The sequence below is a fragment of the Suncus etruscus genome, chromosome 6, assembly GCF_024139225.1.
Source record: "Suncus etruscus isolate mSunEtr1 chromosome 6, mSunEtr1.pri.cur, whole genome shotgun sequence".
NCBI lineage: Eukaryota > Metazoa > Chordata > Mammalia > Eulipotyphla > Soricidae > Suncus > Suncus etruscus.
This window is the reverse complement of record NC_064853.1, coordinates 14,088,965-14,154,764: the sequence shown is the minus strand read 5'-3', so window position 1 is coordinate 14,154,764 and position 65,800 is coordinate 14,088,965. Positions and strand designations below refer to the sequence as shown.

The 65,800-nt window shown below is 40.9% G+C and overlaps 1 protein-coding gene across 1 annotated transcript; it reads left to right on the top strand.

Moving 5' to 3' along the window:
• The first annotated feature begins 5,603 nt into the window (after window positions 1–5,603).
• UBE2U (ubiquitin conjugating enzyme E2 U) lies at window positions 5,604–38,846 on the top strand. Its single transcript, XM_049775458.1, has 8 exons — window positions 5,604–5,669; window positions 6,501–6,582; window positions 7,868–7,960; window positions 10,219–10,316; window positions 12,048–12,168; window positions 21,728–21,782; window positions 28,279–28,367; window positions 38,761–38,846. The coding sequence occupies exons 1-8, from the start codon at window positions 5,604–5,606 to the stop codon at window positions 38,844–38,846; spliced, it is 690 nt and encodes a 229-aa protein (XP_049631415.1).
• Window positions 38,847–65,800: the final 26,954 nt, after the last annotated feature.

Sequence of the window (65,800 nt, the reverse complement as noted above, 5' to 3'; positions counted from 1 at the left end):
AGGAAAAAAAAAAACAGTTTACTGAACTTAAAAACAAATAACTGTAGTAGAATGCCTGTCTTGAATACAGGCCTGTCTTGAATATGGGAAGGGGGGAGGAGGACATTGGGAGGGGGGAATGTTACACTGGCGAAGGGGGATGTTTTGTTTGTAACTGTCACCCAACTATAATCATGTTTGTAATCATGGTGCTTAAATTAAAAAAAATTTTTTTTAAATCCCCAGCATCCCATATGGTCCTTCGAGCCTGCTAGGAATAATTTCTGAGCGCAGAGCCAGAAGTAACCCCAAAACTCTGCCAGGTATGGCTCAAAAACCAAACAAACGCGCACACACACAAACAACACACACACACACATTAAAAAAAAAAAAACACTAAAGGCTGCTATACTTGATGTTAAGAGAAAGATGAGACCAAGTAGAGAAAAAGATAGAAGTCAGATCACTCGAATTTTATTTCTAATTTCATGGGGTCCAGATATCTGATGAGCTGACCATTAACCTCCAGCTCCTAATGCTATTGGATATACGAAGCAAACCTGGCCTGTACTTGAAGCTAGAAGCAAACACACTCATGCACACATGTGCTCACATGAACATACAGCACACATGGCACACACGGACACTTTTCATGTCAATCCCACTTCTGGCCAAAGACCTCTTGCCAATCATCAGCATTCACACCCAAGCCCTTCTCCCATCCACACAAAAACTAAGCCAGCTGTAAAAATGCAACATGTAGCAGGAGGGGGAAGGAACAGGGCATCAGAGAGGGTGACAGGGAAATTGTTGACAGTGGTGTCAGAAAATGCTCACTAATGAAGGCTGTTGTACATTGTATGACTAACTCAGTCATGAACAGCTTTATCTGTAGGGAAAAATCTGTACTATGAACAACCTGTAAGCAGCATGGTGCTCCAAAAAAATGTAGCACGTGGGTTGGTCAGCCAATGAGTACAACTGTGAGTATGACTGAATACCTGACAAGACAGTCAAGACCCCACAAGTTGACTGACAGGATGAATATCTTACTGAGTAATCCCATCCCTAAGATATCTCTAGGAGTATGAATCTCTGTCCCCACAGCTGTGGGATCTTTTTAAGTCTGGGTGCATTCTGGATGGTTTGAGTTTGAAATGCTTTGGGACTGCTGAAGGGTGACCAGGCAATTAGTACTCGAGGCTGAAGATCTGGGGGTGAGGTCTATAACTGTCACACTGAGTTCATCCAAGGTGCTACCAACTATATTTTCCGTGCTCTGTGCAACTCATAAACACTCCAAATTCTAAAACTTAAAAGACAAAAGAATGATTAACTTTTATCTTTTACCTTAAACTGATTCACCCTAGGACAAAATTTTGTTCTGTTTTATCTGCTTATTTTTTATCTCCCTCCATTCCCATCCTACATGACTCCACCTGAAAAATCTGATGGGATGCATAGAAAATTTTTTCATTCCCCTTCTAATTTAATCTAAGATCCTGATGTTTTCATATGGGGAAAATAATTTATATGTAATTTTATGAAACAGCAAAGCATAACATCTTATATTACTTTATTGTGTTATTGAAAGTAAAATTGAGATGGACATATATTCTTTGGGGGGGGTGGTCCTCCTACGCAGTATTTAGGGAGGCTGGAAGTCATTTCCTACAATGGTTCAATGTGAGGTCCTGGGGACATGGTGTTGCGCATGTTCTGCCTTGTGGTGCCAGAGATTTCCCAGGTCATCCAGCAGCACTTCAGAACCTGTAAAATCTGCAGGGGTACAACTGGTGATACCTGGAGGACTGTATGGTGCCAAGGATCAGTCCAGGGTCAGTTGCATGCAAGGCAAGAGCATTAACCCCTACTCTCTCTTAAGTCCCATATCTAGATATGAACTACAGGAGCCTCTGGCTGGCCACCTTATATGGTCCACATAGCAGCCAGAGTAAACCAGTAATTGCAAGCAGGACAATCATGTGCTGTGAATCTTCCAATGAAGCAGCCAGAGTGATAGTGCAGCAGGGCATTTGCCATGTACATGGCCATCTGGGATTCAATCCTCCCTAGAAGTGATTCCTGAACACAGATCTAGGAATAATGCTTAAGTACTACCAATTATGTCAAAATATATATAAAAAAATAGAAATCTTCCAGTAAGGGCCTGAAGGTTGGCTCAGTGGTTAAAGCATGTGTTTTGCAAATGTGTGGACATACCCTTGCTCCCTATTGCTGCCCACATGTGCTTAATGAGGATTCAGCAGCTTTCTTGTAAGAGAGCCCTGGCCCTACAACAGAACATGTCACCCCCCCCAACACATAGCCAGGAATATGTGAGCACTGTAAAAAAGTATGTGAGTCCTGACAAGCGCCAAGGCCACATGTCTGTGTGCCAAACCATGTGTGCATTCACACCACAGCACCAAAGGAATGGGAAAGGCAAAACAAGACAATCCTCTAGTGGCATCCTGAAAGTGAGGCTGGTGAAGTCGGATCCCAGGCCAAGTAGAGAGCTTTCAGATTCAAAAACCATCCACAAGCCACCTCTGAGGGGAATAACTCCAACCACTCTTTTATTTTAGGTGGGAAAAGGATATTTATAATGTGTCTCAGTCAATCAGGTTAGGAAGTAAACAAGCAAAGTAGAAAAACCAGGATCCAATCAGGTAAGGAGAAAAAAACAGAATCCAATCAGGTTAGGAGGAAAATAGGATAAGTGCTGTCTAGGGAGAAAAACTGGGTGTTTGCTCTGTTAGGCTCAGTGTGTTTAGCTACGTCATTCCACTGCTATTCAAGTAAGACCCAAATTCCCCAGTGTAGGACCCTCAACTCCCAGCCCTTGCAATCTTATCTCCCCATGTTCATCCAGAGATTCCCTGATTGCATTTCAAGCCTTGCTCCTTTCTGGCTGAACATTGTTTTTTCCTTTCCTGGATTGCTTTCCCTAAGTGTTTCATGGAACTTTCTCATCTTCACACGCAACTCACAGGCTCAAAACAAACCAGCCTTTCCTGGAGTTTGGGGAAACCTTCATTTTTTATTGGTGGACCTCCCAAGTAGTGCTTAATAGGACAGGGCCCCTCTTAATGATTCTTGACCGAACAGACCTGTGGTTCAATGTGAGGATCTGAAGATGTGGGCTTTGGACTCTATTGTGCCAGGGATTATCCTGGCCACCCCAGAAATTCTGGAGGTACTACAGAATCACCTATATCTGCCTTAACCCCTTTACTATCTTTCAGCCTCATGTACTCCATTTCTAACCTTTTTTTTATCTATACTACTCTAGGTCGCCAGACTGTTCTATTATCTACGAAGAGCTAATCTTGATAAGTATGACTTTATTTTGTATACTTGTTTGTATACTCATTTGTATACTTGTTTCATTAACCTGTATTTGTTTATTGCATTCTGGAGCCACTAATTCAAATGAAATGCAAGCTACTTTATTTGGCATATAACTACAGTGTTAATAAATGTGAATGAACTAATTGAACTGATACTGCATTTCTATAAGTTTTGTAAATAAATAATATTGTTTCTCCACATTGATTTGGGAGGGCTGGGGTAGTGAACTCCACCTGGCCATGCTCAGTACTTTCTCCTGGCTCTATTCTCAGAGGTCTCTCCTGGTGGTACTTCAGGGACCAGGAGGCAGAATTGAAACAAGATTGAATATATGCAAGGCAAGTCCTTATCCCCTGTACTATCTGCCTGGCCCTACACTTTGATTTTTAATTATGTGCTCCTGAAATTTTTTCTAGTTTTACTTCAATAAAATAGTATGTAGGTCTGGAGTACTAGTACAGTAGATAGGGCGCTTGCTTTACATGCAGCCAATCTAGGTTCAACCTCTGGCATCCCATATGATCCCCGGAATGCACCAAGAGTGTTTCCTGAGTGCAGAGGTAGAAATAAACAAACCCTGAGCACTGCCAGGTGTGGTCCCAAAATGAGCAACAGAATTAAAATGAGGTTAAGTTAATGTTAACCATTAGACTGATTTAAAAATTAAAAGAAATGAGAAAGCACTTTGATCAAGAGTATGAATTGATCAAAGTTTCTGAGGTTGGCCCTAATAGCTTAACACACAAGCAAACTTGATCACAGACTGATGGAGAAAACAATTGTGACAGTGTGATAAACACTAACAGGGTGTTAAATATATCGTTCTCCCCCACCTTCTTGCAAAACAAAGGGGAGACCCTATGCTTGTTTTAGGGGATCCCACAGGGATTTGAGGTAAAGGAAATGGTTTAAAAATGGGGGAAAATTCTCTGAGGGTGACTGTAGGAACTGATGGGAGAATTATCGGTGCAAACAGATTATGAAAGGTAACTTGCCATCTAAGTTCAGATACTGTTGTTACAGATGAGTGGATAAAGGCAATGTGTCTAAATATACAAATGGATGCAACTTTGCTGTAAGAAGAGATGAATCTCTACAGTTTGCTGCTACCTGGATGGTACTGGAGATGCAGTGGGCCGAGAGAAGTGAGTCTCGCATATCTCTCGCATATGTGATATATAAAGAAAAATAAGGGTACAAACCATGGTAACTGACAAGGAGCTGGGGGCAGAGAAGGTGATAGAGGACAGGATGATGTAGCAATACTGTGTGTCTGAAAGATTACTAAAATCAGCATAGCAAACCACAGTGCCTAAATTACCAAAAAAAATTGCATTAAAAAATTGCATTAGGGGCCTGAGAGAATGCACAGCGGTAGGGCGTTTGCCCTGTATGCGGTTGAGACAAAAGGACCCTGTTCGATTCCCGGCATCCCATATGGTCCCCCAGCCTGCCAAGGGTGATTTCTGAGTGCAGAGCCAGGAGAAACCCTTAGCATCGCTGGATATGGCCCAAAAACAATCAATAAATAAATATAGTTTAAATTAAATAAAATGATTTAAAAAATTGCATTAAAAAGGCATCAGATGATTTGCATCAGGAGACTGCCACAAATACCAAAAAATTCTAGAGTGAGGCAAAAAAAGGCAAATGTCTAGAAATTGGGAAGATAAAGTGTTTTTAGTAAGTGCAGAACTGTAGAGGCACGGGGTGCTGGCGGTCCCGCCTTAAAGACGATCTCATTGGTCTATCGAATCAAAACGGTTTGATGATTGGCTGCAGTGGTGACTGGAGGCTCGCCCCTGTCACTGATTGGTTGAGGGGTGGCCACGCTCCGCCCCTCTCCTCTCTAGTTTCCCACGGGGGCTTGTTGCTTGACAACCGATGGCGTCCTCCAGCCCTTGGGACACTCAGCCACCCGGGGAGAGTGAAACCGCACGCTGTGACTTCTGCCATCGCTTCTCACGCTCTCTTTGGCCTACAAACCCTTCTGGCTTGTCACGGGTTCGCGTCCAGGTTGGCCTTGAGCCGGGGCAGTGGGTTGATTCCTGCAGACAAGGCTGCAGATAAAGCGAGTGCACACGCAAAAGTGTTTTTGCATGACCCCCTGTTGCAGAAAAGTCGGAATCAACGATTGCTCAACTTAGGCTCAGTGACCTGGGGCTGTATCAGTGAACCAGGACAAGGAAGGAGACTTAATCCCCAGAACCAGCCTTCTAGTGACAGCTCAGAAGTCTGGAGACCCGAGAGAAACCTTTTGGTGTCCCATCATGCACAGCAGAGCTTACTTATTGCTGCAAAAAGAATATCGCCAATTTAGGGAGAGCGAACTCCAGGTAAGTTCCCGCACCGTGGTTCATGGGGAAACGTTTTATTGTCTTCTAAATTTTATTTTATTGAAACCATTCTGATCTTTCATTGCTGAATTTCATAAGCAACTATATTCACTTATTATATGTATTATGCTAAGTATAATAACCACAATACAGAAACAACCCAAATGTCCAGTGACAGATGAGTGGATAAAAACAGTTGTACATAAGTTCAAGATGAAATATTCTGTAGCATAAGAAAAGAGGAAATCTTGCGATTTATTGCAACATGGATGAAACTGGATTGCAACGTGTCAAGCAAAATAAGTCATTGGGAAAAAGGATAAATACCAGATGATCTAATTCATCTGTGATATATAGAGAAGCAAAATGAGAGAATAAATAGTATTGAATGATGACAAGTCCTTGGCCTTGGATTACAAAATCTACATTACCCAGTAGGGTGGGGAAATGAAGGGGGAAAGCTAGTGGACTGGAAGTAACATAGGACATTGGGAGGGTCTTGGGTACTTTGGTAGTGGTAAGGTAAAGTGGCGGTACATCAAACCATAACATTAAAACTATCTTAGACCTAAACTACAATGCTAATTTTTAAAATACAAGAGTGGATAAAATTAAATTTATAGCTGCAGTTTTTCTAGAATCTGCCATCACTTCTGTATAACAAGACACTACTTAACACTCCCTCCCCATCTACAAGTAAATGTATCAGGAAAAGAAAATGTAGAGCTTTGGAAATTCATTGTAACATATTTGATTTTTCAATTTGAGTTATTCAATTGGTTAAACATTTGATGCCTTTTTTGTTTGTTTTTTTATTTTTTATATTTTAAGGGTATTATTGCTGTTCCTCTTTATGAAAATATGATGGATTGGGATGTTCAGATGAATGGTCTCCTGGGTACCCCTTGGCAAGGTTTGTATTTCTAAAACCAATATATATTTGTCTTTTTTTTCTTAAAAAAATCAATAATTTTTAAAGTCTTTCTATGTTACTAACCTATTATCTATGTAGATGAAAAGGCTTGTATTATAAATATTTTCTAGAGCTCAAAATATTCACTTAATTTTTGTTTTATGTGCCCTGCTATTTTTTTTTGCAGCATAGATGGAAAATTCAGTTTTAGACTCTTCTTAAATGCCAAACCTTAAAGTTTCTATGTTTCCAATAATTAGACACAATGAAGTATATTAAATGAAGATTCCTTCTAACTACCATCCATAAAAAAATAAATATAAGAGAAATTTTTTTGTTTGTTTGTTTTTGGCCACACCTATGGCGCTTAGTGGTTACTCCTGGTCCTGCATTCAGAAATCACTCCTGGCAGAAACAGAGGACCATATGGGATCCTGGGGATTAAACCTGAATCAGCCGCATGCAAGGCAAATGCCCTACCCTCTGTGCTATCACTCCAGCTCCAGTATCAAAATTCTTACAAACCTAAAAGCTTCATAAGTTGCTCTATGTTTCCCCCCAAATGTTCTGTGGATCAAATCTCAGAAACAATAGACCATTAAATTTTAGCGACCACAAACAGTTTCCTCCTTTTTTCTTCATTTTTTGGGCCACCCAGCAGTGCTTAGGGAGTGCTCCTGACTTAGTGCTCCACAGACTGTGTAATATCAGGGATTAAACCCTAGGCTCCTGAGTCTACCAGTCTTCTGAGCCATTTCTCCAGTTCCAGTGACCATCTTCTTATTCAGTCATGTGTTAACTAATATTTGTTGAACCAGGTAAGGAAAGATACCATTTAAAAGGAGAGTTACAATACAAATACCAAATGTACTATTACGTGTTTTGAATAAAGTACCATGGAGACAGAGATGAGTTTGTTAGCGAAGTCAGAAATGTGTCCGAAGAAGTAATATTTAGATTGAGCTGCTGAACAATTTATGACTTTGCTGAGGTTGAGAGGAATGAAGCAGCAGCAGCAAGAGAGGGTTGTAGGACATGTGTTCAGTAAATGGGAGACAGTCAGTAAAAGGAGCGAGTAGCAGAAAGACAGTGAATGGAAAGGAATGTGCAAAGTAAGAAGACTGGTGGGATCAGATTGTGATATAGCAGTTAATCCATTTAAAGGAGTTTGGGTCTTTATTTTCTTCCAAGTGAAACTCCGGAGAGGCAAAATGGTAGAAAGAAACGGGAGTTAAATCAGGTTCCAATGAGAAACTTTTGAGAGATGTTTGTTTCTGTATCATAGGGTTGTTCTTCCGTTTAACCATGAACTTCACATTGGAGTACAACTTCGTCCCTCCGGTTGTGAAATTTACCATCGTGCCATTTCATCCCAACGGTAAGGAAGCACCAAGTGAAACCTAATCATGGGAACTCATAGTCCTGTTATCCTTGTTCCTTATTAGTACTTCATAATTTAGCTTTTAAAAAACAACTTGGTGGGCCGGGCGGTGGCGCTAAAGGTAAGGTGTCTGCCTTGCCAGCGTTAGCCTAGGACGGACCGCGGTTCGATCCCCCGGTGTCCCATATGGTCCCCCAAGCCAGGAGCGACTTCTGAGCGCATAGCCAGGAGTAACCCCTGAGCGTTACCGGGTGTGGCCCAAAAACCAAAAAAAAAAAAAAAAAAAAACAACTTGGTGTGGCCAAGTGATAGCCCAGAGGTAGGATGTTTCCCTTGCACACGGCTGACCCAGGACAGAGAGGGGCTTGATCCCCAGCATCCTATATGATCCCCCAGCCTGCCAGAAGCTCTGAGTGTAGAGCCAGGCCCCCTCCCAAATAAATAAATAAAAAACAACAACTTGGTTACAGTTATACATACCTAATGGATAAAATAGAAAAAGATGGTGGTCACATATGCCTGCCTCACTGTGGCTCTCACTCATGCTCCATGCAGTGCCAGGGGTCACAGACTGCAGAGCTGTCAGGCCCATGCTCAGTGTATGTGGGTGGCACCAGCGACCAAACTCAAGCACTTTTTTTTAGCCTTACAGCCATGTCCCAGGCTTCTTTCTCCCTCTCCATCTATGTATCACAGAACAACACTGAAAGAGAGGTTTTGCCATCCCCAGCTATGGCTTGCCAATGGATGGAAAGCATTTCCTGTTGGTTAATTGGGAGTGGGAAAGAAGAAGAAAAGGGAGCCAGATTCCTTAACAACAACAACAACAGCAAAAAGCATTGCTATGTGGTATATAAAGAAGTGGGGTAAGGGGGCTTGAGCAATAGCACAGCACTAGAGTGTTTTGCCTTGCATGCAACCAACCCAGGAGCAGCCCAGGTTCGATCCCCATCATCCCATATGATCCCCTGAGCCTGCCAAGGATGATTTCTGAGTACAGAGCCAGGAGTAACCTCTGAGTGCTGCCAGGTGTGGTCCAACTACCCTCCCCCCCCCCCACAAACACACAAAAGAAATGAAGCAAGGGAATATATCAAACCAACACAGCTCATACTGGGACCATTGAGCTAAGGATGCCAGAGGAGGAGGGAAGGGGGGAAAGTAGTGGGGTCCTCAGACAGCGGTGATAGATTTCAGCACTTGGGGGTTCCTTTTGGATTGGCCACCAGCATCACCTCCAACAACACACTATCCAGAAGGGGCACACTTGAGAAGTCTTGTGGGCAGAACCTAGTCATGTAAATGCATCTCAAGGGGAGGCTGGGGAACATCTGCGTATATTCACCTAGCAGCCCTGATTTCACCTACAGTCATGTGGGCAATGGAGAAGATGCAGCTGTAGTGCTACCGCTGCAAATAGAAGAAAAAGTGAAGAGAGCAGATGCCAAAGTTGTTCACACAGCACTGTTGGGCCATTTTTTGCTAATTTTTTTTCTCTTGTAATCAAGTCATACTTTCACTTATCATATACAACAAGGTGTTTTTGTTTGGTTGTTTTGGAGTCACACTCAGCTGTGCTCAGGGAGCACTCCTAGAAAAACTCAAAGGACCATAGGGAAGTGTCAGGGATCAAACTTTGGTCAGCGGCATGCAAGGCAAGAGCCCTATAACTCCAGTTCTTCACATACGACAGGATGTATATCTAAATTAATTTTTGTATAATTTGCAAATTATCATGTAATTCACAAAATCTTGTTTTGATGTTCCATTGCTTCATCATTATTTTTCTACGTTTTATATAATTATTGTGATTTTACAATAAATCAAAGGCCTCTCTTCATGTGTTTAAAATTTTCTTCTTCGTTCCAACCTTTTTTTTCCCTGTAATATTTTTCTACTAGAGTCTAAGTGTTTTTTGATTAATTATATGTGTCATTTTTGAGGATTCACTATATCCCAGAAACTCTATTATGGAGTACTTTATTTTATTCGTTGCTTACAATGAAGGTCTGTTCTTTCATTATAAGCCTATTTCCCATACTTGGAAGGTAAGACCTGGGGGGAAGAGATGTTGGAAAGTTGAGTTAATCTCTCTCTACATCATGCATCAGTGAGTGGAAAAAGAAATGTCAAAATATGTGTGTTTTATTCTTACTGAGTCACTTTTCTGATTTGTCCATGAATTTTCAATTGGCTTAAACTTAAGGTAATACTTTAATTACATAAATCAATATAAATATATTCTCTTAATATAGTACACCAAACTACTGGCAAGCCTTGTATAGATTTTTTGGATGACCTGACCAAGTGGAAAGAAGGGTATACATTTAGCAGCATCTTACTCACTATTCAGGTAAGGACAGATTTCCATAATGCTCTCCTCAACACTTTTAATAAACTCAGTTATCCAAAGTAGAAATCATGCAATTTACAAATGCAGATTTAAACTTGTTTTCTTTTTTCATTATTTTACCTTTTTCTATAAAAATACTTTAAATTTACTGCAGTTATATTTAATAGGAGTGTAAAACTTTTAGCAGTAACATTTTATCGTACCACTTTTTCCACCAAAGTGCCACTTTCCCTCCACCATTGCCTATAAACCCCTTCCCATTTAGGCTCTTCCTTCCTTCTGAAGTCACCTCAGTTCTGTGGCCAGAGTTCAGGGGATTGTTTACACTGAATACTGTATTCCTTTGCTTTTTTTTTATAGATTATTTATGAGTTCAATTAGCTAGATTATCTAGTGCCTGTCTTTCTTCTTTTGACTTTGTTTGCTTAGCATGTGACCTTTCTGTTCCATCCATGTTGTAGCAGCAAAGCATGATTTTATCTTTTTTATTGCAGACTAGTATTCCATACCTTCTTTAGCCATTCTTTTGTCATTGAAATCTTGGGTTATTTCCAGATCTTATCTGTTCCAGATAGCTCTGCAGTGAATCTAGGTAGTGTCCAAATTTGTATTTTTGGGTTCTTGGGCTGGGTACCTAACAGTGGAATTCCTGGATTAATTCCAGATTATCTTTTTTATTTTTTTGGAAATCAATAACCTTTCTATATTAAGATTATGCATCAGAACTTGTATTATAGAGACTACTGTTTTGATAGAAAATTCATAATTTAAGCTCTTCACAACTAAAGAAAACAATGCTATAAAAGATGACAAAAACTACTTCAAGATAGTCTTAGGCTATCTTGCCTTGTAACTTAAAGTTATTATGTTGAACACATCTTTCCCTGGCTTTCCTCAGAAGTAAGTACATGACCACAGCCCACCTGATTCAACTTTATCCTTCATCTGGATATGTCCCACAAACCATTATACTGGGGTGTTTTCCCCTCAAGATAGATGCCTGTTCCTGGTAAGATGGGTGTTGAAACATTGGTTGCCTGAAACTCAATCACAAGTAATTTTATAAATCATCGTGCATCTCAATTAAGGGGGGGAAAGACAGATGTTTGTTTCTAGAATGTTCTCTTTCTCCTCACATTCACATTTCTTTGTTATTCCTGATGTTATTCCTGACTGTCAGAGCCCCACTTCTCATCCCATACCAAAAGCAAGTGATATAAGTGATGACTATGCTGACTCTCACTCAGTGATATTTTCTCCATGCACCTAAGCATCATTAATAGTATCTGGAGATGTTATTCTGATAATTTGGAATCAAGTATTCTGGCTTAATTTTATTTTCTCAATAACAGAGTTGTTAAGAAAATTCCACTTCTTTTCTCTCTACTACTTTTAGAATGGTAAATAACATTTACTTCATTATAACTATTCACTATTTCACTCATTCATTCAACACTTGTGAGCATTGGCCTATACCTAGTCATTTCCTGGGAGACACTTTTGAGTAAAAGCTCTAAAGAAGTGAATGACTATTGTGCAGAAGTCTGGGGTTCAGTTTCTGGATTCCTCCGAACTGGCCTATAGTCCTACCTCTTCCATTTAAAGTGGGAAATATGCCTTAGAAATGGCAAAACAAATACATGTTCATGAATATTCTGTGTGTTGCTTTACCTTTTATCTCCAATAAAATATTGCCTTTATAAACCCTAATTTATTTATGTTCTTCTACAGGTTATGCTTTCTGAACCAGTTTTAGATAATCCAGTGAATTTGGAAGCTGCTCAAATGCTGATGTTGAATCGATCTATGTATATGCTCATAAATCATAAAATTTTTAAGGAGGCAGTACTGTGTAAGAAATTCCAATTTACTTGCTCACTATTTTCTCAATACCCCTATTCCCTATTCTGCTACATCTCCACACTGTCTCTGTTCCCTTTGGACAACCTCAGTCCTATTATCCAGTTCCCTGATTTTATTTTTATCTTGTTTTGTCCATTTATTAATCATCCAGCATTTGTCTCTTTTTTCACTTCACAGAATTCCCACAAGCTCTTTGCATTTTGCTACAAATAGCAAAATTTCATCTCTTTATAGCTAAATACTAGTCATTTTTAAAATTAGTAAAAATTTTTATTATAACATGGTGATTTTCCAGGGTGTTCATAGTACAGTTGTTTCAGGCATTAAATGTTCAAACATCAATCCCACCACCAGTATCATATGAACTTCCCTTCACCAGTTTTCCTGTTTCCCATCTGAGCCTGCCCCTTTGCAGGCATAAATAAGATCATTTCATATTGTATATTACAATACAAAGGCAAATAAAGTTATTCAAACTCAGACCAACAAAGGTCAACTTGGAATGATATATCTATCTATGATGTTACTCAAGTCATTGTCTAATGATTTCCTAGACTGTACTTTGTGCTATTTGAGCCTTGTGGTTACTGTTTAGGCTCATTTAGCTTGGTAGATTTCTTATTTTTGTTTGTTTGTTTGTTTTTGTTTTTTGGGCCACACCCGGCGGTGCTCAGGGGTTAATCCTGGCTGTCTGCTCAGAAATAGCTCCTGGCAGGCACGGGGAACCATATGGGACACCGGGATTCGAACCAACCACCTTGGGTCCTGGATCGGCTGCTTGCAAGGCAAACACTGCTGTGCTATCTCTCCGGGCCCAAGCTTGGTAGATTTCTATGTAAACTTCCCATCAGAATTCCTGTGATACTACTGGACTGACACAAATATCCAATTTTGAGCTGTTGCATAGCTGACCACATGGTTCAAAATCTATAAATCTGAAATACATTGGGTGGCCTGCAAATGCCACCATTTGATAAAGTTAATTTGTGGAGCTGGGCTATTTCTATCATAAGATATAGGATGTGACTCTGGTGTGGTTCATGCAGAAAAGGGACTCTACTGCCCATTCTGAAAATGCCACAGAGGTATCAATAGAAATTATTTTCTTTTGGAGTTTGGTAGAGGAGCCAGGCCATTTTTCTGCTGGGAATGTGGCTCAGGATATTTCCTTTTGCAGCTCTGCTCAGTTCCTGGCTTCCTACATCAAGATGACGTTAAGTGCTCTGTAGGGAGGTTTGTGGATTTAGGAGAAGTCTGGGCTGAGGCAGGATGGATTGGGTGCTGTCATTAATGATATGAGATCATCTTTCTGTGTAGCACAACCCAAGGCACTGAGCTCTGCTTTAGGACATGCCACCAGGATCTCCCAAATACTATTGTTTTTCTATTTATCATCTAGAGAAACAGTTTGATGTTTCCCTATTTTAGCTATTTTGAACAATGCAGTATCGGGATGACTATACCTTAGTGTTAATATTCCTGTATTCTTTGAATAGATAGTCTAACTTTATCTTCAGTTTCTTCAGAAATATCATAGTTTTTTAGAATAGTAACATCAATTAGTAGTCCCTCTACAGTTCTCCACTTTCTCGTCCATACTGATTGGTATTGCTGCTTTAAATGGAAGTCATTCTCACAAATGTTAGGTGCTATTTCTTTGTGGTCCTAATTAGCATTACCCAGATGATCAGTGAGTGATGATGAAATTTGGGAGGGGATCACATCTGGCAATGCCCAGGGTTACACCTGGCTCTGCACTCAAGAATTGGTGCCCAGGAGACCACATGGGATGCCACAGATCAAATCAAGATTGGCCACTTGAATCACACAAGACTATAACTCTTCCCCTTTCATTCCCCATCATATGTTCTCGGAACAAATCTTGGTTTGTTCAAAAACAAAATTTTCCCAGTATGTGGATCAAGTCATAGATCTAGATGCAAGATTATCAAAGATTTTCTAATAAAATAAACCCAAATAGAAAACCTCCAATACACACTAATAAAATGGCAAAAAGACAGAGACAGAAATAATATGGAGAGTGGTGAAATCAAAGGAAAAAATTACCTATAAATTAGTCCCATCAGATTGACCATGGTCTGATCAAATGAAATACTCCAACAAGAATGTTCTGGGCCGGAGAGATAGCACAGCGGCATTTGCCTTGCAAGCCACTGATCCAGGACCAAAGGTGGTTGGTTCAAATCCCGGTGTCCCATATGGTTCCCCGTGCCTGCCAGGAGCTGAGCAGACAGCCAGGAGTAACCCCTGAGCACTGCCGGGTGTGGCCCAAAAACCAAAAAAAAAAAAAAAAAAAAAACCCAAAAAGGAATGTTCTAAGTTTTCATTCATTCAAAGTCAAAGGGGTGATAACACGAAGATTTGCTCTGAGAACATATAATGGAAGAAAGGAAGAGAGGAATTACAAAGTTGTGTACAATGCACAAGAGGCTCATTTGCCTTGAATTTAAGAGACAAAAAACTCAGTACTTCAGAGATAAAAACATGAAAATCTTCAGTTAAACATGCTTAGAGCACAACTACATGAAAAGACAGTTGGTACCTCACCATAAAAATAAAAATTAAAAAAAGATAAATGCATACAGAGGAAGAAAATAAAAGATGACCAAAGAAGCAAAGACAGACTTCAAAATCCATATAAAAAGGTGTCAGTAATTTTTTTCAAAGATGTCACCTGAACTCACCAATCATAAGGCATCAATTAAAGTGGCTGAATGAATCAGAAATTGAGTCCAATTTTCTGCTGCTTATGATAGGCATGGCAGTTGAATAGTATGATAAACATAGATTCAAAGTAAAGGCTGTGAGTTAGAGTAATGGTACAAAATAGAACATGGCCAATGTAGGTTCGAGCCCCAGCATCCCATATAGTCCCCTGAACCCTTCCAGGAGTGAACTCTGAATGCAGAGCCAGGAGTCAGCTCTGTGCAGACATATTCTGCTCTCTTAACCCTCAGCCTTTGCTAATTAGACATGTACATGCTTCTCATTCCCTCCATAAGCCCAAATCCCAGTCCTATGCCTAAGACAGTTGTTAAGAGCATAGCAAACTCGAAAGTCAAACCATTGGAGGAGAGGCCTGCAACATGTCTGGATCCTGAGAGCCTCTTCCTAAAGTCTGAGCCTGATCTCTATTAGTTAGAGTCAGGAAGGCCTGGCAGAATGATTTCAGAGCCCTTTTTACCCTTTCAGGATTCCAGTTTGAATAGCAAATTTCAGAATCAGCTGGGTGTCTTAACCGATCTTATCTAGAAGCAAATACCACTGCTCTGGCAATGTCCCTTATGTCCAAGTCCATTCAGGTGCTGGTTGGCAAAATGGGAGTGATATTTTCTAATGTTTCCAGCAACCCTGTGGTGGACAAGGTCATGCTGACAGGTAGCAAATGCCCTATTGCTAAAGGAAAGCTAGTTTTCACTCAGTAGTAGTAGTGACTATCAAAGAGCAGATTTTTTGTGAGGATGCAGATAAAGGCCTCCCAAGTGGTGCTCGGGAGTGCTAGGGGTACCCCCTAGCAATTCTTGGCTACCTGGGTGAAAGATTCGATGCAAAAGCCTGTGGATGCAATGCAGCTCTAGCCTTGCCGTGCCCAGGATTACCAAGTCATTCCTGGGATCTGGGAGCCATATCTGTAATCTCCATTGTTGTACCTAGTGATACTTAGGAGACCATGTGATGCTGTGCAGAATCAGGGTTGGCTGACTCCTATGAGATAGGAGCCTGAACCTATGTACTATCTCCCCAGCCCCTCAAAGAGTTCTTATCTAGTGTTAGAATTGGAGCAGTAGAACTCTCAAGAACCTTGTACTTGAAAGCTGTATTTTAAAACTTACATTGTAGTTCATTTATGAAAATTTGAGGAAGAAAAGGAAAATGGAGAGGGTCCAGAGAGGTAGTACTGTGGGTAGAGCATTTACCTTGTATGCACCCAACCCAGATTTGATTCCCTCAAACTGTTTATGGTTCTGGTGGCTCTGGGCTCTGAGATCACAACATGCACTGCCAGGAAAAAGCCCTGAGCACTAAATGTGGTCATAATAATAATAATAATAATAATAATAATAATAATAACCATAAAAAATTTAAAGAAAGAGAAAATGTAAAAAACTGTATAATGCCTTTGTCTGCTAAACTCTAAGAAAGACAACTTATTTTCTGAGTTACTGTAGAGGAATTTCATATAAGCTATTGGCTCCTTTTCTACCCCCACTCTGTCACAGTAAATTAGTTGTGTGTGGTTACTGATCAAATAATATTTGCTTTCTGGTTAAATATACTTGTGTCTGATATTTTAAAGCATAATAGTCATATGATTTAATAAATCTCTAGGGACAAAAAGGATATCAAAAAAGTGCATAACACTATGGAGCCCAAACAGGAGTGATTCCTGAGTGCAGAGCCTGAAGTCAGTTCTGAACACTGCTGAGTGTGGCCCCCAGCCAAAAAAAATAAAGAAATATAAATAAAAAATAAAACTCAATAGTAGCTAAACCTAGGGTAATTTATCTTTTAGTCTGTTCTATTCCTATGGTTTTTTGCAATATAAAATGGGTTATTCTGTTAAGTTCTATTTACCTATCTAAATTGTAAATCATAATAACTGATGTTATGACATTTATCATACAAAAAAAGAACAGTTGTAGAAATACTAGGGAGATTATAATTAATTTGTATTATATCTTTTGTTTGAAAAGGTCATTATGCAAATAGGTCCCATTCTGCATGTGATGAGAAAAATATTCTGATAAGCAGTTGCTGCTTCTTTAAGCTCTCAGTTCATTTGCTAGTTTTGTATTTTTTAATTAGCATAGCAATAAAATAATTTTAAAGCAATCTCTGGTTGAGACAATTTGTACTACTTTTTGAGGGAAGAAAATGTTGATTGTTGTTAGGTTAGAGGGATGGGCTGTCCCCTAGAAATTCTCCTGGCTATCAGAGAGAATAAATTCAGTAGTAGGTCAGAGATAATACAGGAATTAAGCTGCTTGCCGTGCATATGACTTGTTCAGGTCCAATACCCATATGGTCCCTTAAGCACAACCAGGAGTGATTCTTGAGCACAGAGCCCTGAGCATCACTGGGTATGGTCCTTCCACAAAACAACCCCCAAATTATTTTTTGAAGAAATCGAGTAGAGGGGCTGGAGAGATAGCATGGAGGCATTTGTCTTGCATGCAGAAGGATGGTGGTTCGAATCCCGGCATCCCATATGGTCCCCCGAGCCTGCCAGGACTGATTTCTGAGCATAGAGCCAGGAATAACCCCTGAGTGCTGCCAGGTGTGACCCAAAAACCAAAAAAGAAAAAGAAAAAGAAATCGAGTAGCATAACTTGCTCTTTCAAACTTTGGGCTTTTAGCACCTCCATTTTACCCAGTTTGGAAGCCTGAGAGGTGCCAGACTTGATATCTCTGTTCTGTTATTTTCAGGTGTAAGGACATGGGAAAGCGGAGCTAACCAGTGTTGTAGACACATTAGTGATTGCAAGCATCTTTTCCTATTTATATTCCATTGCACCAGAGGGTCCAGTGACCTTTGAGCAAAGACTCTTTAAGTTTCTTCCTGTGACTAAAAGTGTCAGTGCTTCCTATGAAAGAATTGCATGTTCACAGCGTTGTGGGACAAAAAGCACAAATTGGTTTCTGTGATGAAACAGAGCAGACTCTATTCATCACCCACAGCTGTCCCCAAAACCTTCAACACATTCAGCGACCTCCTGGAATTTATTACACTATTAGTTTTGATGTCAGCTATAGGCTTCTACTGAAAGGGAAAGATGCCACATCCATGTGTTGGTTCTTACCCAGTTTCCTCTTCTGCTGGCTCTTCCTAAGAAATCTTGGTTGCATTGATCCCTCTTATTAAATACTTGGCATAGGAGGCTGGAGAGATAGCATGGAAGTAGGGTGTTTGCCTTGCATGCAGAAGGTCGGTGGTTCCAATCCTGGCATCCCATGTGGTCCCCAAGCCTGCCAGGAGCGATTTCTGAGCCTAGAGCAAAGAGTAACCCCTGAGTGCTGCCAGGTGTGACCCAAAAACCAAAAAAAAAAAAAAAACAAAAACAAAAAAAAAAACTTGGCATAGATGAGCCATATTTAGTTCCTTTACAGATTGAATGGCCTGGGTTTTCCTTCCCTTGTTTTCTGTTCTATATTTCTCTACCATCTCTTCAGCCTTACCTTTGTCCATTGACTGATGAAGTCTCTTCCTTGGTCTGTGGCCTCCTTCATGCTTCCGTATGTGGTACTGGGCTTGGGGATCTGGCATGTCCCTAGTGCCTGTCTTTTTGAAAGTATCTTTTTGTTTGTTTGTTTGTTTGTTTGTTTTGGTTTGGTTTGGTCTGGTTTTTGGGCCACACCCGGTGGTGCTCAGGGGTTACTCCTGGCTGTCTGCTCAGAAACAGCTCCTGGCAGGCACGGGGGACCATATGGGACACCAGGATTCGTACCAACCACCTTTGGTCCTGGATAGGCTGCTTGCAAGGCAAACGCCGCTGTGCTATCTCTCCGGGCCCTTTTTGGAAGTATCTTATGCTTATTTTTTTCTTGGACTTTTGCTAGAGTCTATCTGTGGAGTTTTCTAATCCCCAGCAGCTCATTCTCTGCTAATTGGTTCTGCACTCATATCTCTACTATTTGGTTACAGTTTTGTTTGGGCATAATTATCTTTGAGAATTTCAGGGAAGAACTGTTTTTGGAGGATACGAAACCTAGCACACAATGAAGTAAAGAAAGAAATACAATACAAAAAGCAAAACTGATGAGTTGAATAGTGGCTTAGAGTCAAGTAGTGGTTTATTGATGGGAGACAGGTTGAGCTTGCCTGAGTATGTATAGATAGCAACTTCTATAGCTACACAACTGAGATCTATTTGGGGTCTACTTTTGGTTTGTTTGTTTGTTTTTGGTTTTTGGGCCACACCCAGTGACGCTCAGGGGTTACTCCTGGCTATGCACTCAGAAATCGCTCCTGGCTTGGGGAAACCATATGGGTCACCAGGGATTGAACCCAGGTCCGTCCTGGGTCAGCCGCCATGTGCAAAGCAAATTTCCTACCACTGCGCTATCACTCCAGTCTATATGGGGTTTACTTTTAAATTTCTTTGTGTTCAGATTTTACTCATAGCTCTCTGCTCAGAGGTCATTTCTGATGTTGCTCAGTGAAATATATGTGGTGCCAGGGATCGAACCCAGGTCAACCACTTTCATGGCAAGTGCTTTAACCTCTGTACTATCTCTCCAGTTCCATTTTCTAGAATTTTAATATCCCAATTACTACCCCTTAGTGTTGCTCTTGATAAGTCTGTTTTCATTCAGGTGTCCACTTCTTCATGTGTTGTTATTCTTTTCAGAATCTTAAAAAAAATCTATTTATTTACAGTGATCTGAAAATTATTAAACCTGTCCTGATGTAATATATTTTTTGGATGAGGGGTTCCTCCTCAGTCTTTATAAAGGTTGATTGATAGACTGTGCAAATAAATACATTCTAGAAGTCAGAGAAATAGTACAGGGTTATTTTGTAAGGCAATTTGCTTTGTATGCAGCCAATCCTGGTTTAATCCCTGGCATCAGATATGAACCTCAATGAGTAATCCCTGAGCACAGAGGCAGTAGTGGCTCCTGAGCAATATCCCCCAAAATTTAAAAATTAGAAAATTACAATTTTAACATATTTTAATTTTTAAAATTAGTTAAAAATACTAATTCTTTTCTTAAAGTTAATTACTTTATTTAAACATCATGGTTACTAATTGTTTAGTTCTGAACTTTCTTTTTCTGTGATTCATTTTTAAAAATTTATTTAATTTGGGGCCGGAGAGATAGCATAGAGGTAAGGCATTTGCCTTGCATGCAGAAGGTTGGTGGTTCGAATCCTGGCATCCATATGGTCCCCCGAGCCTGGCAGGAGCAATTTCTCAGAGTAAAAGCCAGGAGTGACTCCTGAACACTGCCAGTGTGACCAAAAAAACAAAAAAAAATTAATTTCACTGAAACCATTATGATTTACAAAGTCATTCATAGTTGGGTTTCAGACAGCTCCCAGGCCCCAGCCTGCCAGTATAACAGGTCCATTTAGATAATTAAAGTTTGGATCTCTTGATCCATTGTTGCTGCCTTTGGATATTTAGTTTTGTCCTTCTTTAATACCACCAATGCACTTGAGACCACCACTTATCCCCTGACCCCCATCCTTTCACATACATTTTTCTCCTCCTCCATTTATGTGACATCTTAAAATATTCCTTTATCTGGGCTGGAGCAAAAGCACAGTGGGTAGGACATTTTACCTTACACACAGTCAACCCAGGTTCAATTCCCAGCATTCATTATGGTCCCATAAACCTACCAGGAGTAACTTCTGAGTGCAGAGCCAGGAGTAACCCCTGAGCACTTCTGGATGTGACCCGCCCCCCAAATTCTTTACCCTTCATTTTATTTATTTTTATTAATTTCATTTATATTCATTTTTCTAGTCCCTCATTTAAATATCTAAATATCTAGGGCCCAAGAAACTGTATAGCAGGTAGGGCACACGTCTTGCACCTGGCCAACCTGGTTTCAATTCCCAATATCACATATGGTACCCTGAGACCACCATGAATGATCCCTGATCACAGAGCCAGGAATAAACACCAGGTATGGTCCAAGACATAAAATAGAAAAATTAAGATTCAGTTACTTTGATTCTTTAATCTGATTCTTTCATTAAAAAAAAAAAAACCAAAACCAGGAATTTTTTTCTTTTTTACACCAGCTTTTAAAAAGACTTCTCTTTGTTTTAGGTTTTTGTTTGGGTTAGTTGTGTGTGTGTGTGTGTGTGTGTGTGTGTGTGTGTGTGTGTGTGTGTGTGTGTGTGTGTGTGTGTGTGTATGTGTTTGTGTTTTTGTATTCTGAGAGATTTCCAGAGATATGTTTCTGTGCTGATTTTTCTCTCTGTTTCATTCTGGTTGTTAGCAGTAATCTTTCTCTTTTAACCAAAAATGACATCTTTAGGAGGAAGGATGCATTGGAGAAACAAGAGTTTTGCTTGTGGATAGTTTTGCTGCTTGAGAGGCTATTCAGGGAAGATGTGGCTTGACTTTTGTTCCAAAGATAATGAATCCCTGACTGGTGCCTGGAGAGAAATGCTCTTGCCTCTTACAGTCAGGGCACTGGCCAAAAGCAGAGATGCAGGAATCACATCTGTCTTGTGTAATTGTGTGTGCTGTTCTCTGGTGTCACTCCCTGTCCAGCCTCCTGTCATCCTGACCTCCCTGACTCTGTGCTTTCCCGGAAGTAGGTGTCTGCACCTCTCAGCCTCCAAAGTTGTCAGTGGTCTGCATGGGCCACTCTGCTCACCCCTTATTGATGCCTGGATCTCAGAATTAGGGCCAGCTGAAACAGTCACCTGCTTTCCCTCTTCACAATTTATTTCTTTAGCTATGGGTGAAGTTTTGTATCTGATTTTGTACTTGGGAAAGAGAATGTATAAAGCCATCAAGTCAAGCTTCCAATTAAACTAGAACCTTCCTTTATTCTCTTTACAGCAGCAAAGAAAAAAGGCAAGCTGGATTTGACTAAACTCCAGTTTGTACCTCCCAAGTAAGTTCTTTTTAATGCAATTCTATGTTGACTTCTGTACCTAGAGAATTGATTTCATTTGTCCCTATTTTTTTAATCATTATTGAGGTTTCTTGTTTTTAACTTAGTAAAGAAAGTAGTTATCATATGGGGGAGTGGCATTTTTATTTTATTTGCTTATTTTTAACTTGGTTATTGTACACATAGAATAAATTTTAAAGATTTTTTATACTATTTTATGATTTTTTATTTCAAGATCATGATTTACAAAGTTATCGATAGTTGAGTATTAGGCATGTAATATTTGCCCATTAATTCCCTTTCTTCTCTTCTTCCTTGCTCCCTTGATTTCTTTACTTTTCCATCCATCTCCCTATATCTGGGGTCAAAGGTGATCTAGGCATCCCCTGCCTGACTACATTACTTTTCCTCATTCAGTTATTCTGTTTACCACAGATAAGTGAGAGCAGCCTCTCTGTCCTTCTACTGTCATAATTCACTCAACATAATTATCTTCAAGTTGCAACCAAATTGCAGCAAATTGCATGATTTCATCATTTCTCATAGCCTCATAGTATTCCATTGTGTACATACCACATATATAATGCATATATTTCCATAATGTACTTTATAGCTCTGGTTAGATTTCAAGGTCTTTGATCCACTTTGAATTGACATTTGTATAGAATATGAGATGTCAAGTATCCGTTGGATACCTAGGTGGATTCCATATCTTAGCTGCTGTACTAAGTGTAGCAATGATGTACATATGTCCTTTTGAATGAGTTTTTAAAAAATATCTTGAGGTTAACATCTAAAAGTGGAATTGCTGTATTATATGGGAGTTCAATTCTAAGTTTGCTGAGGACTCTCCATACTGGTTTCCACAGAGGTTGAACCAGAGATATCATTCCCACCAGCAGTGGATGTGAGTTTCTTTTTCATCACATCCCTGCCAGCACAAATTTTTTCTACTATTTTTGATATGTGTCATTCTCAAAAGGTGTGATATTATATCTTATTGTTATCTTGATTTGAGTTTCTGTAATGATAAGGGATGATGAACATTTTTATGTGTGTCTATCCAATTGTTAGTCTTCCTCTGAGATTGGTCTGTTTATTTCCTCTCCCAGTACTTTGATAGATTTTTGGATTTTTTTTTTGCTGATCTTTTTGAATACTTCATATATTCTTTACCTGATATGTTGAGTGAGAATATGTTTTCCATTCAGTTGATGTCTTTTTTTAGCCTGTATATATTTATTTATTTATTTATTTATTGCCATGCAGAAGCTCTTTAATTTGTTGTAGTCTCATTTGTTAACTTTTTATTTTGTTTCCCTTTCCAGTGGTATCAGATCATGGAAGATGCCTTTAAGGACCAAACTTGTAGTGTTTTGCCTTTATTTTCCTTACTGTACTTTATAGTTCTGGTTGGAAATCAAGGTCTTTGATCCACTTTGAATTGACATTTTTGTAGGGTATGAGATATGGATGCCGGTTCATTTTTACCCAGTTTTCCCAGCACCAGTTGTGGAAGAGGTTATCTTTACTCCATCACATGTTTTCATCTCTGTTATAAAAAATTAACTATCCATCTATATGAGGTTTTGTACTTGGGTATTCAATTCTGATCATAGAGCCTTTTCCAGTATCATGCAGTTTGTTATGCTATAGCTTTATAATACAGTTACAAATTGGGTAATGAAATAATCCCCCCCCTTTTTTTATTTTCATTTTTCAGGGTGGCTTTGGCTATTCATCGTCTCTTCTGATTCTATGCCAACTTTATTGACTTTTCTGGTCCTTGAAGAATTGTTTAAAGTTGGATAGAAATTGCATTGAATGTAACAGCTTAGATAGTTGTTTTGACAATATTCATTCTTCTGATTCATGAGCATGGGATATAATTCTATTTCCTAAAGTGTTCTTTCTATCTTTTTCTTAAGTGATACAAATTTATCATGGTCTAGATTGCCCACATCTTTTGTTCACTCCTAGTTGCTCGATGTTTTTTGATACTATTTTAAGTGGGATAGATGCCTTGATTGCTTTATGCTCAGGTTTATTCTTTGTATATTAAAGTACGATACATTTTTCTATCTTAACTTTGAAGCTAGCTACTCTACTGTCTGGGTTTATTGCTTCTAGGGTTATTTTGTGGACTCACTGTTTTCTATGTATATCATCATGTCATCTGCAAATAGTGATAATTTGACTCCCCTTTCCCAATTTAAATCCATTGTATTTGTTTTTCTTGCCTAATTGTTGGAACCAGGACTACTAACACTATATTAAATAAAAGTGTAAATTGTGAACATCCTTGCTTGTAACTGATCTTGGAAAGAATACTTTCAATTTTTGCTATTAAGAATGTTATTGGGGGGGCCGGGCGGTGGCGCTGGAGGTAAGGTGCCTGCCTTACCTGTGCTAGCCTAGGACGGACCGCGGTTCGATCCCCCGGCGTCCCATATGGTCCCCCAAGAAGCCAGGAGCAATTTCTGAGCGCATAGCCAGGAGTAACCCCTGAGCATCACAGGGTGTGGCCCAAAAAAAAAAAACCAAAAAAAAAAAAAGAATGTTATTGGGGGCCGGGCGGTGGCGCTAAAGGTAAGGTGCCTGCCTTGCCTGCGCTAGCCTTGGACGGACTGCGGTTCGATCCCCTGGTGTCCCATATGGTCCCCCAAGCCAGGAGTAACTTCTGAGCACATAGCCAGGAGTAACCCCTGAGCGTTACCGGGTGTGGCCCAAAAACCAAAAAAAAAAAAAAAAAGAATGTTATTGGCTGCAGCAGCCCAGTGCTGCCAGGGCTGCAGGGTACAGAGGCCCAAGGCTCCCAGGACCTGATGCTAAGGCTTGCAGGGGCCTGTGGGGCCCAATGTCTAGGTGGGACCACATGCCCACCCAGAGATGCCAACTTGTAGTGACTACCCACTTGGGACTATATGATTGATTGTTATTGTCATAAGGCCCTAAACTCAAATAGCCCTGAGATCCAAGGGACAAAGGGAACAATGTGTGGGGACATTGCCCCAGTATCCACTTCATAGATGAAGCATCTTTCAGGATAGTGCTTTGGAGACTGAGCATTTGACAGGCACTGGAAAAAAATAGTCTCTTGAAGGAGCGCTAGTACAGATAAAGCAACATACATTCGTGGGACCCTCAATTCCTGAGCATCTATGTAGTTGCAACCCTAAATGTGAGGATGAATGAAGAAAGAGTGAAAATGGGCAGATGTGAGGGAAGAACCCAAGGCTTTCTATTGGAAAGCTTAGGCTTTAATCCGAGTTCACAGCAGTGAAACCCGAAGGCAGAAAAACAAGGCAGAAGAGAAACAGTGAGGTACTTAGCAAGGGCTACTGAGTAAATCTGCTGACACTGACCTAAAGCTTGCTCCTGGCTCTTTCACACTGATCTTGCCAAATGCTCACAACTCAGGAATGTTCTGTTGTATGGACAGAGCCAAGGATGGTTTGGTCACTTGCCCAGAGTCTCATAGCTAATGAACAGTCATCCTAGTGAGTTTTAGCTCAATTTAGTGGATCCCAGAGCCTGTGTTCCTCTTCATTGTGAAGCTACAGGACAAAATATCCTGTAATTCCTCCTAATTACTATTTATTTTTATTTATTTTTATTTTTCTGATCACATACTTAGTTTTGGGGAACTTTGTTGTTGTTTTCCTCTAGTAGTGCCATCTATCAACCTTTCCGTTGCTTGGACTCGACTCTCATGTTTCCGGATCCAAATTCTCCATCACTCTTCCAAGGTCAGCCCCTAAAACCAGTGCTTAAAATTAAACCCATATTTTACTTCAGCTTCTCTACATGCTTTCTATTAATAGCAAAGCTAACTGGTCTTCCGGGCTTTGCAAGAATATTTGACCCTCAAATTCCTTCACCTTTCCTACCCTGTCAGGCAACAAGGCCAGCCAATTATTTAATGTTGTCTTGGGTTCATTTCCTGCCTTCATAATCTGCCTCCCACCTTATCGTGAACTCTCAGTACCTCTTGCCAGAACCACTTTCTCTGTTCTCTAACTGGACCCCTGGCGCCGGCCACCCACCCACCTGCATTTAATCTCCCCTAGAAATCGCCTTCCAAACTGATGCCAGGAAAAATAACTGACCCCAAGACTTATCTCATCATTGACTTGTCAGATTTGAGAATTTCTGACTGTTCTTCATCACCCAATAAATCAAGCATGCCAATATGCCTCAGACCCTTTCTCTGCCTAAATCTGGAGATCCCTCAATGCTTGTTGCGCTCCTTTGATGGGTTACTAATTGCTCTGAAATTGGACCTTTCTCCTCTTGTCCACAACCTTCTTTCTGTCGTCTCTTCAACTGACTTATTGTGTCTAATGTGGACATAAGCCATCATATGACCTTCAGATCTCCACTGTCAACTTGGTTCCTAGCTGAAAAGGTCTCTTGCCTGGTTCCAGATTCATGGCCCAAGTGACTCTGTCCCTTTCCAGTTTTTCTCTTTTTTTATTTCTTACCACTGATCAGGAGGCAGCTGTCACTGTAGTCTCCAAATGTTTCTGTTAAATGATGTGCCTTTATTGAAATATGAAGTTAGATTCAATTTTATAACTCTAATATACATTGTACATATATCATTTTTCTCAAAGGGGTAATAAACTGCTGTTTGGTTAAAAATGATGCCCTCTACTTTTTCCATAATCATAAGGCCAATGATAATACTCAATAACTTTCTGCTGTGGGTTGAAACTATTAGCACATGTCTTTTAATACTATAGCTTATACATATATATATTATATATATATTCCTGTATACTTAATAGTTTATCTAAATAACATTTGGACATGTGTTCTGTTATTTGTATGGGGCAGCTGCCTTTATTGAACTGAAAATGCAAATATTTTTAGCAAGACTTCTGCATTGTATAGTCAAGATATGCTAAGGATAATATTTTTGTATTACTTCAGGAGAAAATAAAAAAGAAAATAAAAAAGAAACCCCCAAGGCTAAAAGCCTGAAATTGAACAGGACACCATGGGAAAGGAAAGGGTCAGGGGTCATCAGAAAGCAGACAAGACACAATGGAGACCATTGTGTCTGAAGATGGTTTGTTGTTTTTTTTTTCACGAGACAGTGTGCTGACAGCTTCCTTCCTCTTGGGCCATTGTTGTCTGCTAAATGATCTGTGACAGCAAACTGATCACAAGCTTTTTCTTGCAAGAGATATAATGCAGCCTTTCTTTTTTCTTCTTCTTCTACTTTTTTTTAACCTCCTAGTCAAATGCTCAAACATTTCATTGGCAAATTAGTATTAGTTTAGTATATCATTTGGTAGGAGAGAGTGCTAGCCAGGGCTCTGAAAGCAATAATCGTGGTGTTTTTTCATCTTCCTTGAATTTCAGGTCTCTGCTGACATGTGATTGCACAGGCAATAATATTAGTTTTAAAACGGGGTCCCCACAGTTATCATCTAAATAACTGGGTACCTTGATGCTGCCCCCTTCATTTCAAAGTCGAGTCATATGCTGGGAGTTGTCTGCAGTTTTATTTACAAAAATTAACTGTTGCTTATGGTAACCAAAGATTTGCTTCTTCCTTAGAAGAACTAGAAACTTAAACTGGCAAGCAGACCAAATCTTTCATGTTTGATGTTTATCGACTTAAGCCAGTTAATTGGTGATCTCACTTGACTGGGAAAAAAAATCCCCAGAGTCATGATTTGTTTATAAAATGTTGGGAAAAATCTGTGTTCAGTGTTTGTAAGGGAAGAGTTGGAATTGTTTTTACTTTGGAGACTGTGTCATAGTTTTTGTTTCTTCTCTTCTAACAATCTTTGCTCTTATATTTGGACTCAGTAAAATCAGTACTTGTGAACAGCTAGCACTTGAGGAAGAAGTGAAGGCAGGAAGATTAGAAATGAGTTGCTTATTTTACTCCTTGAAACTGACTGGATTCTAGGTGAAATTCAAATTACTCAATTCTGGAGTTAGAGTTCTCCACTTAAAAAAAAGAAAATAAAGATATCTAACTTAACTTGGCATAGAAATGAGAGAAATTGTTTACTCTAAAAACAAAACTTAAAGGCATGACTCTCCAGTCTAAATTTCAGTTTTAATATTAGTCATGAAAGGCAATACCTTAAACCTCTATTCTATCCATTTATAATATTTACATGCCTGAAAATTAGATTGTTAGATTAATTTGTTTTTAAAAATGAATATTATAGGGAGCAGAGTGATAACACAATGTGTAAGGCACTTGCCTTGCTCACAGCGGATCCAGTTTAACCCCTGGCATTCCATATGATCCCCTGGGATCTGCCATGAGTGATTCCTGAGCACAGAGCCAGGAGTAACCCTGAATACTGCCAGATGTGGTCCCCCCACAAAAAAATAATGCATGTTGGATTGTATAAAGTTAAGAGTCTTACATGATATTTATATATGAAACAGTCTGTTCTGATGAAAAAGAATTTTAAAAATCAAACTTAAAAACTATTCATTGTCTGATTTAACTTTCTATTTTCAGATTTACGAGAAAAGTCTCGTTTAATGATTACTACATGACGTGGTGTAGAATAGCCACATCAAAAGTGGATGACCATGACAGAGCCTCATGTAAGTTACTCTAATCTTATCCTATATGCTTTGGACGTATTTTAGTTTCTGAATTTTTTTTGCTTAGCTTGTCTTGCTTTCAAAGTCTAATTTATACAAGACTTCTCCATTGGCTCTTATGCTGATTCTCTTTTGCATAGAGTCCTGGACCAAAGTCTACTAAAAACAAACAAAAACAAAAACAAAACCTAGAAGATTATATTGGCATCTGAAAGAACAAAAGACAGAATTTTTAGATGTTTACTTCATTTTCCCTCATCCCATCATAGCAGGAGCAAAACTTTGGATTCCAATCACAAATATTCTCAATGCCAGAGAAAGTATTGAATGGTGAAATAGCCAGGAAATCTGAGAGTGTTGGACATTCAGTTACCTAATTGTGGGGGTGCAGGGCTGGGGTATGTAATCAACTTTCACCATCATATCTCAAATATCAGAAAGGCAGATCGGGAGAGCTGGACCACTTTCTGGTCCCACTTTATTTAATCTCTAAAATACTGTTTCATGACCTGGATTAAAGTAGGTCCTCCTGTGGCATACACTTGCCTTGCCTAAATGTGACTTGGCCTTAGTGACCCTGATGAAGTCACCAGTGACGCAGTGATTTCTACACTCAGGGATTCAGGCTGAGTGACACTTAGTGTCCTAGAAGTTATACTCAAGTTCCATTCTACAAACATCATGACCCCCAATCCACACACATTGTTTTAGGGTGTTGGTTATTCTTTATTTTGTAATTATATACTTAACCTACCTCATTAATTAATAGGTGTATTTGCTTAAGGTTTGCTTGTTTGTTTTGGGGCCCAAACTGGCAGCATTCAGTAATTACTCCTGGTTCTGGGCTCAGACATTACATTTGGCAGGTTCAGGGAACTGTATGGGATGCTGGAAATTGAACTGGGGCTGGCCGTTTGAAAACCTACTGTACTATCACTATAGCTCCTCTTTTTTTTTGTTTTGTTTTGTTTTTTGGGGCCACACCCAGCATTGCTCAGGGGTTACTCCTGGCTGTCTGCTCAGAAGTAGCTCCTGGCAGGTACAGGGGACCATATGGGACACCAGGATTCAAACCAACCACCTTTGCTTTTGGATCGACTGCTTGCAAGGCAAACACCGCTGTGCTATCTCTCCAGGCCCACTCTAGCTCCTCTTTAAGGTATTTTTAAGAATAATCTTAGATCCAGAGAGATAAGACAGGGGTCAGAGCATATGCCTGGCATGTGACCAACCCCAGTTCATGCAGTCCTCTGCTGGGAGGGACCCCCTGGACACCACTTGGGAGCTCCTCCTTTTCCAAATATATAGATATATAAAAGAAACCATCTTGATCAGTATAAGGAAACTTTGTTTTTTTAATACCAAAGTGTTTGCTTCTTTTCAAAGATTGGAATTGGATTGTTGTTTATCAATCCAGCAAGAATAGTGTGTGATATTAGAAGGTTCCAAGAGGTGAGAACTTCATGGGGAGAGAGAGAAAGTTAATTGGTTCACCCCAAGAGAACATCTTCAGCCAGCCCACTTTTTGCTAAGAATTGGTACTGCCTGGGATAATGTGGACCAGGGGAATAACTTCCTGACTGCTGGAGAAGACAGATCATAGAAAGCCATGCCAATGTGTAAATTTTGAAATGACTGTCTTGCAATAATGATTAAGAAGGACAGAAATAGTAAAACACCACTGGCAGCTGTTTCTTTGAGAGAGAGTTTGACACCAAAACATCTCATCTGATGGTTGTTTCTGCCTCTGCCACTAACCTTGTAAGCAATTCATGTCTTTCTGTGAAGAAAATATTCTGAGACTGTGATTCTAGTCCTTGGTGCGAGATTTTACAATCAGCTTCTTCTGGCCCCAAGGATTTGGTATACAAATGTTTGAAGACCTTTGCTTCTAGCATAACTAGCACTTAATTAGAAGAAATCCTATGTAAACCTTGAAGTTGCTGCTGGCCATTTTGACTTTGGAGAGTTTAGCTAGATGAGATCCAATACTGTTTTATTTTAAATAGCCTCATTTTCTGGTCCTGATAAGGATAAAGCTTTCAGATTCTCCTCTGTTTCTTCTGCTGCCAGGTATAAAAAGGGAAATTTCTAAAGGACTTGATTTTATTTTTCTGATTTTTGGGACACAACTGGCAGTGATACTCAGGGGTTACTCCTGGCTCTGCTCTCAGAAAATGCTCCTGGCAGGCTTGGGGTGGGGGAGACCTTATGGGATGCTGGGGATCAAACCTGGTTCCATCCTAGGTGGATCAGCTGCATGCAAGACAAATGCCCTACTGCTGTGTTATTGCTCCAGCCCCAAGAACTTGATTTCTACAGCTACACATTTATCACTGCAGAAATAGTGAAATTTTGTGCATATTTTTAAAAGCTTATATTTTCTCAAATAGTGAAGAGCAATTATATTTTGATTTAAGGTATAAAATCCTTTCTCTATTTTGTGTCACAAATTTGTATTTATGGTATATATACATATAAATTTATATTTATATTCATGGTATAATTTATTCTTGCATAATGCAATGTGTGTAAAAGTCTCTTTTTTTTGGTGGTTTGTTTGTTTGTTTTTTGCTTTGGGGACCACACCCTGTAATGCGCAGGGATTACTCCTGGCTATGTGCTCAGTAATCACTCCTGGCTTGAGGGACCATTTGGGATGCCAGAGGATCAAACCATGGTCTGTCCTAGGTCAGCTGCATGCAAGGCAAATGCCCTACCACTGCGCCAGCACTCTGGCTCATTATTATTATTATTATTATTATTATTATTATTATTATTTTGGTTTGAGGGCTCTACCCAACAATGCTGAGGCTTATTCCTTACTAAGTACTCAGGGGTCACTCCTGACAGGCTCAGGAACATAAAGGGTATCACGGATCCAACCAGGTTGACTGTATGCAAAGCAGGCAACCTACCTGCTGTCCTATCACTCTGGCCTCTCATTACTCATAATAGCAAATGAGAAATTCACAACCAAGTGAAGCTAAGTAATTTCTCTGTGATCATAGATGTAAGTGATAATGTCAGATGTGTGCAGATAGTATATGTTCTGGAGCCAGATTACTACAGTTTAATTCTGACTCTGCCAGAAAGTTGGGTAAATTTCTTAATCTGTCCATGTCCTTGTTCCTTTCTTTATTTCTAAAGTGGGGCACATGACATCCATCTCCTTTAGGGGAAACACTGCCCTGCCACAGTGCCTAATGTATATATAGTAAGTCCTCCATGAGTGTCTTGATTTTGAATCCTCCAAGCAGGCTGTTGTCTGAATACCTGTGCCTAGATACCCAACTCCACTTTTGATGCTTTCCTGAGAAGAGTAGAGTTATTGTTGTTGGTAAAGGTCTTTGAATTGGTCCTCATATTGCCTTCTAATTTGATATCTCTTAATTGGTTCCTTTGGTTTTCTTGTTTAAAAAGATGTTTTCTCAGTGCCTCCTCACCTGGCTCTATCCCCTCCCCTTCGGGGTGGGCTTTGTTCATCCCAATAAAGGCTACTCAGGAGGCCTGGAGGGAGAGCTGGCATCTTGGCTAGTGATTTCACATGGTACAGCGACTGGCTTCTGGGTGAACAGCTTGCAGTGTTAGTTTCTGGCCTGCTATACCTTTCCAACTGTGTGTGGATTATTTCCTGCGTCAGAATTGCTGCCGCACCTGTGTCTCTTGTCCTACCTAGACAGGGAGCATGGGAATCCCTCTCCCTCTCTGGGGATTGTGGGATACACAACCCACCATTTCACAATTGTCACTGAACAAAGTAAACTCAAACCCTGAAGTACATGCATGTATCCTCCATAATTATCTGCTCATGAGTACAGACTACCAGATAAGGAAACAAATGGATGAAGCACTGTTCTCTGTCTACTACTGGACAATGGCAAATGGAAAAGGTCTGGTAGACCACAGATCAGCACTTATGGTTGTGTGCTGTACCATCTGAACAGCAGGCTGTGCTCCCCATGTAAAAAGTTTTTATCTGAGGATCAGGATTCCTACAGAGCAGTGCACCCTTGTTCTATAGATTGCAGGCATCTGGAGAGTTATCTGATGTCATCACAATAGATGAAGCCTGGAGCTGCCTGGGGCTTCTTGCTTTCCTCTCCTCTCCCCCAACAGACTTGTCTTCATCAAGACAAAGCTAACAATAAGAATGAGTATCTCCAAATGCAGAGGAAAGACAGTTGAATTTTAATGCAGACCTTCTTGGTCTGGGGCTGCTCATTAGAACCACCAGAATAGCTTATAAAGCAGGGGTCTCAAACTCAATTTACCTGGGGGCCACAGGAGGCACAGTTGTGGTGAGGCAGGGCCGAATAAGGGATTTCACAAAAAAAAAGTCCTCAAACATCATTATTAACAGTTTTAATTATTTCTTCTGAACATGAATAATTGAGTGAAGATCATGAACAGTTCTTCTGAACATGGCATCTTTTGCCTATTCCTTGCTGCCAGAGAATTGACAGAGCTTCTTCTCACAAATCTGAACCTCATTTGGCTTTAGAGAGGAAGCAGTTGAGACCCTCAGGATGGCTTGAAGATGATCATCATTAAGTCTAGACCTGTACTTTGACTTATTGAAGTTCAATGTGGAGAATAACTTTTTGCACAAATATGTGCTCCCAAAAGGGCACGTGGTGCGCTTGAACATTCGGGAAAGCTCAGGGAAGCTGGGGGGCAATTCTCTCAAAAATTGCCCATGCATGTCTGCTTTTCCACTAATCTCCCTGAACTTGGCTTTGAGATCAGAGTTGCATTGCAGGTCAATGAGCTCCATTTGAAGCACAGGAGGGACATCTTGCACATCAAAGGAAAAGGGGTCCACAAAATTTGGAAAGTGGCTCTGTGCTTTTTGAAGTCTGTAAATCTGTGATCAAATTCCTTCTCTAGCTTAAAAATAGCATCAACATATTTCTCACCACTGAATGGTATGCCTGCATCTACAAGTTTCTTGCATGCTGGGAAATGGCAAAGGTTTGTCTGAGAGAGCTGGAATTTCCATAACACAAGCTTTGTGGAGAATGCTCTCATGTTGTCATAGGCAGCACTGATAAGCTGCCCCAGGCCTTGTAACATCTTGTTTAGTACATTCAGCTTATGTGTGATGTCAACAAGAAAAGCTAAGTCCATGAGCCGTTTGTGATTATTCAACTCTGAAACAGCATTCCATTCCTTTTCCTTGAAGGCTTTCACTTCTCTCAACTCAAAAAATCTTTTCAGGACATTTCCCCTGCTGAGTCAATGTACCTCGGTGAAATAAAGCACATCTCCATATTCTGACTCCATTTCCTCTAAAAAAGCACAGAACCTTCTGTGCTTTAAGCCCCTGGATCTGATTTGGTTGATGCATTTCACAACACAGACATCACATTGTCACAAGGCAGGAATTTACTGCAAAGGGCCTGCTGATAGATAATGCAGTGAAGAGCAGTGGCCTTCTCTACATCCTCCTCTTCAAGTTTTTTTTGAACAAGTGCCACTAGTCCATTTTTCCTCCCTGTCATCGATGGCGCTCTATAGGTTATTATTCCCACAAACCTCTTCCATGGCAAACCTGCATTCTCAATGGCATCACAGAGATGCTGAAATATCTCATTAGCGGTGGTCTGGCCATGCATTGGAATTATTGTGAGCGGCTCCTCTGTCAATTCAAAATTGCAATCAACACCACGACATAAATTGTGAGCTGCTCAGTGTCTCTTATATCTGTGCCCTTGTCAAGAGCAACTGAGTATGCATCAAAACATTTGACTTTCTCACACAGTTGATAATAAATGTCACTTGACATGTCAGAAATGTGCTCTGCCACAGTGTTGGCAGAAAGGCTGATTTTGCTAAACTGACCTTTCTTTTCTGGACAGGTAATACTTGCAGCCTTGTAAATGCATTTTTTAACAAACTCTCCCTCTGTGAATGGTTTCCCTGACTTAGCAATCATCTCACTAACCATGTAACTAACTTCGACTGATGCAACATTCTCTTTGGTTGCTTTCTTGAAGAAATCTTGTTGCCTCATTAGACATGCTTTAAGACTGGCAACCCACTTGGCTCTCTCATTTCCTTGATATTTTGCACATTCCTCAGCATGTTTAGTTGAATAATGGCGTCTCAAGTTGTATTCCTTGTGCACTGCAACTTTCTCTGAGCAAATAAGACATGTGGGGATGCCCCTGAGCTCAACAAAGAAATACTGCGTCTCCCACTTTTCCTGAAATTGTCTGTGCTTGTCATCAATCTTTCTCTTCACTGCAGGCTTTGATGAAGTTATGATGAAGGTATGACAAAATCTAATTCTGTAATAAACTTCTCTCCCTTCTTTCCCTTAGACCTTGATAATGCAAGGGACAGCAGGCAGGAGCAGCGGAAATGACATTTGCGCTAGGCGCAAAGTATTCGCGATTATTCGTTTACCGAATATTCGCAATAAAAAATCGCATTAATAAGAAAAAAATCGCAAAAAATCGCATTTAACATTTTCATACCCCTGAAGGGAACTGCTCGGGGTATGCGAGTGTTTAATGCGATTTTTTTTCTTACTAATGCGATTTTTATTGCGATTGTTCAGTAAGCGAATAATCACGAATACTGCGATATTTGAAGGCCGGCCGCGGGCCACAAAATATTGTACAGAGGGCCACGAGTTTGATACCCCTGTTGTAAAGGGTTCTAGATAATGGGAATGCTCAGTGGAATGATCATGGTAGAACCTCAGTAATCAGGCAGCATCAGGCTAGAGTGGTTGTTAGAATTCTTCAGGGGTAGAGTAATATTGTGTCACTAAGTTTGGACAGGTTCAGGTAGAAAAGTATGATGTCTGATTTCCTGATTCCTTAATCTTGCATTTTACACTTGCACATCATTTTTTAAATTTCTCTTCATTGACAAAAATAGTTCAGCTCTTTTTTAGTTGTTCTTTGGTTTGCATGAGAAAATAAAGCCTCCGAGGGCCTTTTGGTACTGCTAGATTTTCCCGCAGCAGGATAAGGCATTTCAGATGCAGCTGTACAGATGAGGTTTTGTTTGTTTGTTTTGTTTTGGGGCCACAACCAGCAGTATTTAGGGGTTACTTAGTCCTGCCTCTGTGCTCAGGAATCACTCCTGGTGATGTTGGGGCTCGAACCCAGGTTGGCTGCTTACAAGGCTTTGTTTTTTACCCACTGTATTATCATCTGACCCTGCATCTTGTCCAGATGTTAGACAAGAAGTATGACCTGGATAAAACAGAGTCAAAGCAACCACCAGGAATCCTTCAAAGGAAGAAAAGAGAAAACTATTGCAGGCACAACAGAGGATGCTTTTTGTTCCACAGCTTACAAAATAGTTACAAAGCAAGATTTAGTAGGAATATGCTCACAAATTTCAGATGTGCTGAGAAAATTCCACCCATCCTTTTTCTTCTCTCTCTCTCTCCCTCTCTCTCTCTGCCTCTGTCTCTCTCTCTCTGTCTTTCTCCATTATTTCTCTCTTAATCAGCATCACTTTTCAAACATCTTCTGTATCCACATAATGGGCTTATCAATTGTATGTGAAAAGTGAGTATTAAAAACTGATTTTTTGGGGGCCGGGCGGTGGCGCTGGAGGTAAGGTGCCTGCCTTACAAGCGCTAGCCAAGGAACGGACAGCGGTTCGATCCCCCGGCGTCCCATATGGTTCCCCCAAGCCAGGGGCGATTTCTGAGCACATAGCCAGGAGTAACCCCTGAGCGTCAAATGGGTGTGGCCCAAAAACCAAAAAAAAAAAAAAAAAAAAAAAAACTGATTTTTTTGAAGAGTCCCTTAGGTGGGAAAGAGATGAATGAAAAATTATAGGGATACAATAAGAAAAAGAGTTGCATACAAATATTGTAGTATTTTTCATTTCTCATGTGAGAAAGCAATAAGAAATATGACACAATTGATAGGATAATTCTGGGAAAAGAGCCATGCTAATTTCGGACTTTCTTATATGCGAGGAAGAGACACTTTATATATATAACATATATATATATATGTCAGGAAGAAAATATAATAATAACTTCAAAAAAACTAAAAAACTAAAAAAAGATGTTTTCCTGGAATAGAAATATCAATTCTCAGTTTTGTTTCATAGTAATGAATTTTTTAATGCAAAGACATTATTCAATCTTTTTCTATATTAGTTTATATGTAAAATGAGTATTACAGTGGTCACCACTAAGAGCTACTTTGAAAGTGCTTAGGACATAGTCAGAGATCTATTACTATTGATCATTAGATTTATCTAGAGTCAACAATAAGATCTCATTAGGAATTCTGAGAAATTTCTATTTGCTTCTGTCTTCAGGATGGAGTATAAATGCAAATAACCTCAAAATTTATGAAAAAGTCTATAAAATATGCATGAGTGTGGTTGTATTTGAAGCTAAAGAAGAGATGGTCAAAATGTTGCTAATGAAAAGTTATGTAACATTAAGAAAAAGAGTGATTACACAGAACTTTTTCCTGTGGATGACCAGTTTTCTCTTGTTAGAAGAGATGGCAATTAATAATTAGCATGAAGAAAGCCTAGGGACTGAAGAGATAGTTGAATAAGTTGGAGTACATGCTTTACATTTGGGGGACCTTGAATTCAGTCACTGGCAGCACTTTGCTCTTCCAGAACCACAGTGGAGGCCACTTATCACTGAGCCAGGAGTAGTCTCTGAGCACCACCTGGTGCCTTCCCCAAAGAAGCTCTAGACAAGAACAAGATTAGCAAACGAAGAGCCTCTAGTTGGTTCAATTGCTCAAGATTGTACACATTTGGGGCCAGAGAGATAGTACAGCAGGTAGTGTGCTTGCCTTACATGCAACCAACTTGGATTCAATTCCTAGCATCCCATATGGTTCTTGAGCCTGCCAGAAGTGATTCTTGAATGCAGAACCAGAAGTAGGCCCTGAGCACTGTTCAGTGTGGCCCAAAACTAAACAAAGCTAAACTATAGGACTGTAAACCCTGGGTAATGACCAGGACCAGGGAGGCATTAAGTAGACCCTTACAATAGAGTGAATGGGGATCAGAGAGACAGTACAACAGGTAAGCCCTGAGCACATCTAGATGTGTCTTTCAAAATTAAAATAATAATAATAATAATAACAACAATTGACAGTGTATTTATGATGTGGTTTAATAGTGATTCTTTAAAAATAAAAAGCAACCAGGGCCGGAACGATGGCGCAGCAGTAGGCTGTTTGCCTTGCATGCAGCTGACCTACGATGGACTGCAGTTCCATCCCCAGCGTTCCAAATGATTCCCCAAGCCAGGAGCAATTTCTGAGCGCATAGTCAGGAGTAACCCCTGAACATCAGCAGCTGTGGCCCAAAAAACAAAAACAAACAAAAAAAAGCAACTACAAATGCCTCAAATGTACTAGTTCTTCAATAGATTGTATCTGAATTTGATTGAAGGCATAAAGCTTACAATTAACCACAAACATATGAGCCAGTGACTGATGTGATTTCCAGAAAATTACTAATGCAATTCTGTGCTGAACTAAACGAAATATAATGCACAGATCAAGGGAGGTAACAGCTCTCCTGTCTTGGCCACCCCTGTGAGATCAAGGTCCTGAGCCCTTTCTCAATGCAAACTTTTGTGGGGATAGCAACAAAATTGACAGTAATAGTCACATCTGGAGCAAATCCTACCTAAAGGAAAAATGGAGGGAGCAAAGGCTGTCCTGAAGGCTATCTGGAAAGTTGGAGAACTTTCTCCTCAGGGCATGTGTGTGGTGGGGGTGAATTTACACAGTATTGTTCCAGAGGCTCCAATTAGAGCTAGGGGGGGAGCTTAGTACACAGATGAAGGAAGAATGTTGCAACCTCACCATCTGGCTGGGTCTCAGCAATGAAGAGAACTTTTCTCTTCTTAGCCTCTTTTAGAGGCTGATTTGATGCCAGTATTTTATTTTGCCCATTTAAGTGCTGAAGTAGAATTTCATTAGACTTTGATGCCTGTAGTTTCTAGGTGGGTCTTTGTCCTTTTCATTACTATAAATGATATATCAATATCTATATGGAAGTTTTCTGCTGTCATCTAATTTCAATTAATAGCAAATGTTTAAAGGTTCAAGTGAAGGTAGAGAAGTAAAACAGCAAGTAAGGTATCCGTCTTTGCATCTATCTGACCTGGGTTTGATCCCTGGTACCCCATATGGTCCCCTGAGCCTTACAAGAGTGATCCCTAAGAACAGAGCCAGGAACACCTGTGTATAGTTAAATGAGATTCAAAAATGAAAAGCAACAAAGGATGAAATTTGAAAAATAATTGAAGCTACAACTTGATCTAAATGGTGTGTTATATTGTCATACATTAACTTAATGAGAAGTGGATTATTTTCAACTTTGAATTATTAAAGATTGTATTTTAACTCATTTATAAATATTCTCACTTCAGTGTTTGAGGATCCAAATTTTATTGGAATGTATTATAAATGGAAGACAGCTGAAAGAAACCATCCTAAAGAGTGGAATTTGAAGTAAGTAATTGTAAGTGCCTAAAATATATTATTCTGGGGCCAGAATGATAGTACAACAGGTAGGATACGTAAGTATCCTTGCATGTGGCCTAGCCAGGATTGATCCTAGCACTACATATGGTTCCAGGAGTGATCCCTAAGCACAGAACCAGGAGTAAGCCCTGATCACAACTGGATGTGTTCCAAAACCAAATAAAATATTTATCCTTCTAAGAATCCAGCCTTCTATGGGATTAAGTTCTCCTTTGGAAACTAACTGTATTAACAAACACACACCAATCTTTGGAAATGACATTGCATGCATTTCTCTATACATGGTAATAAGAAGAAGCAGTCACAGTGTATCATTTCCTCTCTACCCAAATGTGGGGGCCCAGGTTTTCTTCCTCGTAGCTGATAAAGATGGTACCAGGAAACAAGTTCCTGTGAAGAAATCTCACATTGACTGCCCATTAACTTTCTATTCCTTTCTCCATTGTCCCTATTAATTGAGAACGGACTTAGATCAAAGTCATCAACAGATGACTGTTGTCATGTGTCTCCCCCCCCCATCTTTTCACCCTTCTCATAGTTCCAAACATCTTTACCTCTTCCAACAGATTTCTCACTCCAGAATCAAATGTTATTGAACCTCATAAATATATTAGTGATAGCACAGTGGATAGGGTGTTTGCCTTGCAGGCAGTCAACTCAGGAACAATCTCCAGCATCCAATATGGTCTCCCCTGCCAAAAAAAAAAAAAAAAAACTGTCTCCTGGGCCACATTTAGAAAGGGACTTGATCTCATTGGGTTTTTTGTTTGTTTGGGGTTGGTTGGTTTTGGGGCCACACCCAGTGGTGCTCAGGGGTTACTCCTAACTCTACACTCAGAAATTACTCCTAAAAGGCTCAGAGGGTCATATGGGATGCCAGGATTCGAACCAGAGTCAGTCCTGGATCAGCTGTTTGCAAGGCAAATGCCCTACCGCTGTGCTACCTCTCTGACCCCCCAAGTTAGATTTTTAAAATGTCCTTCTCTGTGTGGGTCACTGGGAGATGAAACAGCGAAATAGGCCTATGGGAAGAAAGGCAACCTGCGACTACCTTTGCACAGAGCAGAGCAGAGCCACAATCTTTGCTCTCATGTGAGTAGGCAGCAAAATTGCTTTAAGAGTCAAGAAACCAACAATGAGATCAGGGCCAGAGTGATAGTACAGTGGTAGGCATTTGCCTTGCACGTGGCTGACCCGGGACAGACCCTGGTTCGATCCTTGGCATCCCATATGGTCCCCTGAGCCTTTTAGGAGTAATTTCTGAGTGCAGAGGCAGAAGCGATTTCTGAGCGCAGAGCCAGGAGTAACCCCTGAGAGCTGCTGGGTATGACCCAAAAACCAATAAAATAAAATAAAATAAAATAAAATAAAATAAAATAAAATAAAATAAAAATCTAACTTTGGCACCTGGAACGATACCACAGCAGATAGGGTATTTGCCTTGCACTCGGCCTACCCAGGTTCAATCTCCAGCATCCCATATGGTCCCCCAAGCACTGCCAGGAACGATCCCTGAGCACAGAGCCAGAAGTAACCCCTGAGCACCACCAGGTATGGACCTAAGACAAACAAATAAATATAACTTTGGACATTTACAAGTGTGTGTGTGAGTATGCATGAATGTGCATATTTCTGTGATCAGTTAGCATTGTTTTTTCCCCATATAGATAGAAAAACATTCCTAAAAAAGCATCTCACTTTAATGTTCATAGATATTGAAATTCTTTTATCTTTTTTTTTTTTGCTTTTTTTTTAATTAATAACTTTATTTAAGCACTGTGGTTACAAGCATGTTTGTAGTTGGGTTTCAATCATAAAAAAGAACACCCCCCCCCTTCACCAGTGTAACCTTCCTACCACCGATGTTCCCCATCTCCCTCCTCCCTCACCCCCTGCCTGTATTTGAGACAGGCATTCTACTTCTTTCACTCATTACTATTGTCATGGTAGTTGTTGGTATAGTCATTTCTCTAACTGTGCTCACCTCGCTTTATATAAGCTTCATATCATGGTCTGATCCTCTCAAACCTCATCTCTATTGTCTCTGGGTATTAGTACCATATTGTCTTTTCTTTTTCTTAAGTCCCACAGATGAGTAAGATTCTGTGTCTATCTCTCTTCCTCTGACTCATTTCACTCAGCATAAATTAGACTTGTGTTTTATTTGAGGGCCACACTCGGTGGTGTCAGGGCTTACTCCAAGCTTTGCATTCAGGGATCACCCCTGGCAGAGCTCAGAGGACCTTATGAGGTGCAGGGATCCAGCCCTGGTCAGAGACATACAAGGTAAATGCCCTATTCACTGTGCTATCTCTCTGGCCTTTTGAATTAGACTTTTATACTTACATCACCATTCAGGTCAGATATTCTAGTTAGATATTCTTTTTTCTTTTTTGGTTTTCTTCAGCAACATCTTTTCTCAAGGCAATATGGAGAAATGTTGCATTGGACACTTTTCTGCTTTCAGAATAAGTCACAGGCAGTAGAAGAGTTTTCATGAAGCATAATTTGCAGGAGTCCCGAGTATGTTCGAGATTTTTGTTTATTTTTTTTCTTGAGGGCACATTTCATGTTTCATTTGGAGTTCAAGAAATCTACTTAGAATATCAGGTTGATTTTGCTTTGACACGACTTCCCTGTTCATTTCCTTTTACAGAATGACTTTATTTGTTTGATCTCTGGTTCATTATGCAACGCCAGTCTCCTAGTTCTTCGTATTTAGGAAAAGTCAGGCACCTGTCATTGTCAATGGGCCCACCCACTTGTCCAGATGGCCGAAATAATTGGAAGTTGTTTGAGTGCTAGAACTTTCTCCTGCATTACTTTGAAGTCATGAATCTGATTGACCTGTGAGATGAGGCCACCTTGTCGAAATGAACCACTCATACTTGATGCCATCTAGTGGCTGTGGAGAGAAAATGTAGATCAGGGGACACTTGCGGCTTTAATTTTAGAGTCAATTGGTCAATAGTATTTTTTAAATCTTTTTAACTAAGAAAATAGTGTATATTTTTCTGTATATTTCACTGCAAAACAATTTGAGTATGCAAAAATCTAAAAAGTAATAGGATCAGTTTCTTCATAAAATTATTAAAAGGCTTGTTTATCAAAATATATACGGTATAATGAAGGGTATTCATGAACTTAAATAGGAAATATTTAGGGATCTATCCAAATGAGTAACTATCTGTTCTGTGTGGGTCTAATATGATTCTATTATGAGTGCCTCTTTTTTCCATTCGAAAGTACTTCCCTTGCACTGTTGAAAACAAACGCATGCACATCTCAGAGAGAAAATGAACAGTGATACTTCCATCTGCATAAAGTTTAAATAATGAGCCTTTACCCTCCCCTCCCCTCTGCTACTCCCTGCCCACCCCCTCATCAATCAAGATGGATTCTTAAGCCTCACAAATTCCCTTTTTACTCACTATTATTGAAGACCTAGGATCTCTCCACCAATGCTTTGCCTTCAGTCTGAGCTCTCTTCCCAGCAGGCCTTTGCAGGTGGTTGTCAGGGTTTTGGGGTGAGTTAAAAGGTGGAATGTGGAATGTTGAAGAACAGGGCCTTGCAGGCAGACTGCAGGGATTTGAAAAATTCCTGGCCTTGCCAGTCCCAACTCTAGACCTTGGGCAAGTTACCTGATTTCTTTATACAGGTTCTCTTATGGCAAACAGCAGTTATCATTGTGTTCACCACCCAAGGAGGTGAAGATGAAGTGAGTCAATGTTAGGGAACTGCTTGCACAGTGTGTGGGAGGGATGGAGGAATGATTCAGACGGTTGGCTGATGTTTGTGCTTTCCTATCTGCAGTGCCTGCTTCATTTCTTCACTTCTGAGGTGGGGAAATCTTTCTTTGGAAGTGACCTAGGGAAAAGATGTGCGTTTCAGAGACAGAGTTTTAGTGAGTTATAGACAGTGCTGTGAATCCATTTATCTGTTAAATAGAAATAACATTATCTATATTGCATAGTTAATTTGACTTTGCTATCTTGAGTGATACTCACACACACACACATATACACATATACACACATGCAGTCACGTGGTGTTGGTAAATGAACCTTCAAGAAATGTGAGTTCTTGGAGCTGGAGAGATAGCATGGAGATTGGGCATTTGCCTTGCATGCAGAAGGACAGTGGTAAGAATCTCGGCATCTCATATGGTCCCCCGAGCCTGGCAGGAGCAATTTTTAAATGTAGAGTCAGGAGTAACTCCTGAGTGCTGCCGGGTGTGACCCCAAAACCGAACCCCCTCAAAAAAAAAGAGAAAGAAATGTGAGTTCTTCTAAATATCTGAGTCACAAAGTCAACAACTTTGTGAAATCATGAGACCAAACTTTAAAAACCCAACTTAAAAACGTGCCTGTTATGCTGCCAGGCTAGAGTGAGGATGATGGAAGGGGTGGCACGGGATGGACTTTGGGAACATTGGTGGAGAGAGGTTGTCACAGGTGGTGGGATTGGTGCTGAAACTGTATGGCTGAAACTCAACTAGGACTAACTTTGTAAATCACAATTCCTTCAAATGAATTTTTAATTAAAAAAGTATTGTAAGTTCTTGAGGGGGAGGGAAATGGAATCTCATGGCCCCTTATTTTCAGGGTAAAAATAATTCTTTCAAAAATTTGTGCAACTTGGGGCCAGAGAGATAGCATGGAGGTAAGGCGCTTGTTTGCCTTGCAGAAGGTCGGTGGTTCAAATCCCGGCATCCCATATGATCCTGCCAGGAGCGATTTCTGAGCGTGAAACTTGGAGTGGCCTCTGAGTGCTGCTAGATGTGACCCAAAAACCAACCAACCAAACAAACAAACTTGGGCAACTTGAAACATTTGTCCCAGGCTAGCACATAGGATAAATATGGTGCCCGTCTTGGCCACGCTGATTTTAGTTTCATCATATTCCAAGTTCTGACTCCTCTACTCTGCATCTTAGTTATGATGTGACAAGGGGACTCTACTAGCTCTTTGTGAAGTGACCCATGGACTCAGTTTCCCCTATGAACCCCCTCAGTGCTACTCCCAGCACTCCTTGACAACTGGAAACCAGAAGTGCATCCACTCATTATGAGGACCACAACCCTCCTTGGTCATCCCTAGAGGGCCTGAGGACAATACTTATTGAAGGACACCTCTTTTGACTCTCTATTTCATAATAGTATTAAAGATGAAGGTAGTTTGTTTTAATAGAATGAGACCTGGGTGCTGACTTCTCTTAAAGCTCATTCTAATGTAGGCATTATGGCTATACTTGGTGAATCTGAAGGGTATGATCATAAGAATAGTGATAAAACACTGTAAAGGGGCCAGATAAACAGTACAGTGGGTAGACCACTTGCCTTGCACATGGCCAACTTAGGTTCTATCTCCAGCATTCCATATGGTCCTTTAAGCACTGTCAGAAGTATTCCTGAGTGCAGAGTCAGGACTAACCCCCCAGCCTCACTGGGTATGGTCCCCAAATTATCTTTAATTTAAAAATATATTTAGAAATAAATCAAGAAGCACTGGAAATATAGTGAGCAGGACTATTTACTGAAGATTCTTTTGGGGGGCATCACATGCAGAGGCACTCAGGCATTAATCCTGGTTCTGTGCTCAGAAGTCGCTCCTGGCAGGCTCGGGGGACTATATGGGAAGCCGGGATTTGAGCTGGCGTTCGTCCTGTGTTGTCGCATGCAAGCAAATGCCTTACTGATGTGCTATGGCTCTAGCCCTGAAGATGTTTATGTTTTGCACATTTTTAGTTCTTATTAATAGGTACCTATTGTTATTAGGGGATTTGAATTGAGAATCTAATCAAATTAATATTTCATGTTTCCCAAAGAAAGAGTGAAAGGTACAAGACAAGCTAGTCATGCAGGCTGTTTGGAATGTTTGAGTCAGGCCCATGTAAAGTGATTTTTATCAAACTCCAAGCTAAGAGATTGCTTACGTGTCATGGAGAGTTCTAAGTAGTCTCAGTTCTGCAAAGAGAAAACGATCTCAATAAAAGGTTAGCAGTTCTGATACAGTCTACGTAAATGTGTCTCTTATCTATATGCAGGAAACTTGGGTGGGGGATCATGTGCTGAGCATCCTCCTCTCCCCTGAGGATGATCGTTGGTTCCACTGGGGTGATGGCTGGTGTCTCTCTGAAGCATGTCACAGTGTGTCCATGATGGTATCCACCAGCATCCTTCCAAACTACTGACAATCTTCCTACACTCTCATTCTTATTTCTTGTTCTGGTCCAAACCTCTAGTTTCCTCTTTAAATGGGGTGTTCACCTCTAGGACTGTCTACAGAAATTCTGGGGGAAATGAAGTCAGCCATTATATACATATTGCTAATAAGAGAATCATGAGAAAAATGTGATTAACCAACTTTCCCAAAATGATCAGTAAATCTACTTTGTATTGGAAAACTAAAACTAAATTATTTTCTGCCTATTTATTTTCCAGGCCACAAATGTAGTCTACCTTTATTTTGGATCAATCCCACATTCTAATTTAATACCTTTATGTTTTTATATAGAAAAAAAGGCGATATATTAAATGTCTTTCTTTTAAACTTTCTTTTTAAACGTGCTTTGATATATTTGTACACTGAGAAATGACCATCACAATCCATTTAGTTAGAATCTTTTATCTTACATAATTGCAAGAATTTCCTTCTCTAGTTATGCAGAAAATATTTATCTGAGGACAGTAACTTAATGCATGTTCGTGCCATCCTTTCAAGGCTGTTGAAGTTACACTTGGTATAGGTTTACTTAATTGTCTATTTGTAAAATGCATTTGAAAGAGCCAAGATTATCTTTTGCAAAGATTAAACCTGACTGCCATCTTGTGGTTAAAGGAAGAACTAACATCAGCATGTGCACAGAGCCCCTGAGTCTGAAAAGTCTGACAGAGTATCTATCACCTGGAGTGCGCCCTGCCCAAGCAGCTCTACTGGGAAGGTTCTTCCACCTTGCCACCCCCCAAAAAATAAAATGTTAAGGTGTACAGAGAAGTCTTAGATTCTCTACAGTTACATACTTGGGCTGGAGAAAGCTTCAAGAGTTAGTGTGCATATTTTGCACACCGAAGGCCTCAGCTCAATCCTGGGCACTGCATGATTTGCTCAAGCACCTCTGGGAGCAAGTCCCTGGACACCAAGTTGGGAGTAGCCCCTGAACTACTGGGTGTGACCCCAATCCAAGTTCTACACTTGATGCTCAGAGGAGTATGTAGTTCTGGGGATCAAACCACAGTTGGCCATGCTCAGGGCAAGTCTCTTAACCTCTGTCTTTTCTCTCCAGCCCCAGTGTTAGGGTAAGCAATAGAGCTGTGACCACATCCAGTCCTCACCTTTGCCAATCATACCGGGCTACAGCTCAGTTTCTGTGGCTTCTCCACTGTGGCTTTATCCTTTTAGCTTGAGGAAGTCACCATCATGTCTTTCTCTCTCATTCCCTGGAAGTTTCCTCTTTCTTCAAAATAGACTCAACCCAGTTCTCAAACTGATTCCACAATTTCTTAATGTTTGTTATTTTCTTCTTTGGGATGGAATTTATTCCATTCTTTTCTCTTCCAGAATGTAGTCCCAGTGTTTCCCTGGATTTTTTTCCCAGAAACTGGTGACATCATCTTTCTTGCCAGCATCTCGGTTAAGACTCTTATTTTTACAAAAAGAGGACTTTGGGGGCCTTGAGGAACAGACAGTGACCAATGTAAAGAAACCCTAAGGTTCTGCCTATAGATCTGAATCTAAGGCACCTAGGGGGAAGTGGGGAGGACATAAAGGGGTTCAAAGACAGTGGTGAAGAGGAATGTGGGCACTCTGGTGGTGGGTGTGGCACAGTAAGATATTATTAATAGAGTACCCTTAAAATAGCATTAATACCAGGGCTGGGGATATAGTACAGTGTGGAAAGTGCTAGCCTTGCAAATGGCCAATGTGGCTTCAATTCCTGGTACCCCATATAATCCCAGAATGCACCCAGAGTGATCCCTGAGTGCAGAGCCAGAAGTAAACACTGAACATTGCTAGTTGTGGGTCAAAACCCAAAGCAAAATTCAAAAAAACAAACACATGGATGCCTCTAAACAGTATCATACCTTAATAGATGAAACCATCTTGAACTTCAGAATATGACCTTGTCTTGACATAGGATCTTTAGCGATATAACTAGCTAAGAGAAAGTTCTATAGCTCAGATATCATTAGCTAAGAGAAGGTTCATATTCTTGAGGCATGTTCTCAAAGAATAGCAAAGGACTCAGATACACCCTGAAATGAAGCCATGTAATGAGACAGAGACTGGTGTGATGTGTTGACTAGCCCAAAAAGCACAAGATTGGATGGAGTGAGCAGAAACTGTCAAAAAGACTAAGAAGGATTTTTCCTGATAGCCTCCCACAGGACCATAGCCTGCCCATGCCTTGTTGTTCTAGACTTAAGCCTCTGAAACTAAGGGAGAAAAATACATTTCTGTTATTTTATGTCATGTATGTCTGGTAATATGTCATAGCCACCCTAGAAAAGATATCTTGCTCGGCCAAATAATGTTTATATTATTCTATATTATATGTTATGTCTTCAAATATTGATCTTACCTCCATCTTGCTTTGCTGTCTTTTTAAATGACAGTCCTGTGGGGAAACACAGATTGGAAAAACTCTTCCCTTATATTGGTCAAACTCAAAATGGCACCATGTTGACATTTGTTGCAGTCTTGTCTATCTCGTTGGATTTGTCCACCCTCATTTTTCTCAAAAGTAATATACTTGTACCAAGTATTTATTGGGAAATGAATTGTTTATTTTTCTTCTTCTAGGTTTTTGGCTGCCTTGGCTCGATTTGACAGAGAAAATAAGTTTTCCAAGCCTGATTATCAAGTCATAAGAAGACACCACTCACGCCTATGTAAATTGAGTTCAGCCTTTCTATTGGTTTTCCTTTTAAAACTGGAATATCATGGGCCAGAGAGATAGTAAAAGGGCTTTTAGACTTTGTCTGACATGCCATCAGTCCCCAGAAAGTAGGGAAGTCCCAAAAGTGACCCCTGAGTAAGGAGGAAGCCCTGAGTTAGGAGGTCTACCCCCATTCTAATGCATATACACACATACTGAAATATTGGTCATGATCATGAATTTAATGTTCAACTAAAATCAGTTTCAATATGTGAGATCGTGTATCTTTTTTTTTTTTTTTTTGCTTTTTAGGTCACACCCAGGAGCACTCAGGGGTTACTCCTGACTCTATGCTCAGAAATCGCTCCTGGCAGGCTCAGGGGATTAGAACCACCAACCTTCTGCATGCAAGGCAAACATCTTACCTCCATGCTATCTCTCCAGCCCCATGTATTTTTCTTTTAAGGTTACTTAACACTAACATTGAATTGCTTGAGTTAAAAATTGGAAGGAAAACAAAAGCCAAGTTATTTAACACCTTGAAGCTTACTACCAAAACTAAGTTAATATATAATATGAAAATGTAAGTCTTAAGTTTCAAAATATACAAAAGTAGAAAAAATAGCAAGGGAAACCCCATTTCTAAATCTCTTAGGAGCATCCAATAGATAATTAATGAGCTGGAAAAGAAAGGCGTGATGTCTTTGTGTTATTACTGTTTTGGTATTCTTTTATAAATCAGTGTACTTTTTTAAATTTTAGGGCCACATCAAGCATTTCTCAGGGATTACACCTGACTGCATTCAGAAATTACTTCTGGCAGTGCTCAGGGGACCATATAGGATGCTGGGATCAAACCTGGGCTGCTCATATGCAGGACAAATGTCCTACTTGCCCTTAAATCAGTCTATTTTATTTTATTTTATTTTATTTTATTATTTTTGGGTTTTAGGGCCACACGTGGCTATGTGCTCAGAAATTGCTCCTGATTTGAGGGACCATATGGGATGCCAGGGATTGACCAAGGTTCGTCCTGGATCAGCCGCATGCAAGGCAAATACCCAACCACTATGCTATTACTGGATCCCAAAGTCAATATATTTTTAATTAATTTATTCATTGATTTATTTATTTTGGTTTTTGGGTCACACCTGGCAGCGCTCAAGTGTTACTCCTGGCTCTACGCTCAGAAATCGCTCCTGGCAGGCGCGGGGGACCATACAGGATGCCGGGATTTGAACCACTGTCCTTCTGCATGGAAGGCAAACGCCTTACCTCCGGCCCCAAAGTCAATATATTTTAAAGAAATACTCTTAGAGCATAGAATCAGCCAACAGAGTGTAAGCGAGATATGACATTTAGAGATCATTTGGGTTTTGGTGTCTGAACTGTGTGGAAAAGTCACTTAACCTCTATGCTTCACTTTCTCCATCCTCTGCTAGTACTGCATACATAGATGTTCACTCAATTTTTGTCTCCAATATCCAGCTTTCCCCTCTCAGAAGTCATATGGTTAAACAATTCTCAGTATATGCTGATTTTACTTTGTTGTTTTTATTTTTTCATAATAATATCTCTATTTAAGCACCAGGACTACAAACATGTTTAGAGTTGGGTTTCGGTTATAGAAAAGAACACTCCCCCTTCACCAGTAAAACCTTCCTACCACCAAATCCCTTCAATGTCCTCCTCTGTATTTGAAACAGGTATTCTATTTTTCTCACTCACTAGCATTGTCATGATAGCTGTCAATGTAGTTATTTCTCTAACTGAACTCGCTGCTCTTTGTGGTAAGCTTTATATTGTAGGCCAGTCCTTCTAGCCCTCATCTCTATTGTCTGAGTATCATTACAATAATGTCTTTTGTTTTTCCTAAGTCCCATAGATGAGTGAGACTATTTTGTGCCTATCTCTCTCCCTCTGATTTATTTCACTCAGCATAATAGTTTCTATGTTCATTCATGTATAGGAAAATTTCATGACTTCATTTTTTGTGACGAATCTATACATGCAGGTTCTCTGTGTCCTGGAAAGGTCTATAAAGTACCTATCACTGTTTCACCTGTCACTTGTACTTCAAACCTTTATGCCATGGTTCTTTGAGAGTCCCTATCTCTAACTTGCTCTTCACTAACTCGGCCTCTACATTTTTCTCTCACCATATGTCTTCTTCTCCATTCCTGAGAATGTTAGTACTAGCCTCTTCCATCCAACCTTGCCTTTTCCCAGACTCAGAGTTCGTGCAGGAATGAATAGGGAATGGCACCTTCTTCAACTGGAGAAATAGTATAGCAGATAGGTTGTTTCCCTTGTATGTAACCAGCCCAAGTTTGATCCCCAGGAGCTGGAGTGATAGCAAACCAGTCTGGCATTTGCCTTACATGCTTCTGACCCAGGAGAGACCCAGGTTCTCTCCCCAGCATCCCATATGGTCCCTTGAACCTTTCAGGAGCAATTTCTGAGTACAGAGCCAGGAGTAACCACTGAGTACCATCAGGTGTGGCATAAAAATCAAAAAAATAAAAACCAAGTTTGATCCTTAATACCCCATATCATCCCTAGAGCACAAAGCCAGGAGTAAGCCCTGAGAACCACTGAATGTGGCCCCCAAATCAAAATCCAACAACAAAGAAATGGAGACTCTGATGTACTACAAGGTATATATAATGCAAGATATGAAATCTAAAAAGCCAGGGAAGGTAGCTGGTCTTCTCTCAGATGGTCTTAGGCTTGCTGCCATTCCACACCTCTCTGTGATTTTATCTGCCATGTCTTATGAGTTTCTTTTTCCTGTGCCCCACTGCAGTTCTCAAGATGCCCACCGAAACCTTGAAGAAGAAGAAGTCATGTGGCGAAGAGATTGATGAAGTGGACAAGCTATCGGCGGAAGTGGATCATCTGTTGAGCTGGACCAAAACTCTTGATGAAGCTATTTTAGAAGAAGATTGAGGCTCCCGAATATGAAACCGAACAGCCTCCGCCCCAGCTCAGCTTCCCAGAGTAGCTCCTATGGGTGCCCTATTGTCCAAATTGGTCTCCTCCTCTCCTTGTCTAGTTCTAGTCAGAAATACAAGTACAATCCTATGACATATGCACAACTTTGATGTTTCTAAGCCTGACTTCATTGCTTAACCTTAAGTTAACTAATTTGGGATAGTGTTGGTTTTTGCAGGTAGGATATGAGTCAGAGAGAGGCCGGAATAGTGGGGAGCATCTAGAACCTTCAGGGCTGGACAGGAACACAGCTGCAGGGAGCTACTCTGACAATAGCTGCCTCACCTAGTTTCCACCATATATAAACCTCACCAGTTTCTGCCATATTCCCTGAGTGAGAAGTTATCCATCCTCCTATCTTTCTTTTGTTTTCTCTTTGACTCTCACCCACCATCTCCATGCCTCTTCCTAAGTTTATTTAGTTTGTTTTGGTGTTGTGTGTGTGTGTGTGTGTGTGTGTGTGTATGTATGTGTGAATGTAATCACTCTTGGCTCTATGGGAACATATGGGATGCCAGGGATCAAACCCAGGTCAGCTTGCTTGCGCTAGGCAAGCTCCCTGCCTGCTGTGCGATATATTGCTCTGGCCCACTTTGTTGTTTTGTTTTCTTTGTCTTTTTTTGCTTTTTGGGCCACATCCTGGTGATGCTCAGGGGTTACTCCTGGCTATGCGCTCAGAAATTGCTCCTGAAAAGTAAATAAATAAAAATTAAATAAATAAATAAATAAATAAATTGCTCCTGGCTCAGAGGGGCATATGGGATGCAAGGGATTCAAACCAAGGTTCGTCCTGAATTGGCCGTGTGCAAGGCAAACATCCCACTCCTGTGCTATCGCTCTGGCCTCTGTTTTGTTTTCTTTTTTCACCTTCTTTTCCTGTATTCCCTAAGCTCTACTGAGATCTTTTACATCTTATTTCTAAGCATAAAAATCCTTTGAGCCTTTGACTCTTCATTTCTCCTCCTCTGACAGTCTAGCATTATGAATGTCTTTGTCAGTAGATGAATAGATATTTCCCCTTTGTTCCTCCATTTATTCATTTTATATTCACACATGATGCCAATCAAATCTGCAGTTTTCTTTTTTGTTATTTTGGGGGGGGGGGATCACATCAAGCAATACTCAAAGCTTACTCCTGGCTTTGCACTTAGGAATCATTCCTGGTGGCGCTCAGCGCACCATATTTGGTGCCAGGGATTGAACCCAGGTCAGCTGCATGTAAAGCAAGAACTCTACCCAATTGGCCTACGCTATTGCTCCTTTCCCAAATCTGCATTTTTAAAACAACGTTTTATTAAAACCACTGTGATTTACAAAGTAAGTCCTTTATAGTTGGGTTTCAGACATGCACTGAATTAGAACCAATCCTGCCACCAGCGCTAACCTCCCTTTACTAATATTCCCCAAGTGCACCCCATACCACCCCTTCTGACCCTTCCCCCAGCCTGCCAGAATCACAGGCTCATTTTAAGTTTAGATTGTTAAAGTTTGGGTTTCTTGATTTAATTGTTGTTGCCTTTGGCTTGGATATTTAGTTCTGTCCTTTTCTAACTCCACCAATGTACCTGAGACCACTTGGCCCCTAACCCCCATTCTTTTATATTTGTGTTTCTCCTCCTCCACTCAATTTCTCTCCTTCTCCTCACTCTACTCTGGGGCCGAGATTCTTGAGACAACTCCCATTTTAAATCATTGCATTTCTTCATGCAGTTATTCTAATACCACATATAAGAGATAACTTGCGATTAAAATTGATGGATGCCATTAGAACTTTCATTCTGTTTAAAGTAAGTTAATGTACTGTGCTCACTTGCTAGATCTCTAGGCTAATGTCAGTGTTACAAATAATTTTTCTCTCCTTTTTAAAGGTGCGTTTCCTTATCTTCAGTGAGATGTATTTTGAGATTTGCCTGTCTATATACACAACTCTTCCCACCAACACTATACGTGCGTGTCGTGTGTGTGTGTGTGTGTGTGTGTGTGTGTTTGTACAGTACTGTCTTTGGATCTGATGATTCAATAGGTGTCTCCCTCATTTCCATTGAGGCTGATTATAGTTCCTACCAAAACAAAACTCTGTTCAGGTACCAGTTTGATGATTGGACACTTCCTTGACTAGAGTCTAGATGTTTCCAGGCTTGTTGGTGGAGGTTCAGACAGTAAGACCCCAAGTTGAGCCAGAGAGATGAACACATGACAAGGCCCTGAGCTTCATCACTGCAGCCCCAGCACTGGTGAATGTGGCTTCTTGAGCCCTGAGCACCAAACTATCAGTCCTGCTGTGTCACACACCAATGGGAATTACCTCACCCCAACCCTCCCAGGGCATAGTTCCTATTTTTTAAAAGATGGGTGGGATAGAGACATAATTCAGTTGATAACTCAAGTACGTGTTTTAAAAACATAAAAACTGCTCCTTATCCTAAAGGGTACATGGTTATAGCTCATTGCTTCCAGTACCTTTCCCTAACGCATATGACGATGGCTATGTTTTAACACCCCAGTTTGTCACCCTTCTGTCTTCTCTGATGAAATAGCTGTTCAGTCTTTGCACACATTGTCTTGGGTTGCTTCCTTATACCCGCACCTTATACCATTACTAAAATTGGAGCATTCTCTCTCTCTTTTTTTTTTTTTTTTTTTTTTTGGGTTTTTGGGCCACACCCGGCGGTGCTCAGGGGTGACTCCTGGCTGTCTGCTCAGAAATAGCTCCTAGCAGGCACGGGGAACCATATGGGACACCGGGATTCGAACCAACCACCTTTGGTCCTGGATCGGCTGCTTGCAAGGCAAACGCCGCTGTGCTATCTCTCCAGGCCCCGCGTTCTATTTTTTTGATTACTTTATTCAAACACCATGAACTTTGAGCATTCTTTTTTTTTGTGTGTGGGGGGGTCACACTCGCAGGTCTCAGGGGTTACTCCTGACTCTACGCTCAGAAATCGCTCCTGGCAGGCTCAGGGGACTATATGGGATGCCAGGGTTCGAACCACCGTCCTTCTGCATGCAAGGTAAACACCTTACCTCCAAGCTATCTCTCCGGCCCCGAACTTTGAGCATTCTTTATATAATCTGAATATAATCTTTTATTAGTTGAATAATTTGCAATTATGTAACTTGACAACAATTAAATAGTCTGACATTTGTTTTCTTTTCACAAAAAAAAATTTTTTTTTGGTTTTTGGGTTACACCTGGCAGTGTTCAGGGGTTACTACTCTTGGCTCTATGCTCAGAAATCACCCCTGGCATCTCGGGAAACCATATGGGATGCCAGGATTCGAACCACCGTCCTTCTGCAAAGCAAATGTTTGCCTTACCTCCATGCTATCTCTCTGGCCCCTTCACTTTTTTTTTTTCTTTTTTTTAGTGCTACTATAAAGAATGTTATTTTGGCCCCGAGAGATAGCACAGCGCTGTTTGCCTTGCAAGCAGTCGATCCAGGACCAAAGGTGGTTGGTTCGAATCCTGGTGTCCCATATGGTCCCTCGTGCCTGCCAGAAGCTATTTCTGAGCAGACAGCCAAGAGTAACCCCTGAGCACTGCCGGGTGTGGGACAAAAACCAAAAAAAAAAAAAAAAGAAAGAAAAAGAAAACAATGTTATTTTGACATTTCCAGTTCTTTGTGGGTATGAAATCAATCAAATGTGATTGATTTCTGCATTATTGACTTGTATCTTACAGCATCACTTCTCTCATTTATAGATTCAGGCAAATTTTTCTACATGGACATTTATACTGTCTTTATATGAATACAGCCTTCTTGCTTATTTTAGTTCTTTTATTTAAAAAAAATTTAATCAGAGGAGGATTGGACCATTCCTGATAGTACTAAATCATCATATAGTGCTCTAAATCAAAATAGAGTTGGCTGCCTGCAAGGCAATTCCTTAACTCTTGAACCATCTCTCCATCCCTGTTGATTTCTTTTAAATTTGGATGCATTTATTTCTTTTTCATGCATTAATACACAGATCAGAATTTCTGGTACATTGTTAAAAAGAGGCAGCATAAATGAGTACTCTTTTGTCTTACTCCTAAACATCAGGAAAGAAGATAGCAAATACTTCTATTCAATATAATATTAGTTGAAGACTTTCCCAAGATGTCTACTCTCCTAGTATTTCTCATGTTTTGTCTTTCTCAGGAAAAGAAGCTTCATTTTCTTGCATGCTTTTTCTCTCTCTTGCACTGAGCATGTTTTTTTTTAGTTCATTAATATCATAAAATGTCTTCATTTATTTTATTAAAAGAGGGAGTTATTAAAACAATTTCACATTGCTAGGATAGGGGTATAGGGTCCACTTAGTCAAGGCATATTATTATTATTTTATATGCTCTTCATTTCATTAGTTAACCTTTTATTAAGAAGTTTTACATCAGGTGGGGCCAAAGCAATAGCACAGCGGTAGAACATTTGCCTTGCACACAGCTTCTTAGGACAGACCTAGGTTTGATCTCTGACATCCCATATGGTCCCCCCCCCCCCCAAGCCAGGAGCGATTTCTGAGCACATTTCTGACTGCTGAGCATCACCAGGTGTGGCCCAAAAACCAAAAAAAAAAAAAAGAAAAAATTTTTACATTGGGAAATCTGCAATCGTTTTCTCTCCTTTATCTTTCTCCCCTTCTTTTCCTTTTTTCTTTTTTTTTTGGGGGGGGAGACCACACCCAGTTGGTACTCAGGTGTTACTCCTGGCTTTGTGCTGAGAAATCGCTCCTGGCAGGCACAGGGGACCATATGGGAGGCTGGGATTTGAACCAATGCCAGTCCTGGGTCTGCCTCTTGCAAGCCCTACTGTTGTGCTATTTCTCCGGCCCCTCTCTTCCCTTTTTCTAAAAAAACCTTCTATGAAGGCCACAAAACTCGGTGTTCTGGGGTGGTCCCCAGAGACCACCAAGTGATGCAGAGAGGCAGAGTAGAGCATGTGATGCCAGGACCCCACATTTGCAGGTACCTATGTCCCATCTCTTTGAGTTCCACTCTTCTGAGTTGCTATTCTCATCATTTTTGTTCGGGGTGGTTGGCTTTTGGGTGAAAGGAAGGTGAGGATATCACACTTGGTGGCTTTGCTCATGCATTTAATTGAACTCTGTTTGACAAACTCATATTCTGCCATTGTTGAATATCAGTGCTTCTGTAAATGCCAATGGAGTCAAGTTATTTGATGGTGTCATGAAGGTCTTCTTTGTCTTCATTGGCTTTCTGTTTTTTCCATCAGTTATTGAGAGAGGTGTGAGTAGACTTTAGGAGAATTATGAGTTCATCTTTTTTTTTTTTGCATCCGTTCTGTTGGTTTTTTTGTCATAAATTTTTGTTTTGTTTTGTTTTTGGGTCACACCTGGCAGAGCTCAGGGGTTACGCCTGGCTCTATGCTCAGAAATCATTCCTGGCAGGCTCCAGGGACCATATGGGATGCCGAGATTCGAACCACTGTTCTTCAGCATGCAAGGCAAATGCCCTACCTCCATGTTATCTCTTTGGCCCCAAGGTTTTGCTTCATAATTTTTTTTTTGGTTTTTGGGTCATACCCGGCAGTACTCAGGGGTTACTCCTGGTTCTATGCTCACAAATCGCTCCTGGCAGGCTCAGGGGACCATATGGGATGCCAGATTCGAACCACCAACCTTTTGCATGGAAGGCAAACACCTTACCTCCATGCTATCTCTCTGGCCCCAATTTGCTTCCTAATTTTTAAGCTTTGTTATTATGTGTTGCTATTGGTACTTTAGAGATTGGGGATATTTGTGTTCTTTTGATAAACATATTCTTTGATCATTTTGAAACAGTCTTTGCCTTGAAATCTGCTTTTATTTTCATTCTAATTGTATGACTTCTAACTCATAATTTAAATTCTGCTTTTTTTAATTCTAATAAAAAGAAAACCCCAATTTTCTTTTTATTAGAATTAATATAGTAGGATATCATTGTCTGTTCATTTACTCTGAACCCACATGTCACAACATTTCTATCTCTAGTAAAAAAATGAAATAAGATACATCATTTAAAGTATAAAAGATTCACTCTAAGGCCATTTTTATGACTATTTGATATTTCTACAGACTATATTCAAGTCAATGAGAATAATTGACAGCGTACCAGAATGTTTTGGTTCTCTAAGGATAGATATTTTCATACCTTCTATTTTTAGATGCAAACAATAAAAGAATATAAAAAAATTTAGTGCAACCAAAACAGAAGGTATCTTTTAATCTGGAATAGACAGTTCCCCAAAGAAGACAAACAGATGGAATGAAGTGTTTATCTTAACAAAATGTTTATCTTCTCTTATTATTAGGTGAATGCAAAATAAAACAGTAAAATATCTAACATAATGAATGGTATTAAAGGAAACAGGGATTGGTGATGATATGAAAAAAGGGGGTTCATTGAGGACATTGGAACAAAAGTGGGTGCAGGTATCCTGGAAACAATTTAAGCCACTTTTCAAATACTTAAAAAATAATGGTCAGAAAAAAAATATTTAAGAATATTTAAGAATAAAAAAAAATAATGGTCAGAAAGGTAGCACATGGGTCAGAAAAGTAGTAATGGTATTTGCCTTACACCCCCTAATATCACATATGATCCTCCAAGCACTACAAAGAATGACTCAGGAGCACAGAGCCAAGAGTGAGCCCTGAATATTGCAAGCAAATAAACAAACAAAAAAACCCTTAGAAATAACCTGTCATCCTGTGATCCCATCTGAGGCATTAACCATAAAAACACTGAGCTGAGGGGCCAGAGAGATAGCAAAGAGGTAGGGCATTTGACTTGCACGAAGCCAACCTAGGACTGATGGTGGTTCTATTTCTGGCATCCAATAGGCTCATCCCCCAAGCCTGCCAGGAGCAATTTCTGAGCACAGAGCCAGGAGTAACCCTTGAGTGCCGCTGGGTGTGACCCCAAAACAAAAACAAAACAAAACAAAAATCCCACTGAGCTGAAAAGGTATCTATACCCCTATGTTTATTGCAGCATAATTTTCATAGCAGAGGATTGGAAACACATACATGCCTATTAGCAAATAATTGAATGATGATAAGGTATACATGTTATGCACACACACACACACACACACACACACACACACACACACCACACACAGCTGGAATACCTCTCAGCAATATAAGTAGAAGAAATCTTGCAGCTTGCAGCAACATGGATGGAACCAAAAGGTGTTCTGTTTAGTGAAGTCAATAGACTGGAGGAAACCTAGCATACTATGATGTATGTAGGTAGAGCAGAAAAGCACACGACAGCGTGAGAGCCAGTTTGTGGTTCCTTGAAGAGATGTGAAGCAGTGGATAGCTAGAGTGGCTGAAAGGGCTGGGATAGATATGGACAGAAGGACTGGAAGTCTGTAGTGAGCATGGCACAGGATGCAGAGCCATGAAGGCTTCTGGGACTCAACAGTTGAAATATTCCATCTATTTCCTGAGGACACTTCATAGAGCCACGTGCACTGAGCAGACGATGATCAGGGTATCATCGTCTTGAAACACACACTTGTGGATCTCAAACTTTGGGCGAAGGCCTGCAGGATTCTCAGATTGCAGGGGAAGATCTGCAGGAGGCTCAGACTGGGGGTGAAGGTCTGTAGGGTCCTCAGATCTATGGGAGGCACTGAGAGGGGAGACAAGGTGCCCAGTGCCCAGACAATGGGGCAGAGGTGGGGAAGATGCAGCATGCCTGCAGGTCTGAGGCTAGCTGGCTGGGAGGCCTTAGTGCAGGGAGATGTGGGCCTTCAGCGAGCTCCCCACCTCGTGTACACAGAGAGACTCAAGCAGAGACTCGCAGCACAGGACGGATGCTGGAGGAAAAGTGGGCAGTTGAGAAAGCATGTCTAAAACTGGGGAGAAGTGGGGCTTAAGAAGGGAGGTGCTGGGCAGGCAACAGAGCGTCCCAGGAATGACAGTATCACCAATCCTGCCCTAGGGAGACTATGGGAACCTGGCCACAGATTGCCTGTCCCTTGTGGCAGGGAGAATATCACGGGGTGCAAAGCCTTATAGGACAAGGAAATGTGTGGTCAAAAACAAACAAACAAACAGGGGCCCAAGCAATAGCACAGAGGTGTAGGGCATTTGCCTTGCATGCGGCCAACCCCGGCATCCCATATGATTACCTGAGCCTGCCAGGAGCAATTCCTGAGCACAGAGCCAGGAGTAACCCTGTGTGCTGCCAGGTGTGGCCCAAAAACTAAAACAAACAAACAACAAAGTGTTTAGAGGCTCTTTCCTCTCCAGGAGTTTGATGGGAAAATCAGAAAGAACAGAGAAGAGAGCAGGCTTGTTTCTTCCAACGATGCATCGAGGTGAGTGGAGGAAAACTGGGGGCTTACCATGAATCCCTCAGCAAAGCACCTTGAAGCATGGGAGGACTCTAGTTCTGGGAGGGTACTGCAAAGACTTCTGCTGCTGCCTAAGGTTTAGCCAGCCTGCCCAGGTGTCCCCTGCCGCCATTACCTCATCACCACATCCATTTCACCATGGTCCCCGGAATGAACAGCTGAAGTATCATGCCAGGTGCACATTATTGGGAGGAGGGAAATGGCCAGCCCTGGTGTGCAGGTTTCTCAGAAAACTGCAGGATACAGACAGGGAGAATATTTCTAACTATTTGCACTTGAAGAAGCAGCCAGTGAGGCAGTGAGAAGATCAAGTTCTGGAGTCTTCCAGAGCTGTCCTGAGCTTCCTACTTGGCTGACCATGGCCAGAGAATTGACCTTCCTGACTGGTTTCTTCAGTTCTGGAGAAGGGAAGCCCTAGCCCCCTGGCCCCTGGAATTCTTGGGGTTCCATGGAGTAGAGTGGAAGTCTCAGAGCCTTCGCTGTGTCAACAACTGGTCTGTGGTCCCAGCTGTGGGTGTGTTGGTAGGAGTACAAGTAGGTGTGTATGAAAAATGAAGCATTATTTTTTTCTTCCAATAATTGTCCCCATGACTCAGGAAAGGCAGCAGGCCAGCCAGGTCCCCATGGATGGAAGCCTTGTTTTGTTGTGTTGTTCTGTTGTTGTTTTAATTTATTTAAACACTGTGGTTTACAAGGTCTTCATAATATAGTTGTGGGTTTTTTTTCCTTGTATTTACAAAGTTGTTCACAATTGAGTTTCTGTCACAAAATGTCAACACTCTTTACCAGTGCACATTTCCCACCACCAATGTCCCCAGTTTTCCTCCCAGCCCTTCCCTCTACCCTCTCCTCTGCCTGCCTCTATGACATTTTTCCTCTCTCTTCCCCTCCCTCTCTCTATCACTATCTCTGTCTCTCTCTTCTTTTTTTCCCTTTTAGACACTGTGGTTTTCAATATTGTTACAGAAGGGTATCCTGTATATCACTTTACCTCTTTTCACCCAGTTCCTATCTAGAGTGATCATTTCCAACTATCATTATCATCGTGGCCCCTTCTCTGCCCTAACTGCTTTCCACTGCTATTTGTGGCAAGTTTTCTACCATGGGTTGTTCCTCCTGGACATCATATCTATTGTCTCTGGAGATTATTACCATACTATATTCTATTGTATTTCATAAACATATGGTTTTAAATAGCCCCCATGAACTTTACAAGAAAAAATCATCTAACCCCATCAAAAAATGGGGAGAAGAAATGAACAGACACTTTGACAAAAAAGAAATACAAATGGCTAAAAGGCACATGAAAAAATGCTTCACATCACTAATCATAAGGAAGATGCAAATCAAAGCAACTATGAGGTACCATCTCACACCACAGAGATTGGTGCACATCACAAAGAATGAAAACAAGCAGTGCTGGCAGGGATGTGGAGAGAAAGGAACTCTTATTCACTGCTGGTGGGAATACCATCTAGTTCAACCTTTATAGAAAGTGATATGGAAATTCCTCCAAAAGCTGGAGGTTGAGCTCCCATACAATCCAGCTATACCACTCCTAGGGATATACCCTAGGAACACAAAAATACAATACAATAATTCCTTCCTCACACCTATATTCATTGCAATGCTGTTTACAATAGCCAGACTCTGGAAACAGCCTAGATGCCCCTTAATAGATGAATGGCTAAAGAAACTGTGGTACATATATACAATGGAATATTATGCAGCCATCAGAAGAGATAAAGTCATGAAATTTTCCTATACATGGATGTATATGGAATCTATTATGCTGAGTGAAATAAGTCAGAGGGAGAGAGATAGACATAGGATGGTCTCACTCATCTATGGGTTTTGAGAAAAATAAAAGACATTTGTGCAATGACTCTCAAAGATAAAATAGAGGAGAGCTGGAAGGTCCAGTTCACGACATGAAGCTCACCACAGAGAGTGATGGGTGCAGTCACAGAAATAATTACACTGAGAACCATCATAACAAAATGTGACTGAATGAGGGAAGTAGAAAGCCTGTCTAGAGTACAGGCTGGTGTGGGGTGGGGAGGAGGAACACTTGGGACATTGGTGATGGGAATGTTGCACTGGTGAAGGTTTTTTTATATATATAAGATGAAAAAAAAAGTATGGTAATAGTAGCCAGAGACAAAATAAAATAAAGAAATAGAAAGTAAGCTTTCATATGACCCACAATATGAGAATATATCTTAGGAGTCCAAAAGCACAATGCAAAAAAAAAGGCACCTTTCTTCCTATGTCTAAAAAAAAAAAAAAAGGACATTATCACTACACTGATTCTCTAGTAGGAGTATAATGGAAGAGGAATGTGAATTTAGGAATCAGATATATTATAAAATAAAGGCAATACTAGTTATTTCACAGCACTGGCGTGAGAATTTAATAAAATAAAATAAATAAATGAACAAAACAGAAATGAAAAAGAAAAAAATGATGGGTACATTGACAAGGCACCTGAAAATGACAATCTTGGAAGGAGAGAGTGAGTCAAGTCCCTACCCTGCTAAAGCCATGTCAGCTGCACCCACCATACACAACTATTGTTTTGCCCATGGCTGAGCTTTATGATGTAACCATAGAGCTCTGCAGAAGCATCAAATCAACCAAAACTCCAGAAAAATAAACAAACAAAGAAACAAATAAATAAATGGCCCCCATGATCCAGCTCCTATGATTTCAAGAGAATCATGTGGCTGGCCAAGCCGAGTCCTTGAAAACCCCATGACTGAGTGCCCAGGTGCATTTAGAGAAGAGGAAGGAGAAGAGAAAAAAGATGCAGGTCTATCCTTTGAGGGGGACAGAAACCCACAAATTTCTTTGCTTATATTTTTTCTTTTTACTCTGTCTTTGCAAGAACCGAAATATAAATTTGCTTTCTTGCTTAGTGGCCTCTCGCCCTCCAGATGGCACCAATGAGCTGCTGCTCTGGGTAACCCAAAGGGAGTGCTCGCCCATCTCCCAGCGAAGCCAGGCTCCAGGTCGTTTCTTAAGCTTCTGAAGCTTCTCAAGGCTTGTGTGGCCCATGAATGTTTCATAAGGGCAGCAGTATTTTGCTGGCCCTTCCCCGGAATGATGTGTCTTCGAGGTTGGGAAAGGGGTACCAGGAGGAGAAAATAAGCCAGAACTGACCAGACATCACTGACTGCATAGGCATAGACCTCTGGGAGAGGTGAGAGAGCCAGGAGGACTGATGGCTTCTGGACATCGGGGGAGTGCTACTGAGTCAGTGCTCATTTCAGGTCTGAGCAGGAAGCTCTCTGGAGGCTGCAAGAGAATCTGCTCTGGAATCTGCTTGTCCCTAAAAGAAGAAATACCCAGGGGCCAAGCGGTGGTACAGCAGATGGGGCATTTGCCTTGCATGAGACTAATCTGGGTTCCATTCCCAGCATCCTATATGGTCCTCCAAGCTCACCAGGAAGAATTTCTGAGCGCAGAGCCAGGAAGAATCCCCTGAGTACTGCTATTGTCTCCCTCCTATTAACCTCCCTGCAAAAAACCAAGAATATACACCCAGCAGGCCCCTCTGTTGCCCATCTCCTGGTTTATTAGCAAAGGGTATAAAGAGACCTAGGACTGAATTTTTTTTTCTTTTTGGATCAGGCCTAGTGACATTCAGGGGGGATCATATGGGATGCCGGAATTTGAATTACCGTCCGTCCTGGTCAGCTGCGTGCAAGACAGGTGCCCTACCGCTGTGCTCTCTGGCCCCTAATTTTTTTCTTGAACCTCCTAATCAAATTTAAATTACCCTGGAGTAGAATATTCAATATAGACCTTCCCAGGAGGAAGCTCCTTTTAGCTAAGCAGGTTCTTGGACATTACAAAACAAAAAGCTATTGTCTTGCTTCAAGTGGCGTTTTAACCATGGAAGATGGAGATCCTGTCCACTGTTCCAGAGCAGACCTAAAGATTTTTGTTTGTTTCGGGGCCCACACCTAGGGTTTTTGTCAGGGGTTACTCCTGACTCTGCACTTGGCTCATTACTGGCGGTGCTCAGGGGATTATATAGGATGTCAGGGACCGAACCTGGGTTTTGCATGCAAGGAAAGCACCCTACCCATTGTGCTATCACTCCAGCCCTGTAGCATTAAATAATTAACGAAGGAGCTGGATGGTGAAGGATGGAGATGGAGGGATTTTTCCCTGCCATCCCAGGCCACGTGGCTCCGCAACCCCCATTCAGCTGGCGGGTCCCAGGTTAGGGATCAGACTCATCCAGAGACAGGCATCAGGAAGCATCAACTTTATTCATGCCCTATTCACCACATGTGTGTGGCCTATATCATAACCTTTCAAGCACAGCCATTTTTAGCTAGCCCTGCATCTTAACTCCTTTCAGCCATCTTCCCTTTGACCTCCATGCTGGCCAAAGACCAAAAGGGCAGAGACCAAATCTCCTGGGTCAAAGGCCTTATCTACCTTTTCCAAGACCCCTCCCAGGAATGGGCAGGGTCTTGCAGGTAAGGTCAAGTTACCTAGGAAGAAAGGAGGGATGAGGCTTCACAGCCCCACTCAACAGTTGCTGTTTGTTTTTGTTTTTTAATTAAGTGATCCTTTCTCTTGGGCACTCCACTCCACCAACCTCAGTCCCTTTTCTGTCCCAGCCTGGGTGCCCAGATCTTCTTCTAGCCTCTTTATCTCTACTTTTCTGTCAGAGTGCAGGCCAGCACCCAAAGGAGAAGTGCTCCCTTGTGCCACTCAGGCGAGTTTCTGCTTTCTGGGGTGAACCAACCAAACCTGCACAAGCCTTGGCATTCTCAGCAGCTCACTGACATCAGGGACTTGGCTGAGAGTGGAAGAAAGTGTCCCACACAGGGACGTGTTCACAGGCCATGGCAGAACTAAACTTTAGTTCAGCCTAAGTGTGTAATGAACTGTTCAGAATAACAAGCAAAGTAAGCGTGTAAGAAATCTGTGCAAAATAAACCTCAACCTCGGTCCCCAGAGAGGGGGAGTGATAATATGATTTTGGTGTTCCAGAATGTTCCAGCACTTTTTTCCAGATCTCCCCTGACTCCTGCAATTGTGCACAAGAAGTAGTTTTTTCCATGTTCAATGACAAATCACCCATTACCTGGCAGAGGATGGAAGACATGGATTTTTCTCTCCCCAAAACAAAACTAAGAGCCCAGAGTGCTGGCCCTGTTCCCCTTCAGTGGTGCATTGATGCCTCTGAGACCCAGTGTTCTCCCATATTTCCTCTCTGTGAAGTGTAGTGTGCTTACTCTCTGCTTTCTGTCGCCTGCCTCTTGTTAACAAAAGAACTGTCTTTGCCCCAGTCATCACCTCTGTGGGGAGGAAGGAGAGGAAAGCTGAGAGGAGCCAAACCGGCTGCTCCCTCTTTTACATTAGGAGGACTTCCATGAAGATTCAGCATCCTCTGTGCCAGAAGCCAAAACTGCAAGCAAACCTCCTCTGTTAATGATACATTTATCTTGGAACTAAGGGGATAAGACAGCAGGTAGGAAGCTTGGCTTGTACACAGCAGACTCAGGCTTGATTTCTGGCACCCTTTGTCTTGCCAGGAGTGATCCCTAAGTGTAAAGTGAGAAGTAAGCCCTGAGCACCTCTAGGCATGGCTAAAAACAAACAAAATAGTGTATTTACCTGAACTGGGAAGATTGAGAACTTGACTTGTGTGTGGCTAATTCTGGTTCCATACCTGGCACCATATGCAGTGCCTGGTGCCACCCTGGAGATGCCTCAACCCATGGAACCATGATCTACACTGTGAACCCTCAGATCACACAGTGAACCTCAGCTCCATGACAATCCCTGGAAGGGACACACACAGGATATATATATATATATATATATATATATATATATATAAAAATTTATTTATTTATTGGTTCATGGGTCACACCCAGCAGTGCTCAGGGGTTACTCCTGGCTCTGCACTCAGAAATCGCTCCTAGAAGGCTCAGGAAATCATATGGGATGCTGGGAATTGAACCAAGGTCCTTCAGGAATTGGCCACATACAAGGCAAACACCCTACTGCTATGCTATTGCTCCAGCCCCACACGGGACCTCTTGAGCACTCCATAGGAGTCCTCTATCTCACCAAAATAGATTTACTCACCCAGTCCTTTTCTCCCACATTGCTTATTCAAGGAGTGTTTTTCAGTGTCCTTAATCACTTTTTATTTTTGCTTGTTTGTTTTGGACTACTCCCAGGAGCCCTCAGGGGTTACTCCTGGCTCTGTGCTCAGGAATTACTTCTGAACTAGAGGCACCCATATGGGATGCTGGGGATCAAAGCTGGGTCAGCCACATGCAAAGCAAATGTCCTACCTGCTATGCTCTCACTCCAGCCCCCTTGATTATATTTTAAAATGCATTTATTACCTGCCAGGAAAAAAGAAACTTTTATGGGTATCATTTTGCAATTTTTTAAAAATATTTTGCAATTACATAATTCTGTGGTTTACTTCAAAGTGGATGGTAGATTAGTGGAGTCCTGAATCTGATCAGATGACCAAATGCCCTGGGAGGCCTCAGACGAGGGCTGAGAGATCTACAAAAAGTCCTAATTGAGGGGCATCTGGAAAGTCATGTCTCCACCATATAGTAGCTCTGAATGAAGGCTTTGTGGGAAAGCCAGTCAACTTCAGAAACTGCTGTCTTGGGGTCTGAAGAGATAGCACAGTGGATAAAGTGTTTG

What these genes read in the sequence shown, in the direction of transcription:
- UBE2U (XM_049775458.1), top strand. Translation starts at nt 5,604, where the DNA reads ATGCACAGCAGAGCTTACTTATTGCTGCAAAAAGAATATCGCCAATTT. An exon ending in CGTGCCATTTCATCCCAACG is followed by an intron (nt 7,961 to 10,218) that starts GTAAGGAAGCAC and finishes CTCTTAATATAG; the next exon opens with TACACCAAACTACTGGCAAG. An exon ending in CTCCAGTTTGTACCTCCCAA is followed by an intron (nt 21,783 to 28,278) that starts GTAAGTTCTTTT and finishes TTCTATTTTCAG; the next exon opens with ATTTACGAGAAAAGTCTCGT.